Genomic DNA, 72089 nt, shown 5'->3' with positions numbered 1-72089 from the left:
ACTCAAAAATTGTTTAGACCCGACAATCCAAACGTTGAGGCAATGTTCAAGCCTCTAGCCAAAATTGCCATGGGGTTTGAATGTGATCCACAAAGAACAGTGCTTATTGATGACTCTCCTTACAAGGGATGTATTTCACCAGCAAACAATTGCATTTTTCCACCACAATTTGATGCTGAGAAGATGGTTGACAATATGCTCTTGGAGGAGCTACTGCCATACTTGATTCAGCTTGATGAGAGAAGGGATGTGCGTGATTTAATTGCTTCTAATCGTTATGGACAACCTATAGTGACAAATGATAGTGAATACAAAAAAATCATGGAGTATTGGAAGTAGAAAAATGATGTTTGGTCAGCTAAGGTGTTCTTTACAAGAAGAATACCACCTGCAAAAGGTGACAGAGATGAAACTATCATTGAAGATGCAAGTGACACAAGCCACCGCAATGAAATGAGAAGAGCCCAAATACAAGAGATCTTGGCAAAGGAGCGTATACCCATTGAAAGCATGAAGGCGTCACAATTGACCACTTTAGCTAGGCAATTGGGTTGTAACACAAAAGGAGTTTTGAAGGCAACCACAGCAAAGGCTTATATAAATAAGGTGAAAGCTGAGAACAATCTTCTAAGGCTGGATAGAAATCAACCCTAAGGTACTAGTGACATGTCATATATTCTTGATACACATGCTTGAACACTCATGTGCATGGTATCTAACAAATCTTTCTTTTTATTCCTTCTTGCAGGATCTTACAAAGGATACTACTAGATGGAGCTCAATCAATAGAGATTTTGATATTTTTGCTCAAAATAATGAAGCAGTCACCTACATTTTTTGTTTATCAATTTCTTGAGAGACTTTATTTTAGTTTGTAATCATCAAATGAAATGAAAAGTATCCTTCTTATTAAGATTGTTGATCTTTTTCTTGTTCAAACCTTTCAATTGTGATTTATAGTTTTGTTAGCATGAGATTGTGCTTTTTTAGTTTGAAAAAAACTGTCAAAGATCCAAGTCTTTTTGGCTTTACTTAAGTTATTAATTGTGAAAGATCCAAGTCTTTTTGCTTTACTTAAGTTATTGATTGCCTATGTAATAGTCCTTAAAACAATATCGGATGGCTTTCTTGCTCCCATGTCTCACATTGGTCTTTAGGTAAGACAAGTGGTGACTTTGAAAGTATAGTCTCATATCTCGATCAAGTGAAGAGACATGAAACTTAAATATCACTACTATGTATCTAGTGTTAAACTCCATCGAGACAAAGATTAGATAGCCAAATTGCAGTCGAGTTTAAGTGAAAAATCCATTTGAGCTAAGGTAAAACTTATAGTGCCTCATTTTTCTAGGATTCTACCCCATCAAGGAAGTTAGAATCTAGCACAAACCAATTAAGACTCTTTTGGAGCCTAGATAGGACAATTCGTGGAACTTATGAAACTTATTATTGAGTTAGAGTCTAGTTTAGATAAGCAAAAGATCTTCAAACCAACACTTGACTTTCTTACTATTCAATATTCAAAGTCCCTTTAGGCTAACAAATTACATACCCACTTGTAACCTAACTAATGAGTAATTATATAGATCTAAGCAAGTATATATAATGAGTCTTCAAACTAATAATCCAAGGGAAGAGAGTAGCAAGGTCCACTACTTGTCCAAGCTCAGCTCTAGACAACATAGAAAGATGCTAGTTCTACTAATTGTCTAATTATAGGCATGGAGAAATGATAGAAGGTTGACCACTTGTCCAACCTATCATCTCTAGTAAGATGGGAGGTTTGGCCTTAAGATTCACCATGTAACCAACCTATACATCATTGTATTATGAAGAGTAAAAAAGCAAAGCTCCACCACTTGTCCAAGCTAGTTCTAAAATCCACATGGAGATAAGCAAGTTCCACCATTTGTCAAATCTCTCTTCCATTAAAACATGAAAAAACTCATCTATGTTGTATAGGGGGACTTTTTTCCAAGGTCCACCACTTGTCCAAGCTAGGATCCCTAGTAGCACGAGTGGTTTGGTCTCAAGATACACCACTTGTACACTCTATGTCATTATATTAAGAAGAACTATGTATTAAGGTCCACCACTTGTCCAACCTATAAGGTTATATCTTAAATGGTATCCTTTCTCACCACTTGAAATGCCCATGATATGTTTTACATGGGGGTTTTATTCCAAGGTCCACCACTTGTCCAAGCTAACTCTATTCAAACATAGAGAGAAGCAAAGGTCCACCACTTGTCCAAGCTAACTTTATTCAAACATAGAGAGAAGCAAAGGTTCACCACTTGTCAAAGCTAGGCTCCGTTGAAGTATGGAGAGAAGTAACCTCCATCATTTTTCCAAGATAGGTGCCATTCAAACATGGAAAGAATCAAGATCTACCATGTCTCCGAGATTCTAGGCTCCATTGAAACACCCTAAAACCATGATATTTTGTACATGGGGTGTTTACATTCAAGGTCTACCACTTCTCTAACGTATTATACCTAGTAGCATGAGTGATTTGGTCTTAAGATTCACCACTTATCCACTCTATGTCATTATATTAAGAATAACTGGGTGTTAAGGTCCACCACTTGTCCAGCCTATAAGGGTATATCTTAAATAGTATCCTTCACCACTTGTCAAGGTCCATCACCACTTTTCCAACCTATAAGGTTATATCTTGAATGATATTTTTCCTCATCACTTGTAATGTCCATGCTATGTTTTACAAAGGGGTTTTGTTCCAAGACCCACCACTTGTCCAAGCTAACTCCATTAAAACATAGAGAGAAGCAAAGGTCCACCACTTGTCCAAGATAGGCTCCATTGAAACATGGAGAGAAGGATGATCCACCATTTCTCCAAGATAGGTTCCATTGAAACATTGAGAGAAGAAATCTCCACCATGTCTCCAAGCTAGGCTCCATTGAAATACCCTAAACCCATAATTTTGTACATGAGGGGTTTACATTCAAGGTCCACCACTTGTCCAACCTATTATCCCTAGTAGCAAGAGTGGTTTGGTCTCAAGATTCACCACTTGTACACTCTATGTCATTATATTAAGAATAAATATGTGTTAAAGTCCACCACTTGTCCAGCCTATAAGGTTATATTTTAAATAGTATCCTTTCTCACCACTTGAAATGCCCATGATATGTTTTACATGGGGGTTTCATTCCAAGGTCCACCACTTGTCCAAGCTAACTCTATTAAAACATATAGAGAAAGAAAGGTCCACCACTTGTCCAAGCTAGGCTCATTGAAACATGGAGAGAAGGAACCTCCACTGTTTCTCCTAGATAGGCTCCATTGAAACATGGAGAGAAATAAGCTCCACCATGCCTCCAAGTTGCTAGGCTCCATTGAAATACCCAATACCCATAATTTTTTGTACATGGGGGGTTTACATTCAAGGTTCACCACTTGTCCAACCTATTATCCCTAGTAGGTTTGGTCTCATGATTCACCACTTTTCCACTCTATGTCATTATATTAAGAGGAATTAGGTGTTAAGGTCCACCACTTGTCCAACCTATAATGTTATATCTTGAACGGTATTTTTTCTCACCACTTGTAATGCCCATGACATGATTTACATGGGGGTTTTGTTCCAAGGTACACTACTTGTCCAAGATAAATCTATTGAAACATAGAGAGAAACAAAGGTCCACCACTTTTCCAAGCTAGGCTGCATTGAAACATGGACCTTAATACCAAATTATTTCTAGTAGCATGAGTGATATTTTGTACATGGGGCGTTTACATTCAAGGTCCACCACTTGTCCAACCTATTTCTCTAGTAGGTTTGGTCCCAATTTCACCACTTATCCACTCTATGTCATTATATTAAGAATAATTGGGTGTTAAGGTCCACCACTTGTCCAACCTATAAGGTTATATATTGAATGGTATTTTTTCTCACCACTTGTAATGCCCATGATATGTTTTACATGGGGTTTTTGTTTCAAGGTCCACCACTTTTCCAAGATAACTCTATTCAAACATAGAGAGAAACAAAGGTCCACCACTTGTCCAAGCTAGGCTCCATTGAAACATGGAGAGAATGATGCTGCACCATTTATCCAAGATAGGCTGCATTGAAACATGGAGAGAAGCAAGCTTTACCATGTTTCCAAGCTAGGCTCCATTGAAACACTCTAGGGGGTTTTATTTCAAGGCCCACCACTTGTTTAACCTATTATCCCTAGTAGCATGAGTGGTTTGGTTTCAAGATTCACCACTTGTACACTCTATGTCATTATATTGTGTTAAGGTCCACCACTTGTCCAACCTATAAGGTTATATCTTAAATTGTATCCTTTCTCGCCACTTGAAATGCCCATGATATGTTTTACATGGGAGTTTCATTCCAAGATCCACCACTTGTCCAAGCTAACCATATTCAAACATAGAGAGAAACAAAGGTCCACGACTTGTCCAAGGTAGGCTCCATTGAAACATGGAGAGAAGGAACCTCCACCATTTCTCCTAGATAGGCTCCATTAAAACATGGAGAGAAGTAAGTTCCACCATGTCTCCAAGATGCTAGGCTCCATTGAAATACGCAAAACCCATGATATTTTGTACATGGGTGATTTACATTCAAGGTCAACCATTTCTCCAACCTATGATCCCTAGTAGGTTTGGTCTCACAATTCACCACTTTTCCACTATATGTCATTATAATAAGAGGAATTGGGTGCTAAGGTCCACCACTTGTCCAGCCTATAAGGTTATACCTTGAATGGTATTTTTTCTCACCACTTGTAATGCCCATGACATGCTTTACATGGGGGTTTTGTTCCAAGGTTCACCACTTGTCCAAGCAAATTCTATTGAAACATAGAGAGAAACAAAGGTCCACCACTTTTCCAAGCTAGGCTCCATTGAAACATGGACCTTAATACCAAATTATTCCTAGTAGCATGAGTAATATTTTGTACATGGGGGGTTTGCATTCAAGGTCCACCACTTGTCCAACGTACTTTTCCTAGTAGGTTTGGTCGCAAGATTCACCACTTGTCCACTCTATGTCATTATATTAATAATAATTGGGTGTTAAGGTCCACCACTTTTCCAACCTATAAGGTTATATATTGAATGGTATTTTTTCTCACCACTTGTAATGTCCATGATATGTTTTACATGGGGATTTTGTTCCAAGGTCCACCACTTGTCCAAGCTAAATCTGTTCAAACATAGAGAGAAACAAACGTGCACCACTTGTCCAAGGTAGGCTCCATTGAAACATGGAGAGAATGATGCTCCACCATTTATCCAAGATAGACTCCATTGAAACATGGAGAGAAGTAAGCTCCACCATGTTTCCAAGATGCTAGAGTCCATTGAAATACCCAAAACCCCTGATACTTTGTACATGGGGGGTTTACATTCAAGGTCCACCACTTGTCCAACCTATTATCCCTAGTAGCATGAGTGGCTTGGTCTCAGGATTCACCACTTGTCCACTCTATATCATTATATTAAGAAAAATTGGGTTTCCATATCTAAATGGATCTTTGCTTGGATAAGTGGTAGACCTTGAGACCTAAATACCCATTCTACACTAGAGCATTGGTTAAGCCTTATACACTTCAAGAATACCTTTAACAACAAGTAGTAGTTATTAGTTGACTTAAGTCTAGTTGAACTCCATGGTATTGAGACTAAGAGAGAGTGTAGCATAAAAAAGAGTCAGGATTTTAATTTGACTTTCTTTCTATTAATGAGTAGATCATAGATGGATTTTGGTATCTAATAAAACCTTAGGGTAGACAATGTAAAACTCATGTCTATTGTTGTGTTTGCATTAAGTGTTCTTGTTCTTTAATTTCAGAACCATTACAGAAAAATGGATTGGCTATATGTTGGCATAAATTGAAGAAAACTATTGAATTACCCATCCAACCTCCTCCAAGACCTTGTCCAAGGAATGAATCACCTCCTTATCACCTACCACTTGCTTTCAAGGACATCAAAAGAGTACTTATCTTGGATCTAGAGGGGTTACTTCTCAAGACAGTTGAAATGAAACATGGAGATTCTATGCCATCTTGGGCTCAACACATGCGACTTGTGGAGGACAAAGATGAAGTTTATCATGTGGTGCGACCAGACGCACAAAGTTTTTTGGATTTTTGTGCTGAATACTTTGAGCTATGGATATGGAGTTGCTATAACTTAACAAGGGTGCAACGCATCACACAAAAGTGTTTTCCTGAGCAGTATACCAAGTTCAAGGTGTTTATGAGTAACAAAAATTGCCAAAATCCAAATATCATGTTAGGATTTACAAGGGTTTATCACAAAAATCTGAGTGATATTTGGAAGATATTTGAGGATTTGGATGCAAACAATACCTTAATTTTTGATGACACTCCATATAGGGTGATGTGGAACATGCCAGGGACATATCTTATATTTCCAAAGATGTGGAGGCAAACTTCCGAGCAACTTCAAAACTTCTTGCAGAGAACCATAATTCCATGGTTAGTAGGATGGTTGTATGCAAGAGATAAGAGAGTCTATACATACAACACAATTGTAAATCAGTATAGTGATTCTGAGACAAATTATGTCCTTGGTGTGTACTTGTCAACACGAAAGCATTGAATAAATATGGCTATAAGATGCTTTTTTTATTCTAGTGTGTATCTTTCAACATTTGTATAATTTGATATAGTCTTTTTTTTTTTTTTTAAAGATGTGTCAATTTTATGAACACTTGAATGGAGTGCACCCTACTCTAAGGGGACTTCAATGTACTATTGGAGTGCATCCTATTGTAAGGGGACTCTGATGTATTGCTAGAGTGCACCCAAACTTTTGGGGACTCATTTTTTATTTGATTGGGGCCTATGTTGGGTCATATAGTAAAAGAAATTCATTTTTTGTCAATTCATATCGAGGTTGCATTTATTTGGAACTATGAAAGAATTGATGTTTGATGTCAAAATAAAACTTGTAAGTGTGGATCAGAGAATTCATGGACTTTAAATATGTGAGAGGGATCTTTTTCTTGGGCACAAATGTTTGCTTCAAGAATTTTGTTATTACATACTTTATGTGAAAGAGTTTTAGAACCTAAAAGACTTTGAAAACAAAACTATGGAATCTAAGTGCATGTATTCTTGAATGGCTTGAAAGTTGATGTATACATGCATGTCGCCTTGATGAAGATTTAGATCTGACAAGATGGAAAGATATAATTCTTGGACGTTACCTTTGTCAATTTGGTAATAACATATTCAACTTTCTTTTAATATGGGTGGAAAATATATTATTATGTGCATTTGGAACCTAATTGCTTGACCTTCAAACCAAGATTCCTATGTTATTTTTTCATATACTTTTTTGTACTGAATTAAGATTGTGGATGCAAGGTCCACCACTTGTTCAAGCTAGATCTAAGAAAGTATATATACTGAGTCTTCAAACTAGTAAACCAAGGGAAGAGAGAAGCAGGGTCCATCACTTGTCCAAGCTCATCTCTAGACAACATAGAGAGATGTTATGTCTACTAATTGTCCAATATAGTCATGGAGAAATGATAGAAGGTTGATCCACTTGTCCAACCTATCATCTCTAGTAAAATGGGAGGTTTGGCCTTAAGATTCACCATGTAACCAACATATACTTCATTGTATTATGAAGAGTAGAAAAGAAAAGCTCCACCACTTGTCTAAGGTAGTTCCAAAATCAACATGGAGAGAAGAAAGCTTCACCATTTGTCCAAGATAGGTTCCATTAAAACATGGAAAACCTCATATATGTTGTACATGGAAGCTTTTTTCCAAGGTCCACCACTTGTCCAAGCTAGGATCCATTAAAACATGGATAGAAACAAGGCTCCACAACTCGTCCAACCTTTATAGCTGCGAAGTGTACCGGTTGTCTAAACTAGGCATGGGAAAATAATAGAAGGTCCACCACTTATCCAATATATTATCTCTAATAGCATGGGAGGTTTGGTCTCAAGATTTAGGAATTAGCTGACCTGTATTTCATTGTATTATGATGAATTTGGTTTTAAAGTCAACTACTTATCCAAGCTATAAGTTTATATCTTGAATGGTATTCCTTCCCATCACTTAGAAAACCAATGATATGTTGTACATGGGAGGGTTTGTTACAAGGTCCACCACTTGTCCAAGCTAGTTTCATTGAAACATGGATGAAGACAAGCTCCACCATTTGTTAAATCTAGACTCCATTGAAATCTAGAAAATCCATTCTATGTTGTACATGGGGTTTTTGTTTTAAGGTCCAACACTTGTCCAAGCTAAGATCCATTGAAACATGGAGTAGAGAAACACTCCACCACTTGTCCAAGCTAGGCAACATTGATAGTAGTTGGTTTATTTTGAAGATCCACCACGTGTCTAAGCTAACTCCATTGAAACATAGAGAGAAGCAAAGGTCCACCAACTGTTCAAGCTAGGCTCCATTGAAACATGAACAGAAGCAAGCTCCACCATTTCTCCAAGATAGACTCCATTAAAACATGGAGAGAATCAAAGGTCCACCATTTCTCCAAGCCAAGATCTAGTTGTCCAACCTATAAGGTTATATCTTAAATGGTAATCTTTCTAATCACTTGGAATACCCATGATATGTTTTACATGGGGGTTTGGTTCCAAGATCACCACTTGTCCAAGCTAACTCTATTGAAACATAGAGAGAAGCAAAGGTCCACCACTTGTCCAAGCTAGTCTCCATTGAAACAAGGAGAGAAGCAAGCTCCATCATTTCTCCAAGATAGGCTAGCATGGATAAGTGCACCTTGAAACCAACCTTCCTATGAGGCAATAGAGCATATGCTACATATTTTATGTATGCCCCATGCCTCAAATTAAGAAGTTATAGATTAGAAGTGGACCTTGCTTAAATGTCACATGCAATAAATTAAGAAAAAATAGCCAAGTGGATTGTATTCCTCAATGGATCCTTGCTTTCACAAGTTGTGAACCTTGAGTCACTTTTACATTAACTTGGACAAGTGGTGGACCTAGAAACCAAGCTCTCCATGTTGAGATAAGTTGTAGGTAGGATAGTAGAACATAGACAGCGATAATGGATGCAATATACTCCTCTCCTAATAATCCAATTGATTGAAACCATGATATTTTAGTTGTTTTCATTGTGTATTGTATGTGCATAAAGTGGAATGAGACCTTAAGAAAACTCAAATTTTTGACAAAATCTCTATATTTTATACATGATATATTGAAAGTTGTCCAACCTGGGAATTGGGATTTTCCCACTTTACCTAATATGGTCCTCCTTAGTCATTAGCCCATTTTACTTAGCGGGTAGAGGATCCCTTTTTACCCTACGACATCTTTCCAAGATGGATGACTAATCCATTTGGTGCTTGGGAGACATAGTTTCCGCAAGCATGTCTGCTCTTTAGTCCATTTCATTCTCCCAAAGTAGAGTGACAAATTCTACTGGGTGTTTGAGAGACGTCGTCATCACAAACATGATTCTAAGCATGCATACTAGTTAAATTTGTGCACAATTAAAAAGAGGACTAGTCTTATAAAACAAAAACATGAGTCATTTAAAAGAAATTTGTACATTTGCTTACTCTAATGTAGCATTGTAATCATTGACAAAGTTCATACTATCCTTAAGCTGTATTCCTTGCATCCATCTAGCATCTTCAAAAGGATAATTTTTGAACTTAATAAGATACCATCGGATAATCTTACCATGTCGTAGTACCTTGTCTTCATGCCAAAGAACAGCTTTGGGTTGTAGCACCTCTTCTTGGTCTTCAACTTTGGGAGGGTCTTCAATAATTGGTTCAGTTGGTGGCTCTCCTTTGTAGGGCTTAAGTAGGCTTACATGAAAGGCATTGTGTATGAGCCAATGGTTGGGCAACTTGAGTTGATAAGCCGTCTCATTGATGGGCTTCAAGATTTGGAAAGGACCATAGTATCTTTTTGCTAGTTTAGCATAATACTTTTGATGGCCCGTAGGATTTTTTCCCTTCATTTGCCTTAATCGAGCCTTAGGAAACTTGAGTAAGACCCAATCATTTTCTTTGAACATTAAGGCTCTTCTGTGCTTATCAGCAACAGCTTTTTGCCTTGTTGAGAGATGGATATAGCCTCCTTAATCTTTTGAAAATATTCTTGTAGGTCACGGCTATACTCATCGGCGGCGAAGATCTTCCCATGTACTTTGAGTAGCAAGGGACTTTTAGGTCTTCCCTCCATGATCTCACAGGGTGCTTTTCCCGTAGAAGTATGTACAGTATTATTGTAGGCATACTCTACAAGAGGTAAGTACTTTTCCCATTGTGAGAGTTGATCTACTTTGGTAACATAAGTCTTGAGTAGATCGAGTATCGTAAGATTGGCTATCTTACTTTGGCCATCCGTTTGTGGGTGATAGGCTGAAGAGAAATTCAATCTTGTACTTAGATTTTCAAAGAGACCTTTCCAGAAATTACTCGTCATTCTAGGATCTCTATCTGACACGATGGATATGGGTAATCCATGGTGCTTGAAAATCTAAGATATGAAGAGAGTTGCCATTTGATGTGCCTTAATAGTCTTTTTGACAGGAATAAAATGTGCTTGCTTGCTAAACCTGTCAACTATTGTCCATATTCCTATATTCCCATGGATAGACTTGGGTAATCAAAAGATGAAGTCCATGGATATACTCTCCCATGGTGAATTTGGGATAGGCAATGGCTGGAGTAATCCAGGTTGCTTCCCTCTATCATACTTGGTCTTTTGGCATACTACACATTTTGAAACATACTCTTGTATGTGCACTTTCATGGTAGGCCAATAGAAGTACGTCTCTACTCCTCGGAGAGTAGGTTGAATACCTCTATGCCCTGCATATGGAGGAAAATGGGATTCATACATAACTTTCTCACGAAGGTAATGGATAACACATAGCCTATTGCCGTGGAGAAGATAACCATCCTGCAAGGTGAATGGTTCCTCTTGCTTCCCCAAAGCAAGGGCTGACATTATGTCTCTAAAGTCAGGGTCAGTAGCATACTCATCTATCATAGAGGATAGATCATTGTGAATAGCTATATACACCGCATTAACTTTGGGTCGTCGTGAAAGTGCATCGGCCACTTGATTGTGCTTACCAGCTATGTGAGCAATATGGAAATTAAATTGCGAAAGAAAATTTGCCCACCTCATTTGTTTGTCGGAAAGCTTGGTTTGCATCATGAAATACTTGAGACTTTGGTGGCCGGTTTGTAGGATAAATGGAGTCCCCAATAGGTACTGCTTCCATGTGTCTAGGGCATGTAGAACAGCTAAAAGCTCTTTCTCATAAATTCCCAAGACTCGTTCATCAATATTGAGCCTTCGGCTCTCATATGCTATGGCATGCCCTTCTTGAAGCAAAACTGCTCCAAGGCAATCACCACAAGCATCACATTGGACCTCAAATGGCTTTGAGAGATACTAAAGCACGAGGACTGGTTGGGAAGTAAGCTTCTCTTTGATCTTTTCAAAAGCATTTTGCTCCTCAGTAGTCCATACAAACTTAACGCTCCTCTTAGTTAAGTCGTGTAGTGGTCCTGCTACTTGAGAGAATTTTGATATGAAGCGTGTATAGTATGCGCACATACCAACAAAGCTTCTTAGCTCATGTAGATTTCTTGGGTTAGGCCATGCTTTTATTACCTCTAGCTTTGATGGATCCATTTGGATACCATCTTTAGAGATAATATGACCTAGGTATTGAATCTCTTCAAGGAAGAATTCGCTTTTCTTTTGGTTGAGAAAAATCTTGTTCTCCCTCAATGCTTCAAAAATCACTTGGAGATGTTGCTTATGTTCCTCCAAAGACTTGGAGTAGATGATGATATCATCAAAGAACACTCCAGTGAATTTGCGGTATGGTCTAAAAATTTTCTCCATCAAATGGTTGAACGTAGTTGGTGCATTAGTCAAGCCAAAAGGCATGACTAGATATTCATAAAGACCAAACGTTGTGCGAAACACGGTCTTTAAGATATCTTCATCCACTGTCCTTATTTGATGATAGCCACTCTTAAGGTCAATCCTAATGAAGTAGGTTGAGCCTTGTAGCTTATCAAACAGATCTTCTACCCGAAGTATGGGAAATCTGTTTTTGATAGTGATATGGTTTAGTGCTCAATAGTCCACACACATACGATATGTACCATCTTTATTTTGCACTAAAAGGACTGGAGAACAAAACGGAGAGGAACTAGGCCTCACCATCCCTTTGTCTATCAGCTCTTGTACTTGCCTCATGATCTCCTCTTGTTGAGCTTGTGAGACTCGATAAGGAGGCTTGTAAGGTGGTGAGCTTCCAGGAAGGAGCTCAATACGATGGTCATCATCCCCTCGTTTTGGAGGTAAGTCCATAGGGATATCATCGATGAACACATCTTGGAATCCTTTTAGAAAATTAGACAAGTCTAACTCTTCTTGATTCCTACCATTTACATTTGATGAAACATTAGTATCTTTTAGAGACTCTTTGACAAAAATCATGTACGCAGAAACTGATCTCTTCATTGACTTATCAAAAGCAAGAGGATTTACAAGTGGAATAGTGCGACCACGCTCACTAGCATCTATATACATGTTCTTTCCCCTGTAGGTGAAGTAGATTCTCCTTTCAGGGAACTTCATGTTGGCAGCCATGCGATCAAACCATGGTGCCCCTAGCTAGGATAACATCCTCATGTTGGAGAGGAGAGATGAAGAAGTCTTCTTTGTCGACATAGCTTTGGACATGAAGCCTCAACTTCCCAATCAAGGGAGTAATGGAGGCTTGTTGTCCCTTGAAAGCTGCATCAGCCACTACTATATCTCCCATCTCAAAAGCTTGAATGCCCAACTTGGTGGCCAACTCCATTGATATGAAGTTAAGAGTAGAGCCAGGGTCAAACAAGATGAAGGCATCATGCTCTCTTACCTTTCCCCAAGCATAGGAAAGTGATGATCCTTTGCAATGAGCATCCTCTTTTGGAGCTTCGATGGTGGAATCCCTAGGAGTCTCATTGCAAGTATTCTTCTTGGGGCAAGAACGATAGCCATGTCCTTGCTCCCCACACTTGAAACACTTATGGTCCTTGCGAAAAGCTTCAAGCTCTTCTGGAGAGAGTTTGTTTTTACCTTTGTAAACTCCCTTCTCCTTGGACCGATTGTTGTTGTTGTTGGAATTGACTTGGGAAGTATTTTGAACATTGGTTTTCCCCTTTGCATCATTTTTGTTTTTGTTTTCCATGGGCTTGACATTACGTCTAGCCCCTTGATGGAAATTGATGAGTGAAGCAACCATGGTGTGATGGATTACTTTGCTAATAGTACCAGGACGTTGAGAGTTGATGTATGCGTCCATCTCTTCAGGTAATCCCACACAGAATTGCTGCCTTTGCTCGGCAAAGTCTATCTTTTGAAAGACAGTAGCCTTGAGATGTAAATCCCAAAACTTGCCTACATATTTGTGGATAGACTCATGGGAGAGGAGCTTCAAGTTGCGCCATTCGGTAAGCACTTTGTCCTTTGCGTCACTTGCAAGGAATTGCTTCATGATGGAAACTCGTAGAGTTTCCCATGTCTTTGGGGCTTCACCATTTCCACGAAGGCTAGCCCACCATTGACGAGCTGATTTTTGGAAGTGCATAGCTACATGGCGTAGCTTAGAGGACTCTGTGAAGCTCTCATCTCCAAAGGCCGCATCAAATTGTTGGATGAAGGCCAACACTTTGTCGGTAGCACCGAAGATGCCATCATAGGTGAGAAAAGAGATACTCTTTCCTCCTCCTTGAACTTCTTTAGCTTTTGTGACCTTCTCCATGCAGGAAATGATTTGCGATGTCCTCCCCTCTTGTATTCTCTAGGAGAATAATCATAACTTTCGTCAGAAGAGGAGGAAGGTGAAGAAGAAGGAGAAGAGGGTGACCTCTTCCTAGCCCTTTTCTTCCTTTGTTTCCTCTCTTGCCTTACAGAGTGATGAGGAGAAGGACTATGTGTTGATATTTTCCTCTTGGGAGGAGTGGGCGATCGTCTAGACCGCCATCTTCGTGGAGCCACATCTTCAGAGGAACTTAAACTTTCATTGCTTTCTTGCTCTTTGGATTCCTCCTCTCGAATGGGAGAGAGTCTTCTTTTGGGGGTCTCTTCAAGAGGCCTCCTAAGCTCTCTCTCCTCTTGAAGAGGAAGGGAAATTCCATAAGCACGAAGTTGTTGAGTAACTTCGGGTTGCAAAGCAGGGTTGCCCATAGCTTGCTGCAACCTAGTGACGAGATAATTCACAAACATGGGAGCATCATCATTAGCACCTTCATGTGAAAAATCAAATATATCAATGTTCATTCTACTCTCTTGATTATTGTCAGCCATGTTAACAAAATCTATGTATGTACTTAGTGTATGCTTTGGCAATTCAAAGCCTTAGTTGCCACTCCTCTTAGCCTTTGAAAATCGGCTCTTAAGTATCTACACCCACGGCTCGAAGTGGTTAATTATAGAGAGTAGAGGAGTAGGTATAACATAGAAGAGAGTAGAGGAGTAGGTATAACATAGAAGAGTTGCCAAGGGCTAGCTCCTTTCGGACTTCTTATGGCTCAATAATGGTAAATCCATACGCAATTCTAAAAAGACTCCATTATTAAGTCCAAAGCTCCCGAGGTGTGCACCATCCCCCACATAGTAGGCTCAACAAAACCGATAATAGATCCCAATTCCACTTACCCTAATATAATTAACAACATCAACCATTTATAGGCTACTTAAGGACCTCTCTTCTTAAGCAAAAAAACAGAAACCAAATGCTTTGATACCAATGTAATGAAATTGGCCTATTTAATTTGAGAGTAGCGGAAATTAATGAGAGTAATTTTGAGAAATGACTTTGTGAGCATAGCGGGTGAACATAATTGAATATAGCAACATAATCATAGCAATTAGTTAACTTGGCATGAACAATACTTTTGCAAGAGAGAGAATTTAGAGAACATGACAACAGTTGAGGACCGGATTTATGTGGAGTCGGTCCCCCCTCCAATGGGCATTTGTATTATGATTTCTTCCATTAAGAGAGACTTGTTACAATACAATCTTTGTGTTCCTTGTGACCTAGGTGATGCAATGAAGATGGAAAGCTTCATGCATCACAAACATAACGAAAGCTTTAAATATCCCAAGCCTCAGTCCCAAGACCTCAAACACCTTCGATGGTGGAGAGAGCTAGCAGGGAATGAGGGTAGGAAAGAGGAAGAAGAAACATTTCGTAGGAGAAAGAATTAGTTCCTCACTTATCATAACTCTTGTTGCTAGCATACATAATAGCATAGTAATGAAGAAGAAGGAGATGGCAAGCTTAAGCATTGAAGCATGGCTCTTGGTTGGATTTGCACTCCATATCCAAGCGTGTTGGTGTAGGCTCTCTATATCTACTTGCTTGGAGAAGGAGAGGGAGTTCTTGCACTTTGCATAGCACACAATGAGAGTGTTTGTGAGTGTGTGTGGGTGAGTACACCCCCTAAGAAACCCCCTAGCTTGCTTGGGTCGACCCCCCCTTGTAGCTCATGCTTGAAGCTCATTGGACCCCTCCAGGCCTAGCCAATCACAAGTAGAAGGCATTACAAGCAGCAAGGGTATCCTTGAGACAAGTGTCCCCCTTTCCCCTTTGAGAGAGAGGGCTAGATAAATGCCAAATCAATTAATTAAATCTCCTAAATTATTATTGGACCCCTTGGATGGCCAACCAATAGGCTTCAGGCACACCATGAGGGCAACATGAGGAGGAACTTGACAAGTGTCCCTTTTTCTTTCTTTGTACCATGCATGCCTTGTGTGAGTGTGTGGGTGTTCTCTCTCATCCCTCCTCATGTAGGGTTCGCCCCCTCCTTGTAGGGATTGAATCTTTGACTTTTTGACACCTCAAGCCCCTCATGCATAGGACCAGTTCCCACCACAAGCTTGGCTCATAAGCACTTTAAGCTTGGGCTGGGTTCTCACCTCAAGTGCAACCCTAGCATCTCAAGCATGTCAAGCACCTCAAGCATCTCAAGCACCTCAATCATCAAGCACCTTAGTCATTAAGCATGACAAGCAGGACAAGCACCTCGAGCTGGGTCGGGTTCTAGTGCCTCAAGCTCAGCCCTAGCTTACCTAAGGTCAAAGGCCTTTTACACACATTATTGAAGGTCTTCAATGAAGCTAACCCTAAGGTCTTATGCTCCATTTGTTAGCCTTGCTCTTTGATAGACCATCTCTCATTTGGGCCCCTTTACCATTGGTCCCGTGTTGAGATAGATCTATAAGCACATGTCTATATCTTAACACTTGTTCCCCTTTATTCTCCCACATTAAGTGATCAATTTAATATGAGAAAATCATTTGGGTTGGTTAGATATTAGATAATGGATTTTATGACTGTGTGTGTGTGTGTGTGTGTGTGTGTGTGTGTGAGAGAGAGAGAGAGAGAGAGAGAGAGAGAGATCGGTTGATAGATTATATTGATCTCTCTCATCATATGTACACAAGTTCAAATACACTAAGTGACATCAATATATAAAGAGGCTACTCGGTCAGATGCCCCATTAACCGGAATCTCACAAGATGCCGTCGCTCCTCTCTCTCCTCTCTCCTCTCTCTTCCCTCGCCATCGCTGCGATCTCGACATGCGAGCTTGCTTGCTGCCAGCTCTCACAGACAACAGACGGCAAGCTCAAAGTCTCTCTCTCTCTCTCTCTCTCTCTCTCTCTCTCTCTCTCTCTCTCTCTCTCTCTCTCTCTCTCTCTCCCCGATAGCGAGCTATGTCGTCGTGCCCTTCTTTCTCAGCACTCTGCGAGTTTGCCCTCTGGCCCGCCTTGCAAAAAATCTACCTCCTCTCTCCTCTCCTCTCTCCACCACGTGCCCCTCCACCCCCCTTTTCCCTCAAAACTTCAACATCACCTACCAAGATTCCTATTAATCAACATGCTTCCAAAATTGGGGCTCCCTACTCTAATCGCTCTACGCTCCCATTAAGGGGAATCTCACTAGATCCCCCCCGCCAAAAAGAAGGCCCCGCCAAAAATGGCCCCTCTCTCTCCTCTCTCTTCCCTGCGTCGACCTGTGCCCTCCATCTCCGATGGCGACCTCTGCCCAACAACATTGATATGAAGGTGTGCTGCAGCTCCGATCCAAACCCTCCTCCGCGATGCGCCCAACTGTGCGAGAAACCACAGAGCTGTGATTGCCCAAAGGAGCGCACACCATGCCTTGCGCTATGAGAGACGCAGCCGTTAGACTCAACGGGCGCGTACACCACAGACAGACACAATTGAATCTACAATTCTGATCGACAAGCAAATATGAAATATCCCACTCTGTCTATCTGCGTTATTCGCGCCACCTGACCACCCTCACGTCACCCTTTCCTTGCCTTTTCTCTCGCCTCAATCTAGAGTCGACAAATCTTGCTTGATTCTTTTTAATGAGATGTGCTTGAAAATTGGGCACGCCTATTTCGTTCTACTTTCAATTCTTTAAATGGAATCTCCACAAGCTACTCCATCTACTCTCCATTTCAAAGGCTAACACAAAACCACCCATAATTTTAACTTTCACTGATTGAACTCATCGAGTTGAATCAATGAGAGTCAAGCTAAACCACTAGTTTACAAGCTTGTGGTGGTCTTTGTAGTGGCCTTGAGCATTTTTCTTTAAGAAGATTGAGGTCCCCCCCCCCCCCCCCCCTCCTTTTTCTCTTTTCCATCACCCTCCCCTTTTACTTTCTTCGCTCTTTCAACTCAAGAAGTTTATACTTTTAAAGTTTCATTTGATATAAAAGAGAACTTTCATTCCAACGCAAACTCCGCTTTCCTTTTTTTTTTGTGCCCGGGATCTCTTTAGATTCCATTTAATAAAAACGTTGGTACTATCTATTTAGGTAAACATTGTGGGAGACATTTCATCTACACAAGATCAATGTTTGAACTACAAAGATCCTTGTTTTGTAGTTTTTATTATGCAAGGTTGGGTCTCAAACAACACCCGCACCCCCCTGAACACCCGCACCCCAGGGGGAGGCATGTAGTCATGTAGTATGCAAGTTTATTGTAAGGGGTTTTATTGAACTTAAAGTGAGTTGCATAGTTACATTTATAAGAAGTGTCAAAAAAATTTAGAAATTTGAACAAAAAGTATAGATTTGTGAAAGAAAAGGGGTCATGTATGTTGAAGTATATATGCACGTGAGCATACTTGTGTGCGCACACATTTGTTTTTTTTTTTTTGGTTTTCTTGGGGGGAGAGAGCCTCCGGACTAAGTAACACTTATATTTAAGAGGGAGAGACAATGGGATCAAAGGCGGAGAAGCTCACGCGCGAAATTTGAGAAGATCTCAGTCCTAAAAATCAAATCAAAAACTAAACCTTGACACGCATTAATCTTGGATAGCTTGGAAAATGTATATTATTTTATAATATAATGTTGTAAAAAGGGATGTGAATACACAATGCGTGCGCGGGTGAAGTGGTTAGCCTATGTGACCCTAAACTTGGACGGCCAGGTTTTGGGTTCAAATCGTCGCACCGCGCTTTGTTTTTTCCATTGGCCATGTTTAATGCGCCTCGTCTTTTTGACGGCGTGCCTCATTTTTTCGTTGGTCGGGTTTAGTGTGCCTCGAGATCCTGCCCCAGAGTCTCGACCGTCGATCCCATTACTCCACCGTGCATTCAATATAGGTGTCATTTAGTCCCAAGAGGGAGAGAGGGATTTTGAAAATACCTCTTGAATGCACATGATGTGATAGGTGATTTCTGGAAGGTGGACTACTTGAGCAAATATAATGTCAAAACATAGGATACGTATGAACCAATCTCTAATACGTTTGGTAGGCTCTAGATAGAAATGAACCATGAGTATGAACCAATCTCTAATACGTTTGGTAGGCTCTAGATAGAAATGAACCATGAGCAACGTGGGAGACATGGTGCCAAACATGTCAAGACTACTTTTGTTTTTCATTACATAGAATCTCTCCAAGATGCTTTAGCATCTCTAATTAGCATGTCCATGCACGTCACCATTTAAAATCAATCTTAATAAGTAAGATTTGAACACATCACGTATATAGTATGAAACTCAACCTTAACCACTAGGCTATATGCCTACGCGAGTCCTTGAGCCCCTTTGAGCCATTAAAAAAAAGAATACACTCCTCCCTCCCCCTTCTCTTTTCCCTTTTTTTCCCCACCCTTCCCTTTTCCTTTCTCCCCCCCCCCCCCCCCCCCCCCCCCAACTAATTAATTAATGGCTTTTGAAAAAGTCATTTTGGCTGCCTACCAGGTCTAAAATTCTAGAACGCAATTAATTTCTCTTCAAGATTCCGATGGAATCTCGCAAATCTAAAAGAAAAGTCTCACAGCTTTGATTCACGTGCCAATCCTTCCACACCCTACGCATTTTGTCCGACATCCACATCGTTTGTCCACAACAGCACAAAGAGAAGCTCTCTATCACTTGCACGAGGCTCCACTCAAGGACATAGCACGTTGTCATCCTCACCCACACTGAAGGGAAAATAGATTGCACATGAGTAGCCACCATCGAGCCTGCACAATCCTCACACCTCGTGATTGTTGCCTTTGCCTCCATCATTGCAGAGCCTGGCCCTGCATACCTTAATTACAATGCTCATAACATAGCTGGTTGCCATTAATGAGCCATATTGGTTACACCTTGATAACAATCTCTTCACAGGCTACATCAGAGCCTCCCCTGCAACAACAGAGAGAGAGAGAGAGAGAGAGAGAGAGACGCAACCACACATAGAGTGCTGCTGCAGAGTTCCACTGGGCCCAGATTGCAGCATTGCAGACTCTCCCTCAATAGACCTGGCAAGTTAAGAGCGTCAAGGCTCAAAACGATTTTGCATTACATAGATTGATTGACAGGAGGGCCAAAGCTAAGATCGCATTTTTGTCTGTCTGCATCTTCTGGTGGATGCACCATCTCCTCCTCGTACAATAACTGAGCATACAAAGGCTACCAATTGTGCTTCTTGACGCATCATCACCTTTGCACATAGATCCCCCTTCTCCCTTAGCTTGGCATTGCTTTCCTCACTCTGGGTATACCACTCTCTCTCTCTCCCTTTTTCTTATGGCAAGAAAACTCTCTTTCTCTCTCTCTCTCTCTCTCTCCCCATGTTACGACCCAGCTTGCCTGGTATAAGATCTGCATGGACTGTTTTTCGCTCTACCTACAACACAAAGAAGATGCAAAAAATCTCTGTTTTGACGTATGGACTCTGCTTCTCTCTCTCTCTCTCTCTCTCTCTCTCTCTCTCTCTCTCTCTCTCTCCATGTGCCATGTGCCCTCCTTCCCCTCCATAAGAGAATCCATTCTCTCTCTTTCCTCCCTCTTTTCGCCTCAAATCTGCAAGAGCATCTCGCCAGATTCCTCTTAATCAACCCACTTTCAAAAATTGGGTGGGCCTACTTGGGTTTGCTTATTCCTCTCTTGTATGAGTCACCCCTTTAACATGCCAAGTGAAAGAGTCTTATCAATGCCCTACATTGACAGCATAACTTTGAGCATACCAAACATCAACATTGCCATTAAAGTCTGAGAAATTTCCCTAGGACAAGAAGGGCATCATCTACATTCCTTAAATACCTACTCTCAAATTCGGATACAACAATCTAAGACAATGAAAGAAATTTCTACATCCCCCCCCCCCCCTTTTTTTTTTCTTTTTTTGCAAAATTCACAATTGTGAGAGATTGTATTAAAATGACACTAAGAAAAATACAGATGAGCCTCAAGCTCATCCGAGCCTTGAGGGGCGGATGGTTACAACACTCAAGCTCATCCTAGCATTGAGGGGCGGATGGTTACAACAGACGGACCAAATAACATATTATTACCAAAATCCCAATCCTTTACACAACAAGGCTTGAGCAGATGGCGAGGATCTCCCTAAGCCAATCATTTGAGTTTTGCCTTTTACCTATCACATATACTATCCCCTTACTTTCTCGTACAATCTCTAAGAAGCTAGCCACAAAGAGGTCGTTATCAAATACACGTAAATTCTTGGCCTTCTAGATAATACTGAAGAAACATTATCTCACAATTTGAGTATAGATAAGAAGTGCACGACTTCAAAATTGTTTCCCACCAAGGCGGAGATCCTTCTTGAAATAGCTAATCTTCCAAATTCTTTGTATCCATTTGCATGCCTTCCCTACAAGGCGTCTAATAGCCGGGCATTCCATCAAAAGGTGGGTGAGGTCTTTGCTTCCCAATCTGCACCCTGAACATCTATAAGCCCCGATATCACGCTCCTAAATCTTGACGCCTATTGGCAAAGCCCCCCATAGCACCTTCCACATAAATACCTTCATAAAATGAGGCCACTGTGGATTTTGAATGTTCTTCGTATCCTCAAATCATTGAGTTTTTTACCATTGTTTCTTCCACTATATGTTCAAAGGGGCAAACCAATTGCCCTTGTACATTAGTGCTTGGTAGATGCCCTTGGTATGAGGTTGGAAGAATTGGCTACTCATGGGTCATTTCCAAGCTTTTCACTCAAAGGTAGATTCCCAGATCGGCATCAGAATATTTTCATGGCCTTCTATAGATCTATTGATAAGTAGCCTCTCAATTTCATTTAGTTGAAAATGAGCAACCAACTGGTGAGAGGATTTCCAGCACTTGTTGTTTCCATCCTAGAAGTGGATCAATTGTTGGAGTACTTTATTGTTTACCCTTCCTGCAATCTCTCACCAATAAGGCTTCAGAACCACACCCACAGACAGCCAAGGGGACTAGTGCGAGATGGAGTTATGGAAGTATCTAGTTCATTCACCCCATTCCGGTATCCATGTTTCTCTATTGCACTTTCGGACCAACCCTATGATGCCACCCAAACTCAAGCTAGACCACCTCGAGGGGGCTAAAAGTTTGCACCTCGATCCCTTTCCCCTGACCACCTTCAAAGCAAAGTTTTGCCTTGTCTATCATAGCTTTGGTCATGATAGCGCAAGCCTGGGCTTGTTTTGCGATTGATACCACAAACTTGGCACACAGGGCCTCAACATGAACAACAAGGTTGAGAATTGTGAGGCCACCTTGGATCATCGGTCGAGCGATAACTTCTCACTTGGCCCATTGCCATGGCAATGAGGCTTTAGTGTTGTTCGTCCATAATATTTTGATAAGTTTCAAAAACTCCTTCTAGTTACATTTGGCTATTTTGAGGAGTGGGCTGGTGAAAGCAATATAAGAAAGCATAAATGAATTGATCACTTTGATCCGACTCGGGAAGGCGGGAAGGGAAGCAACACATACTCCCACCTTCTCATTTTTCTTTAAATCTTTTCCAAGACCCACTGGAACCTTTTCTTGCGAGTAACACCTACTCCCAAGGGGCGCCCAGATGTCAAAATATCCTTCCTTTAGACACAATCTCCCTAGACTAGATTGATGGGTCAAATGAGTCATTTTTCGTCAGAGAGATTAGTCTAGACTTCTCAATACTACACAATCTCCCTAGACTAGATTGATGGGTCAAATGAGTCATTTTTCGTCAAGGGGATTAGTCTAGACTTCTCAATACTACACTTTCACCCCGAAGCCACATCAAACATTTCCACAATCTCTAGCAGCTTCCTAAGTACCTGAGAGTAGGATTTCAAGAAGAGGAGGGAGTCATCTGCGAGCATCTTGGCCAAGAGCTACTCATTGCCGATAAAAGTTAAACCTGAATTTTTTCCCATGCAGTAGCAACTTTGAGCATCATTATTAGAGGATGTGACCCAAAATGGGGTGCAAATGTATATAAGAGAGCAAATTCACGTATTTGATCCAGGAGGTCAAGCTATGCAGGGGGTTGGGACAGCCCACTTGAGGTTTGGTAGTAGAAGCAGGAGTAGAGTCTTGTACATGTGGTAGTGGTTTTTTTTGGGTTTGCTCATGGTGTTGTCTAGTTTTGTAGTTCCTAAGGGAATATATAAGATCCCAAAATTTTGGGTCTCTTTTAAAAAGAAGGAAAATTGATTTTAATGTCCGTTTTTTTAGATTTTGATTTTAAAATGCTTGTTTGATTGTATTGTAAGGTTCTAAAGTGAAAAGAAAGGTCGTTTCCATGTTCCACTATGTCAAACAAATGTTTGATTCAGTTTTGAAAAAAAGAGCTTTTTTAACTTTTCATGCTTTTATATGTTTTTTTGCAAAAAAATAGAGCCGGATCTTTAACCTACAAGTTATGAGGAAGTTATGGTTCAATTTTGTAAAAATATGCTTTTCGAGCGCTTTTCACGTTATTTTTAGCTTTTCATGCTTTTTAGTAAAAAGTGAGTCCGCTTTCTTATTCTAGTGGACGAGGGCACCCGTGAGCCGTCACAAGTTTGTTTAATCCCTAGCTCTTATGAAAATCCCGCTGGATGCTCTTGTAGATATTCGGCTATCCCATTCTTTAATGCTGTGCATCCACTTATGGCTTTCCTTGGCCGCTTACCTCCATTGCTGCTCCGCTTTGCAAGCTTTCTCTTGCTTCAACCGGCTGGCCACCTCAAAGCTTGAATCACCACACCTCTGAGGTGCGGTCCCTCCTTTCGTTAGCACTTTTGGCACCCGATGCCCCTTCTCTCTCTTGAAACTCCAAGCACAAACCCCTTGGTCGCTTACTTTGCTGCACAGTGGCCCTGCAACACCCTTCTAGCTAACCATTCTTGGCATGGACCGCCATACGAGTGCAGTCGAACTCGCAAATACAAGATGAACGCTTAGGCCTTACCAGAATCGCGTCACCCTGAGCTCGTTTCAGCGAGCGTGCCTCCCTTCAAGCTCTCCTTCCTCGTCTCCCACCTTGTGGCTAGCTAGCTGCGCGTACCTCTCCTCGATGGCGGCCCGTGATGATCATTGTTGTAGACAGTACTATCAATCCTCTCAGCTCTTTGTCCTTTGTATAGACCTCCCTCCACAGCTGTTGGCCAGCCTCTTCTCTGTCTGAACCTCCTCCTATGCTCCTGTAGTGCGCTTCCCCCTTCACCTGCGTGTACTGGCATCCAGAGCCCCTCTCTACCTGCTCACGCTATGGTGGCTCGCTTAAAGCTTCTACAGCGTTGTGGAGCCCCAGATTTTGCAGCCCTCCCCTCATGGGCCGACGCCCCCTTAATCTCCCTGGTTCTTGAGCCTTCTTCTCTTATAACAGAGCTCTCCAAGCTGCCCACCCCTTCCCCAGGTATGTGCCAGCTGCAACCCGGCTCTGCTCTTCCGTGATGAGTCTCCTGCTAATTACGGCTCCCCTTTCTTACCTGCTCCCCCCTCTTCTGTATGCTCTCTCTCGCCCCTTTTCTTCTTGGCGGCTTCTGCACGTGAAGTCCCATCTCGTTGATTACTGCAACCCAATAGAAAAACGCATTATTTGCCTCATTAAAAATAAACCTGAAGTTAGTTCCCACAAAAAGCCTCGAACTGGTTTTAGCCGTCCTTCTCCCATCTCGAATATCCATCCATCAACCACCCCCTTCCGAGTGTTCAAAACTCGAGCTTCCATGAGCTAGCTCTTCTTGTTGCTCTGTCACTCTCTTGCATTGTTAACATGCGATCTCTTATGGGAGCGTATTTTTTAGCTTACATTTTACACACTCATTAATTCGACTACTAGGTGTCCGGGTTTTCCTTACATGATGACCAAATTCAAGCTTTGAAATGCGTTGATCTTTCATCAAACAAGTGCCAATGAGCTCAAGTTTTTAAGGTTCCACCTAGATGCTCCTTGAAGCAGCTTTAATACTTGCATGGACATGAACATACATCAAAGATTGGCATTGCTCATCATTGTACAAGCAACCATAGCACCCTAAAAAGTGGAGAAAAGCGAGCACACCATATATACATGGGCTGGTAAACTTTGAACCAAACAAGTGATAAAATCACCAGGCCTGCACTTGAGAGAGAGAAAGGGTGAAAGGTGAAAAGTCCACCATTGCAATTTAAAAAAGTAGCCAAAGCAGTCAAATTAAAGTCCACCATTGCAATTTAAAAAAGTAGCCAAAGCAGTCTTGCTTTCTCTCTCCATGTTGGACACTTGGCCTTGAGAGTCCATCGTAACAATTTAAAATAGTAGTCAGAAAAGTTTTGCTTTCTCTCCATCTTGGATAGATGTGTGTGGATTCAGCAGTGGTCTATTGTCTCACCTGCTTGCTTGCTCTTGTGGTGCTATGAAGGCGAATTGAAGCCCTTGACAACTCTAGCGTCTAGGTCTCTTGTGTTTGTAATGCATGCAAGGGACACCAACAACTACATTATTGTGCTCTCTCTCTCACTCACTCACTCAATTAGAAGAGAAAGCAAATCTACCTCACTGGATATCAAACTATTGAAAGTTGAGAGAGAGCTCACACAACTAGAAGAGAATGCAAGTCTACCTCAATGGATATCCTATTGTAGAGGAGAGAGAGAGAGAGAGAGAGAGAGAGAGAGAGAGAGAGAAAGGAGAGAGCGCAACATGTATGTTTGTATGAGAGCAAAAGTGCGAGTGGGCAAAGCCTATCGCTCTAGAGAATGATGTGCAAGCGTGGACTAGGAATTGGGGTCTCCCTCTCGTTCTCAAGCTCTCAACTACAATCGTAACTTGACCTCTATCGCACATTAACTGTACATGTTGCCACTTTGTTGTACTTGTGAAACTCATATAATTAAGCTATGAAACACATGGATTATTGAACTACACAAGCATACAAATACTCTCTCAAAACTCAAACGTGAGACCATTGTAACAATTACAAGAAGTTGAGAAAGCCCTGGTTTTAAAAAATGAAGAATGTTTTAGAATTGCGCCTCTACAAGCATCACATTACTAGAAACAAAACATTTATCATACTGCAAAGTTATTTTCATGTAAAAACATCCTCTGTTGCAACTTGATTAAAAGGCATCTATTAAACAAAATGAAGAGGTGATAACTTACAACATAAATGTTAGTGTGCAATCCAATATGTAGGTTCTATGTTTACCACATTTCAAACTATTGTGAGTATTGTTACTTACAATCTACTTGCAAAACTTGTTTCTTGCATCATCACTGAGTAATACAGTTCTTATTTCTACAGATTATTCACTAGGCTGACTGACATGTTTGAGAAAGAATCAGAAGCACTTTGAAACACTTGAGATACAAAGGTTGATGTTTCTATGTGCTCGTAGACATATCATCTTCCATGGACAAAACATCATATATTACAGATTTCATCTTTTTGAAGGGCATCCAATTGCAAGGCTCTTGCTAGATACAGTATCAAGTCACATACAAGTTCTAATCCAGAAATGGCTTCTAGCAGTACGAGCAACTAGGGAACTACATAAATATTACGGACAATATCTTGTTCCAGATTATTGTTTTCAATGTACTACTTGTAGTGTAAGCATCTAGCAAAAGATCGTGCAGACTATTTTCATCGACCTTTCCACTCTTATTAGAGCTATGTGTACGCTTTGATAATAAAATGTAAACCTAGTAACTGTCTGGAAACCAATTTATCATGATCACTCAAATATTGCATCTGCACTCTAATGGATGACAAAGGAAGACTGAGAAGAGAGTGCAGATGAGAAGAAGAATGGTCACAGCTGAACCCCAACAATCACTAATAACTGCACATGATTTAAAGCGATACCTATGCGAAATTCAAAAAAAATACACCAAAACACCATGTAATATATCCAAGCAAAGAAGATTCTGTGAGCTGCCAGCTTTGTAAGATGTAACCTTGTTGACGTTGTGCACTAGAGATTAGAGTACCTCTGCAATGTGACTCAGTATGATTGTCACAGCGAGCCCCCGCCTACGCATATGCCGCCCAACTCGCTACCTATCAGACAACCTTGATCTCGATTGTTTCGCCCAACTCGCTCCATGTCGGGCTCCCCCAACGTCCTCCATTTCCCTGTCAGCGCTACCCTGACCTCCGCCCCTCGACATTAATTCTAGTTCACCAAGTCATCCACCTACCCAACAGCCTCTGTCGATGTAAATCCACACACTGTGCATGCCTTACTTAGAGACTTGGCAAACTCACCCAGAGTACCATTGGTGGTTGTACAGAGGGCCCAATATGGAGGGAACGGGCTAATATAGCGGATGGGCTCCCTTCACAAAATGAGAGAGATAGAAACTAAGGCGGACAATACACCTCTGGATCTGCTAGGAGTGAAAAGGGTGAACTGCAACGACCTCTGGATCCGCTGGGAGTGAAAGGGTGAACTGCAGCGACCAAATTCTGCACATCCCCATGGAAGCATAGGTAGCCATGCTTAGTCGCCTGGCACTCCCAACCCGTAATCCGAAATCCCTTTCACCTGTACAAACATGTACACAAAGCAGAGATAGAGTACACAAAGCAGAGATAGATAGAGAGGGAGAGACAATGCAGCTTACGTCCCGTGCATACTCAGCTCTTTGCCCTCCTCTGCGACCTTGACTACAATACGCAACACTTATACCTCGTGAGCTCAGGTCGTCGCCCTGCTCACCTTGGGCTGGAGAGATACTGCAGGGGGTGGTGCAGAGATATTGAGCTGCCTTGGCCTGCGGAGAGCATCATTCGACCACTTGACCTTGCTCAGTACCATTAACTGGTAGAAGATAGAAGAGAGCACGCCCACTCCGCACACGCACACAGAGAGAGAGAGAGAGAGAGAGAGAGAGAGAGAGAGAGAGAGAGAGAGAGAGAGAGAGAGAGAGAGAGAGAGAGAGAGAGAGAGAGAGAATAAGAAGAAGATTGTCTTAACGTCGTAGCAAGCTATCTCAAGAGACGGACGGGGAGAGAGGTTTGTGTCCCCTTCTTGCACCATGACTGGCTCTGTATACATTAGGGCTCGAGGATAGCAAATGGAGCCCTGCGGCCTACCATAGCCTCATACGTACACAATGACACACACAATAGCTATGGAAGCTTTGTTGCACGAGAGAGAGAGAGAGAGAGAGAGAGAGAGAGAGAGAGAGAGAGAGAGAGAGAGAGAGAGAGAGAGAGAGAGAGAGAGACAGAGAGAGAGAGAGATCTTGCCTACCAAAGCCTCACATGTTCACAGTTCCACGCAGTAACACACACACACACACACACACACATAGCTATGGAAGCTCTCCTGTACGTGAGAGAGAGAGAGAGAGAGAGAGCGCACTTGAAAATGAGGTCCATGTCGAAGATATGGGATGAAGGCTAGAGAGTAAAGACACTCTGCTCGCTTCATGAAGAGAGAGAAAGAGAGGAAAATTGTGAGAGATTTAAATGATTCTCTTTTCTCTGACAAGACCCATCTGCCAGTGGCATACCCACTACTTCCCACCACTCGGAAATACAACTTTCTATTGAATGTTTCCATGGGGACCTGTGATTTTAAAAAAATAAAATAAAAATAATGTTTCCTTTTCCATTATGGACTGTCGCTCACCTCTTTGGGGTAGGGCAAATAAGAAACTAGCTATCTCAAAAAGGAGCTTTCTTTTAAAGAACAAATTTCAATATCTTAATTTATTGATGATCAAATTTTCAAAGCTTTTAGAGAAGAGACTTCTCTTTCCTATGGGTGATTATAGAGTATCATCTCTAGCTTGTCTCAAGACATGTCCATCATTATATTTACACTCTCTTCATTTTAATGAGTGCCCACTATCTTGTTGCAACCAATCAACATTTTTTATTTATCAAAAAATATTTAAAAATACAATTCACTTTTTTTTCTATTTTAGTCAGCAAAAAGAGAAGGCAATGCTATAGCCTTTGCCCTTTGGATAGGCCAAAAACTCCTATTATAGTTTCCCAAACCCCCTAGTCTGCTAGAGCATTCATGCTCAACAGCAACGTCACTTTATTCACGCATGTTAGCTACACCATATGTACAGTATATACAAAGATATTATTCTTGATCATAGACACCCACCTGGATCAAATGGGTAAAGCATGCACCATATTCCACCTGTATGAACTACTACCATCTTGTCGAACATTGCGTCCATATTGGCTTCCATAGCTCCCCTACCATCACACGCATCCATCAAATCCCTTGTGTCCATATCAGCCATGATATGTTCTTTGTCTTTATTCCCTACATGAGGTTCAAAATCTTGAGCAAGAATGCTAGCTTTCTCCAGACATACTGCGTTTTCTCGGCTTGTCTTTGAACTTTCAAGTTTCGCAACCTTTCTTGAGCCTTTTGGACATAGCCAGCCATAGATAAATTGTCTTCTATCAGAGGCTCATCGAAGCCCCAACCATCATCATCATTATTAGCCACAAAAGTCACATAATCCTAACTTTGGTTGCATGCTATGTTTTGATCACAATCAAAAGAATCACCTGTAGGCACTTTGGTTCCACCAACAATGCCACATACGTGATTGCTATCCATCTCAACATCCCAAATAGGCCTACGTATCCACAACTCATCTGGGTACTGTGACAACACATCAGATGGAGGAAAAAAGCATCATCCATAATGTTAGCATGCATGTTCTCTACATCACAACAAAAATCATTCCAAGGCATATAGCTCCAGCACATAGAGCTAGACAAGCCCTCATCTCGACAATTATCCAAGCATGGATCCAAACAAGCTATAACATTGCTCTCTTTGACATACATGTACGCAAAGCTATCTTCTTTCATGATATTGCTCGCACATGACTCCTCATGAAGGTTTACATCATCAAAAGACAAAACCTCATCATAAGCATGTGACTCAACCTCATCATCAGAACTACTAAAATCATCATAAGGAACAGAAGAGCTCTCATGTGTAGCCCACAAAGAAGCACAAGACTGATCTACATGCTTAAAGCATCTCTTCTGCTTCAAGAAGTCAAGAATGCTCTTCACACCCAATAAATCCGTGCAAGCAACCTCAATGCCGAAGAGTCCTCGAAGAGTGCCAATGAATAAGAATTTCTCTTGCTTTGCATCTAAAACCACATCCTCAAGAAGCTCAAGTTGCTGCTTTAGAGCACAAAAACTCATGCAATGCCATGCAATGCATGTCCAACTTTGATAGGCAATTTAAATGCAACCCCTGCATGGCATCATTCATCTGAAACAAAGCATCACTTAGCTTAACCATGTTTCCACTTCGCTATCTGACTCACCAAAACTGAAGGTACTTGAGTCCAATGTCCTCAGTGGGAAGGGAAAGCCAATACAGAAAACCTCTATAGCTAGGCCTCTCTGCCAGTTCGGAGTACCAAAGCTAACCTTTCAAACACCAAGCGGATGACTTCATAACACCTATGTTCAAATGGAGCCAGTGGCCGAACACAGAAAGGAACTACAAGAAGAGCCGGCTTGGTCTAGCCGCTACTCTTCAACTGAGCGCCATTAATTTTATATCTATATATATATATATATAGAGAGAGAGAGAGAGAGAGAGAGAGAGAGCCGTCACAAGTTTGTTTAATCCCTAGCTCTTATTATGAAAATCCCAATGGATGCTCTTGTAGATATTCGGCTGTCCCATTCTTTAATGCTGTGCATCCATTTATGGCTTTCCTTGGCTGCTTATCTCCACTGCTGCCCGCTTTGCAAGCTTTCTCTTGCTTCAATCGGCTAGCCACCTCAAAGCTTGAATCACCACACCTCTGAGGTGCGGTCCCTCCTTTCGTTAGCACTTTTGGCACCCGATGCCCCTTCTCTCTCTTGAAACTCCAAGCACAAACCCCTTGGTCGCTTACTTTGTTGCACAATGGCCCTGCAACACCCCTAGCTAACCATTCTTGGCATGGACCGCCATACGACTGCAGTGGAACTCGCAAATACAAGATGCACGCTTAGGCCTTACTAGAATCGCGTCACCCTGAGCTCGTTTCAGAGAGCGTGCTTCCCTTCAAGCTCTCCTTCCTCGTCTCCCACCGGAGCTCGTTTCAGAGAGCGTGCTTCCCTTCAAGCTCTCCTTCAAGCTAGCCACCTTGTGGCTAGCTAGCTGCGCGCACCTCTCCTCGATGGAGGCCCGTGATGATCAGCTTTCACGTGAGCTCGTTGCAGATAAGCTCCTGTGTTGCACTCCTTGTTGTGGACAGTACTATCAATCCTCTCAGCTCTTTGTCCTTTGTATAGACCTCCCTCCACAGTTGTTGGCCAGCCCCTTCTCTGTCTGAACCTCCTCCTATGCTCCTGTAGTGCGCTTCCCCCTTCACCTGCGTGTAATGGCATACAGAGCCCCTCTCTACCTGCTCACGCTATGGAGGCTCGCTTCAAGCTTTTACAGCGCTGTGGAGCCCCTCCTCTTCTTGCAGGTTCTGCAGCCCTCCCCTCATGGGCCGACGCCCCCTTAATCTCCGTGGTTCCTGAGCCTTCTTCTCTTATAACAGAGCTCTCCGAGCTGCCCACCCCTTCCCCAGGTATGTGCCAGCTGCAACCCGGCTCTGCTCTTCCGTGATGAGTCTCCTGCTAATTACGACTCCCCTCTCTTACCTGATCCCCCCTCTTCTGTATGCTCTCTCTCGCCCCTTTTCTCCTTGGCGGCTTCTGCACGTGAAGTCCCATCTCGTTGATTACTGCAACCCAATAGAAAAATGCATTATTTGCCTCATTAAAAATAAACCAGAAGTTGGTTCCCACAAAAAGCCTCGAACTGGTTTTAGCCGTTCTTTTCCCATCTTGAATATCCATCGATCAACCACCCCCTTGACACTTACAGAGTCAGTAGTACCCCTTCCGAGTGTTCAAGACTCGAGCTTCCATGAGCTACCTCTCCTTGTTGCTATGCCACTCTCTTGCATTGATAACATATGATCTCTCATGGGAGCGTAATTTTTTAGCTTACATTTTATACACTCATTTGGACTACTAGGTGTCTGGGTTTTCCTTACATGATGACCAAATTCAAGCTTTGAAATGCGTCGATCTTTGATCAAACAAGTGCCAATGAGCTCAAGTTTTTAAGGTTCCACCTAGATGCGCCTCTAAGCAGCTTTAATACTTGCATCGACATGAGCATACATCAAAGATTGGCATTGCTCAGCATTGTACAAGCAACCATAGCACCCTCAAAAGTGAAAAATGCGAGCACACCATATATACATGGGTTGGTAAACTTTGAACCAAAAAACTGTTATCAACGCTATTTTTAGCTTTTTGTGTTTTTCATCGTTTTTAAAAAGCATCGTGCTTTTTGGGATGACCTAAACATAAAAATATTATTATTAGTCTCTGTTGGATTTAAAAATGACCACCCAAAGAAAAAATGAGATTAAACAAAAATTTTACGAGGATTATTTCTATAAAAAGCAGTATCATAAATATGTCAACGCGGTATCGGAAAGTCATAATTATGTCGAGGCATCACGGTGCGGCATAGTCTAGTCTCAATTTGATTAGTTGCTCGGATACTATCCAATTGGTCAATTTTTACGCAGAGTTGAACACCAGAAAGAAGGCCATGATTTTATAAAAGTCCCAAAAGTTGTGCAGCTATTCCTAGCAAGAGAGGTAGGGCTACCTATAGCTTGGGGCACACTCCGAACAGTTGAAGTAGTTATAAATTTTTGAATAGATACCTTAGTTTTTAGTGCCACCAGTTGCATCTACTTCTACAAGGCAATACGTACCTATTATACGGAGTGGTGCAAGCTCTTCATCACCATGTCCATAAGCTCCTCTCTCTTGTTTAGGGAAAAAGAAGAAGAAGAATCTCTCTACTTGCTTACTATCTCCTCTCTCGTTTCACGGTGTATGCGCTCTCCGAAGGCTCTACGTAGCTCTCATCGTCGCTCTTTTGCACCAAATCAAGAAGCTTTTCAATTCTAAAGCACGATGAGAAGCTCTAAACTCCACAGCCATCATCTCTCTCTCTACGTCGTTTTTTTGAGTAGATACCCTCTCGGTGGTTTCTTTTTCGTATATGATTGCATGTATGGACTTTCCGAGTACGTATGAAGTTTCTCCATGATTATTTCATCATGTTTAACACGCTGATTTATGCACATAATGTGTTTAGGGTGACAAATGTACATAGAAACCGCTTTTTTGTTTCACGTCATGTAAGCGGTAGGAACATTGTTTTAGTCATAGCTCACAAACCATTATGAATCATCCCGAGCACTTTAAATCAAAGATAAAAACCATAGTTTATAACATTCTCTCTCCTTAGTGTCATGTGAAAATCAGACACGAGTTAAAAATTACGGTCAAAAAACAACTTGTTGTCCACTACACAATCAAATTTTTGGACCCTAGGCTCCTTGGAGGACCACTATACAGATTCATCGGATGAGAAAACCCACTTAACCAATTGAAAATATTGATTAAACTTGATGATAAATGTATTTAAGTATCCATTATCACTTCAAAAATAGGAGTTAACTAGGTTAACCTAGGCGTATAGAGGTGCTACCTAGGGAGAGTATGATATGATGTCGTGAGTTGACCGATCTATTTATATATGATTTATGTTTATTTTTGTGAGTTTCTTTCAAGTATTAGATGTCCATAAACTTATGTGAGGGTATATGGTTAGTCAACCCGAACCGCACATGCAGATATGCATAAAGTGGCTTTCTTTTTGTGTTGACGTTTGTTGCATGATTATCATATAGGCAAAGTGATGTGATAAGGTGTCAGTCTATATTATGGAGTTGAGCATGATACATTGTTTTGAGGTCAAACACTTTCATTTTCACGTTATGTATGCACCCAAAATCGAAAAAAAATTGTTTTTTGCATATATATGAAGTTATGGTGGTTTATGGTCGACCTAAGTGTTGAAGCTATTTTTGCATCATGTTTATGTTGATGGAATGATATCATATGATGTGTGGAACCTCACTCATAGATGTGGATGCCTCATGTGCATGTGTATAATTGCTTTCCACCTTTCTATGTCAAAACTAGCTCTATGTGCTAGAGGGGTGAAGTGCAAATATGATGCATCAATTATGCATGATTGGATGTTGTCAAAATTGTATTGTTATATCATGATTAGTTTCTGTTATACTTATTTTATGCATAAAAGTCTCATGTCTTAAGGGCCGTGTGTGTGGGCTCAGTTTGATTACACAGGTGGGTATGTCATACTCCAAGTATGGGAGTTGGTTCTGTGTGAATATGATTTATGGTTAAGGGTTGAGATCCCTCATGGATTAAGGTTGTGATTTTGATTGTGGAAGCCAATGTGGCTCTTGGAATTTTTTTTGGATATGGTTATGTTGTCGAAATGTTGTCAAAATTTTTGTAGCCATGTTATGTTCTAAAGTGATTATGCACGATTGGTCAATGTGCCTTACCAAGTTGCATTGAGTGGAGTGATCACCCATGTGATGTGATTGGATTATGGTTTATGATTTTAGGATTGGATCATGAAGTTATTTGGATAGTTTATGGTAGACGTGTAAGGATACAGACCCTGTACAATCTAACTACTTGGAAAAGATTGTTTGTGCATATGGAAGATGCTATCATGATTGGAATTATGTGCTATGTTTCTCATGGCACCGTCACTACAAGACTAGGATCACCTACATTGCTTAGCCTTAGATAAAAGGTGTTGGAGCTATATACGGCTCACTCTACTGAACTTGGTCTCACCTATATATTTGTATCTTGTCCTCAATATGAATCAGTCTTTGGGAGCGTATATGGTATGTCTCTTGTCTCGTCTCTCTCTCTTTATCTCTACATCTCAACATGGTATCAGAGTGGTAACGATCACGCGCCGATTCAATTCACGGTGACACAACAGTATGTGTATGCGATTCGCATGTAAGATTCAAAATTGCTACAAATTTTATTTTTGAGCGTTGATTCTTGTTAACTGTGGTTGTTTTGTGTTAAGAAGAATATGATTAGTGTTTTATGTGGCATTTATTTCTAATCAATCTAATCGTTGATTACGTTTTCTTGTTGATGACACCCTAAACTTCATCTCAATTTTTCTTGCTGTTCTGCTCACAATTTGGAGAAACGAGAAAAGCGCGATGGAGCATAGCACAATGGCACTTTCCATCCAAAACTTGTTCGTCTCCTCGAGCTCTTCGATTTGAGTTCTAAGTTTGCGTCAATCAGAGTTCGTAGCAGGAAGTTATGTTGTTTTTACTGCAATTGAGATTGACACAGCTTTCTTCGTCCTACTTCTTCGTGAAGCGTCCGCGATTGTTTTTCTTATTTTGGCATTAACTTTTTCGAGAAGATTTAACTTTTTTCTATTCGTATTGTGGCCGTCAATCTTGCGTCTCACGCCACTCTATTTTGAGGACTCGTTTATTATTAACATTTCCTTTACCCTGCCTTTTTTGGGTGACGTATCTCACATCTTCGGACGTTCCTTGAGCATCCTTCTTACGTTTATCATTGACAGAACGCAATACTCATATCTCTCCCATTCTCAATTGCGGCCTTCACCATATATGGTGTGCAGATTCTGCGATCTTATCTTATACGTCTTCTCGCAACAAGATATGGCTATGAATATTCTTGTCAACGGCTTTCCTTCTTGCCAGTGTTATGTTCCTCCTTTCCAAGGTCAAGGATTTCCAGGCTGGAAAGCAAAGATGTTGTTAATTCTTGAAGGCAATGAACTCTCCGATGTTGTTCTTGGAAATCGTGTTTGTCCGCCTCAGCCCATTGATACGGATAATGATAACGTGCTTATCACTGAAGGACCTATATTTGAAGATTGAAATGTTGCCTATACGGATTGGCAACGACGTGATAAAGCAGCTCGTCGGTATATTCTCTCTGCTCTTATTGATTCCCTTTTGCTTGATATGTATGAACTGCTTACTTCCCACGACGTATGGAAGTACCTTATTGCAAACTTTCAGAAGAAATCTGTTTACAAAAATACTTTATTTGAGAGGGTTGCTTAACAAGTTACAATATGAAGTTGGTACTGCCATGATGGGACATATTGAATCTTTCAAATCTATTATTAATCAACTTGCTGCTGCCGGTGATTCTCTTCCACAAAAGCAACTGATTACACTTCTCCTTGATACAGTGAAGGACTCTTCTTATGATAACATTGTTACTATTCTCTCTAATAAAGATGGTCTTGATTTCGACCAAGCCTGCATGTCTTTAATTGAATACTCTCAACGTCAAGAACGTCGGAATGCTGGTCATGATACAACTATGATTTCACAAGAGGAGATTGAGTCACAACAGATGGAACATGCTTTTTATGCTCGAAGGCGTCCATTTCAACGAGGAAACCGCAGAGGTGGCTATCGCGGTAATATTTTCTCTCGTCTCAAATTTCCTAATAAGCAATGTTCTTACTGCAACAGAAATGGCCATATTGAAGATGATTGTTGGGCACGTCAATATGATGAAGAACACAATATTACCACAAAACAACCACGTTTATCTAGAGACTCTTCTTCTTCTTCTTGTGAATATTGTGGACGATCTGATCATCCCACTCATATGTGCTATAAGCATCAATTCGACACAGATCGGAATAGAGCATATGCTACTGAACATCAAAACAACATTGTACCAGAAACAAGTTGCGTCCTATGTTCAGCTACTCTAGACAGAATACTTCATGTACGTGATGGATCACTTTTTATTATCGATTCTGGTGCTACAGGAAATATGACATATCAGTCTAAGTGGCTCCATAACTATCATCCACTGCCAGTTCAACGTGTTGTTTATCTTGCTGATGATACTACTTGTCAAGTAAAGGGTATTGGAGACTTATATCTTGGTACCTTATCTTCTTCCACTCGAATTTTGCGAGGAGTATTACATGTACCAGATCTTCAACGTAATCTTCTTTCAATTGCTAGACTTGTTGATCTTGGTCTGTTTGTTGGATTTGATCATACCAAATGCCGAATTGAGAAAGATGGACAGACTATAGCCATTGCTCCTCGAAACGGTAATTTGTTTGAACTCTCTCTCAACGATGCTGTAGCAAATATTGTCACTGCTCCAGGTGATCATGATTGCAAAGTATGGCATCACCATTTTGTTCATGCTGATTTCTCAAAACTCCTTGATCTTCAACGTCGTGATCTTGTTCATGGCATGGATCTTAAAGCCCATCCCCATATGGGAATTTGTGAATTTTGTGCTCTTGGGAAACACAATCGTAAACCCTTTCCTCTTTCAAATACAACTCATTCTCATGACATATTGGATTTTGTTCATACTGATATATGTGGACCTCTACCTTCTTCGAGATCACAATATCGCTACTTCATTACTTTCATTGATGATTTCTCAAGGTATACGACTGTATTTCTACTTAGACAAAAATTTGAAGCCTTATTTGTTTTCAAACAATTCCACAAGGCTGCGGAACTTCAAACTGGTCGTCGCCTTAAGAAGCTTCGTAGTGACAATGGAGGCGAATATGTTTCTCGAGAGTTTGTGAGTTACTGTGCTGACAGTGGAATTCATCATGAACACACTATTCCATATTCGCCTCAACAGAACGGTGTTGCTGAACGAAAGAATCGCACTATTCTCAATGCTGTAAGATGTATGCTGATTCATTCTGGCTTATCTCGTGTTTTCTGGGCTGAAGCTACTTTGACAGCAACATTTATTCAGAATCATCTTCCTACTATTGCACCCTCTGATAAGATACCCATCACAGCATGGACAGGTGACATTCCTTCTGTATCTCATTTTCGAACCTTTGGATGTATTGCTTATATTCATGTTCCCAAAGAAACACGAACAAAGCTTGATGCTCCTGGTCTTGAAGTTATTTTTATTGGATATTCTGACACTTCCAAAGGCTACAAATTCTATGACCCTTCCTCCAAGAAAGTAATTGTGAATCGTGATGCTACTTTTAACGAACAGCTTATGGGAGGCTCATGGTCCATGGATGATTCTGATGATACTAAATCATTGCTTCAGGCTTTTCCATTTCTTTCAGAAGATGAAACTCTTCCTATAGAGAAACTTTCCTCTTCACAACCATCCATTCCAAATGTTGCCAATGATGATATTGATATTTTTGTTGATCTGCCTATTGATTTTGAACATGGATCATGTCATGTTTATGATGACGATATTGCTGATAATGCTTTTTCTACTTCTGAAGATCCCGTTACTTATTATGAATCTATCTCTTCACCACAAAAGGATCAATGGCAAGAGGCTATGGAAGCAGAGTACGATTCTCTTATCTCTAAAGGTACATGGATACTAACTGAATTACCTCCTGGTCGTACAGCTATTAAATGTAAGTGGGTGTATAAGACAAAAGTAAAAGCAGATGGATCTTTTGACAAGTTCAAAGCGCGTTTAGTTGCAAAAGGTTACTCCCAAGTAGCTGGTGTTGATTATCAAGAGACTTTTTCACCAGTTGTTCGCATTACAAGTGTTTGAGTTTTATTGGCATTTGTTGTTCAATTTGATTTAGAAGCTCATCAAATGGATGTGCGAACTGCTTTTCTTAATGGTGACTTGGAAGAGGAAATTTATATGGAACAACCAGAAGGGTTTTTTATTCCAGGTAAAGAAGACCTTGTTGCTCAACTCCATAAGGCGCTTTATGGTCTCAAACAAGCTTCGCGAGCTTGGTATACAAAATTTGATCTTTTTCTCACCTCTAAAGGATTCATCTCTTGCTCGTCAGACCCCAACTTATACATAAAACACCAAGGTAGCAGTTTTGTGATTCTTGGTCTATATGTGGATGATACCATCCTTAGCTTGTTTCCAATGATTTGGGATTTCTTCAGCAAGTGAAAAATATATTGTCTTCTGCATTTGATATGGTGGATCTTGGAGAGATTCACTCTTGTCTTGGCATTCAAATCCAACGGAACCGTACAAAAGGTATTTTATTCCTTCGACAGTCAAAGTTTATTGCAGATACTAATCAAAAATTTGGTATGGAATCTGCATATTCAGCCAACACACCTTGTCTTGCGAGCTCTATGAAGAACACTTCTGACAATGGCGGTCAACTTGTCACAAATCAACCTTATGCTAACTTGATTGGATGTCTTCAGTTTGTTGGCATGAACACTCGTCCTGATATTCTGTTTGCTGCTAATTATCTTGGACAACATCTTGCATGTCCTTCTCTTAAGCATTGGTCTGTTGCAAAGAGTGTATTGAAATACTTGAAAGGCACTACAGATTTTGGTTTAGTCTATCGACGACAACTCACATCGGATTCTATGCAATCTCTTTCTCTTTTGGGTTACACAGATGCAGACTGGGCAAGCTCACATTTATCTATGCGATCTACTAGTGGAAATTGATTCTTTATAAATGGTTGTCTTGTTTCTTGGACCAGCAAGAAACAACGTTGTGTTGCAGTTTCTACGACTGAGTCAAAATATGTTGCGGCATCACTTGCAGCTCGTGAGTTGATTTGGCTTCGACAAATGTTGGTTGATATTGGTCACTCTCCTCTTTCTAGCACACCCTTGCGGTGTGACAACCAAAGTGCTATTAGTCTTGCAAAAGACTATGTTCAACATAATAAGTCAAAGCACATTGCTGTCCATTATCATTATGTCAGGTATGAAGTACGCAAAGGAACCATTATGGTTGAACACTGTCCAAGTGACCAGATGATTGCAGATATTTTGACCAAAGGCCTCAATGAGTCACGTTTCATCCTCTTGCGCTCGGAGCTTGGAGTTTCTTCGGCCTCACTCTTTCTAGATTAGCTTCTTTGCTATTGTAATAGCTTTGTACATATGACATTGTAATCTTTTAGGTACCATGCACTATGCACACTCCACATTTGCACATTGTGATATCTGAGTCACTTGAATATTTGTACATAGATGCACAATTCACTTTCACATCATCACCGCTGGTTCATATTTTCACATTGTATAGGGGCTTGGGTTTTTCCCTTGAACTCCCCAAGGGTTTTTTCATCCAAAGCTAAAGACCTTTGTTTGAGTGGGGGTGTTGGAGCTATATATGGCTCACTCTACTGAACCTGGTCTCACCTATATATTTGTATTTTGTCCTCAATATGAATCAGTCTTTGGGAGCGTATATGGTATGTCTCTTGTCTCGTCTCTCTCTCTTTCTCTCTACATCTCAACAAAAGGGTCGTTGACTAGGGGCTTTGCTGGATCAGGGGTATTGCCTAGGTCTTCTTTTTTTGGTAGGCTCATCTAAACGATTAGTGCGTTGGGGATTGAATGACCTACATGGTTAAGCATTGGGGATCTTGTTTTGGCTTTGTCTAAACACCTAATCCTGGGCATCAAAGAGGCGTGGAGCCTAAACTGGTATGGTTGGTGTTGATACCCTACAATCTACTGGTATTTGGGATCCTTTCAGAGCTCAAGTTCATGAAGGGAGGCGGAGCGGCCTCAGCTTATGTCTGGCTCAGGTAGGTTAAGGGCGTTCTGGATCTCTCCCATCGAAGTGAAATTCTCTATATCCATAGTAGAGCGGAAGTGGATTGTTGGACCGGGCAATCCCTACATAGAGTTCGATACTCTGCTAGTTATTTTGTTATACTTCTTATTTCATGTTATGGTATACCCAGATTTTGTTATTGCATTAATACACGGTTTCCTATTTCATTTAGATGGGGCAAAGATACTTTGTTGTCATTCTCACGTTGGAGAGGGGGAATAGGGAACACACCTGACACACTACACAAAGCCTCCCTACAGCTCAGGGTATCCACAGCACCCCTAACGTCTCAAATAACACCTTTAAATTGGCTAATTTGCACTACCAAATCCACCTTAGCACACGAAACAACTATCTCATGCCTTGCAAAACCCCTTGCAGCACAATTGCACCCACATTGCTCAACTTACCCTTTTCGACTCACAAAACACCCTGATTCTATCCTCTAGCTAACACTCTTCAAACTGCAGGTATACCCTCTACAAGCAATGGCAAATACACAACGAGAGAGAGAAAAGGAGGGGGATGGGGAGAAGCGACATGAGAAATAGGGGCAAATGCTTAGTAGTATTGCATAGGGAGATAGTACATTCAAGTGTGCAGATTCAATGGCAAGCTTACAATACACATGCTTGCAAACCTCCAATAACTCTCTGGCAAAAATAAAAGCTCTCAAAAAATCACCTCTATGTCCTTTTATAAGGCTTGGCTAAGGCTAAAAACAAGGAGCTAGCAAGCTCGTACAATTAACTGAAGCTTCCTTTAGAAGTTTTTTGCATTGCCACCACCTGATATAGTCTACTTCGGCAACCTTTCCATGGCATTTCTCTTGGCTCTTTGTCCGCTCAATTTGGACGTCTGACTTAACTTGCAATTCCCAACCTCTTTCTCTTGCTTTACCATTAGCCCTTGAAGCCTTTGAATTCTCTCTATTACCCCCTTTTGTTCTCCACTGGCCGGTTAGACCTCTTGGCCAACTTTTGGAACCGGCTATGGGACCTTTCCCTTGACTGGTCTCGAACTCGTACTCTCTCTCTCTCCAACTCTCTTGCGAGCCCTTGGCGAGTGCCACGTCACCATATAGCGCCACCACAATGCCAACTGCAACATCAGCACACCCCCAATCACCGATCAAAACCGCCACTATGGTGCCCCCTTTGGGCCGCGTGCCAAGAATACACAGCACGCCATAGCCATCTCCTCACGCCTCCACACTTCACCAATGGTCTCCTCATTTAGGTTAAATACCCTAGCATCCAGACATAGGCCCCTGCATGTGGGGTTTTATGCTGCCACGTGGCGCCTCCCAGGCTTCTAAAGCCTTTGAAAAATCCAAAAACCACTTTTAAAAAAACTTTTTTTTTCCCCAACTTGTCCTGCCTGCCAAGTGGCCCTTGGTGATCCATTTGATGAGCCGCAAAACCTGGCTGCGAATTCACTGAGCCGACTCCGACTTCCTCCAACTTTGCCGTGCTTCACCACTCCCCCGAGTCCTCGAAGCGAGGCCGCAAAAATTGAGAGAACCATCCGTGGCCAGCTCCAGACAAATGCACTCAATCTTCAGACTGCTTTACCTTCCTGTTTAGGGCTTCGTTTGACATGCAACCAATTGCTGCTAGCTCTATATGATGCATACCCTGCTCTAGAACCTTGTCGAGGCTCAAAAGACGCCAGATTGCACGATTACCCATGTGGTCAGGTGGGCACCAACCTAGCCCCCGAAAAAACTTCAAATGATCATAAAAAGATGAGTAGGCTCCATAAATCAAGCACTACACACCTACCCTGACTTCCACTTGGACCACCTATCTCTAGCTAAACTGTGGCATGAATCTGCAACACACTGAACCTTCAACCTTCAATATCTTGGGCTTTGTAGCTCGGTTTGATGAGCCATTTGGACCTGCTTCTTCAGCACTTCAAGCTTTATATTCCTGGACCCAAAAGCTCTACCTTGCATCTCCTTCATTTGTTACCCAAATCAGTTCCTTTTGGAGCCTTTCTTGGCCTATAAGCAGTATCAGTCATACATCTCTGTTGCTACCTGTCAGCCCATGATCTTCCTAGGTGCTCCAGCTCTTTTCCATGCTTCTGTTAGCCTGCACATATCTGTCCAGCCATATTTATGGTCGACACACTTTGGTTGTACCATCATTGCACACCCCCTAGTTGAGCATCTTAAGATACGAAACAAGACTTGATCTTTACCCTGATGTCCGCTTTCTTCGTGGCACTGTTCCAATACCATACCAATCTCCTCCTTGTAAAGGATTCAACATAGCACCCCATCTCTACCGTGCATCATAAGATCGTCTCCTATCAGAGTGAAATTTTGAGCTCTTTGAACAATTCTCCTTTTTTGTAGCTTGGAAAGCCCTCCAGAACCTGTACTCAAGAAATCATCAATGTCTTTTAAAGTCTCTCTACCTGCATAAGTAGTCGCTGCCACATACAAACTCGACACATGAGTCTAAACACGGCTGCTAGCCAACCGATTTGCTTCCTGATTTTGTTCCCTTCTCACATGTTTGAACTGCACCTCTTCAAAAAACTTCAACAGCTTCATTATAGAGAAAAACCAATTCTTGAGAGAATCCCTCTTTACCTATTGTAGATGGCTAAGACAGTCTCACTGGGTGGGAACTGGCTCCTGTGAGACAAACAGTGGGTCAGTTAGTAATTACCATGGCGGTTACCACAGTAATTCCCAAGGCATATAAACAGGACCCATTACATTTTAATTGGGGGGGTTTTAGTCGTAGGCATGAATCGAGTCATTTGTCTGTTGTACTTTTGCTTAAGCTTTTGATTCATAATCCTTAGCCCTGAGCTGTTCTTGAGCTACATCATCTTTATCTATAATCTTTCACCTGTAATTCTAAATACAGTAGCCCAGTGTACTTCAGCCATACATACTTTGTACTCATTCTCTCTCTGAATCTGAATCTGAATCTGAATATCATTCTTAGTACTTCAGTCTGTTTCTCATTCCAGTAGATGTATTCCAGTTTAGTTTCTATTTCCTTTTCTAGTCTACTGCTTGAACTAACACATCACCCGTAGCTCTAAACTTCTAACACTGGAATCAGCTGTCTAAAGAGATCAGCTTCAATTCCATTTTGGCGATCACGATGGCTAGGGCTACTGCTCGTTGAGTACAAAACTTATCTCCCAATTTGAAGTTTGCAGTAATGGCACCCAAAACTAGTCTTATCTGAAAACCATCCTACTATGTTGACCCTATTCCTGAGGAGTCAGAAAGAGACTCTGACCCCAAGCATGAGCTGGTGTCTTTAAGGAGAAGCACTGTCAGGCTGATGAGGCATAGGCATTCTAGTCAGTCTAGATGCAGAAGGGTAGAAAGGGAAGCACGCAAGGTTAAAAGTTCTCAGTCCAGGCAAGAAGATGAGGGTACCAAAGGCAGTAAATGAAGTTGCCATATTTCGAGTAGACAGGCCAGGGAGGACACCGAAACTGAGACAGAGGCATATATAAATTGGGATGCAGATACAGACAATTGTAAGAAAACTCCAAAGAGGTGTCTATATATAAATTGGCATGCAGATACAGACAATTGTAAGAAAACTCTAAACAGGTGTCCAGACTCTAAGATGGGAAGAGAAAGGACCAATGGTGATCGGTATGATTACACATCCTCGTTGAAAATCTCTTTTCCTATGTTCAAAGGGGGCAAGAAGGATGATCCGGATGTTCACATCCAAGCTTTTGAGCAGTATGCAGAGATGAAAAATATTGATGAGGATGACTGGGGAGAATACTTACCGCAAACTCTGAAGGAGGCAACGAGGAAGTGGTACTACCATTACCCGGCTTGCCAGCTCAGATCCTATAATAAACTACTTAAAGCCTTCAAACTGGAATATTTCGACAATAGAGGTGATGAGGATATTCTTTGTGAACTAGATAATATTAAGCAGAGAAAATTGTCAGTCCGAAGCTATGTTGAGAAAATCAAGGAGTTGACAAGGCAGCTGCTGCTCAGGAACCACCATCAGAAAAGCGACTGTGAGCATGGTTCTTGAATGGCTATCGCAGCAAGAAGCTTAGGGAGCAAGAGGCACCAGCACCGACGAATAAATTCAATGATTTGGTGCAGCAAACCCTGAAGCTGGAACAACAAGCTAAGAAGGAAAATGGTCATAGGAAGAGGAGGTCCACTAGTAGCAGTCCTTCTACTGATGGCTCTGATTCAAGCGGAGTTTCCAATAGTTCTGAGAGTAGCTCCAGATGAGAAGACCAAGGATAAACCTAAAAAGGGGTCTTGGGCTAGGAAGATTGAAGAGATGGCTCGGCAAATTGCTGAGATTAGTCAGACTAAACTGTTGGGGTTAAGGCCTATGTGCCTTGATCGGTCACCCAGGTCATGGGCGCCCGTCCACTGTTACCCTATACGTATAGTGAGTATACTGTATAGGGGGAGCTGCCACTTCACAGTCTCCCCACCCATATCTGTGTGTGTGTCTCCTTCTCTCTCTCTCTCACTCTCCGTCTGTGGTGCTCCCCGATCCCCTTCAATTGGTATCAGAGCTATGGTGACCGCGGAGAGCACGACGGCTTTGAGAGCTTCGAGGTGATAGCTCGCTCGCTCTCGACGGTGGAGTTCGATCGCGGAGTTTCACGGAGAGAGATTTTAGCTTGAGGAGCATTGTATTTGGAGCTTAGGAGCTTGGTGTGGTCAAGCTTGGTTGAGGAGGCGGTTGCAACTTCCTTGGTGAGAGGAGCTTTTGAGCTCAGTGGAGCTCGTTAGAGAAGTGCTCGGCGGAGGAGAGCTTGACATTCGAGTGCTTGGATGTTTTTGTGGCAGAGATCTTGCGTTGGAGCTCGCATTGAGAGGACATTGCATCACGCAGAGTGGAGCAGGAGCAGGTTCAAGACTGTGTGCAGCCCGTTTTTGCCATTTTCGAGCTCTAAAACGCAGTTTTTTGCGTAGCTTCGTCATACAGAGTCAGATCTACATGATCCAGGAGTCTAGGTCAGGGTTTTGGCACGCTCCAAACGCGATGGTGATGTCTATTTGCTGAAATTATGCTTTGAATTACAGCAGGTACAACAGCAGGTTTATTTGTGCACTTTCGGGTCCCAAAAACACTGTTTTTGGTATATCTCACACACACAGAGTATTTTCTGCAGCAACCAGCAAATTCATAGGTGTACACAGGTTTTTGGATATGCATTTGTCCATAGATCCACTCATGCGAGAGTGAGCTATGTTGCCATGGTCTTGGCGGTCTATGTATGCCATATATGGATTTGTGTATTTGTTTGTGGCTGAGATTATTTGAGATTTGGCTCAATTTATGTATTGCTTCTACGTATCCGTAGGTTGCTCTTTGACAGTTTAGTGGTTGAGTTTACTCCCACTTTGATAGGTGATTTTCAGTCATCATTTGGTTGGAGTTTGGAGTCACTTGTGTATGCCCTTGTGTGCCGTATTTCGTATTGCGCATAGCGACAGATCTTGCAAGGTTTAGTGAAATGTTGCTATAGTTATCTGGCAGACATTTGGTCATCGATTGAAAGGTATTTTGGCAGCAATCATCACTCACATGTATGTCATTTGAGGTGCCGTTGAGTGGTACTCCGGCAAGAGCGGGTATGCTCATATGTATGACTTTGTGAGGTGATTTCGGTCGAGTTTATTCCCGGATTGGCCATCGTGGCATATATTATTGTCTCTTTGAGGTTTACTGTTGAGATTTTGCTCCAGTTACAAAGGAGACTCTGCCAAAATTTTGTCAGATATTTATGCGTGATTAAGTCATATTGACTTGTGATTTTGTGCAAGGTTTTGCACGGTTATTGGTGCAACTTTGCATCAGATTTTACAGCCATATTTGCAGACTTTTGTTGATGCGATTAGAGCCAGTTTAGGGCTGACTTGTATTGACATTGCGGGAGCTCTATTTTGGAGTGTGTCTCACAGGTTTTACATTGTGTTTCTGGCCATATTTGTAGACAATTTCCAGGTGTTGTTGGTGAGGTGTTTTTGCTTTCTAGTTTGCTATATTGTGCTCATGGCAGAGACAGGTGATCGCTCACCAGATTATGATCTGTCCGAAATGTGCATGTTTGATGGGTCAGACTTTGCAGCATGGAGAGAGTGTATGCTTGATGCATTGACACAGCGAGGGTTGCATCGACCATTGAGTGGTGATGCAAGTAGACCTTCAAACATGTCTGACGATCAGTGGCAGGAGCTAGAGGAGATGGCACTATATACACTCTCTTTGCACCTTGTGGAATCTTTATATGCTCTTGTTATGTATGAGACTACTTCGAGAGAACTTTGGCGTAGATTACATGATATGTATGATAGATCTGAGACATCACGGACTCGTGTGAGACATGTACATTCACGAGCATGCCGACAGGTGACATGTTGGTATTGTGGTCATTCTGGACACGTTAGACGGCGCTGTTTTCGTCGTATGCGACATCGTAGGAGACATGGCAGTCTCAGAGATGTATGTAGTGATGCCATGGACTCAGTTGCTTTGACAGTTGAGGCAGATGTAGTGTCGAAGTATACTAGTGACGGGGATGTCACTTTTACCTCGAGATATGCACGAGATGCTATACATGTAGATAGTGCACTCCCTTCGTAGTGGTTGCTAGACGCAGATTCTATGTTTCATGTCACGCATGGTTTTGTAGCTATTCTAGCGGGATGCTTGGCAGTGTACGTTTGACCGATGGATCGGTGCATGCGATAGCAGGTGCAGGAGATGTGAGACTATCATTATCAAGTGGTGCATCTTACTTGTTACGACATGTGCGCTATGTACCAGATTTGACAGTGGATTTGATCTCGATTGGTCAGCTTAGAGATTGTGGATGTCAGATTTCGCTACGAAAGCGAGATGTTGTGATGCATTTGGGTTCGCTAGTGATTGCGAGAGTTTCCAGGAGTGGTACAGGTTACCCATTGCATGTGGATCACGGGAGAGACGGTGTTGTCTCTGTGATCACGCAGCCAGGTAGAGAGCGAGAGAGTAGGCGAGTCTCTTTTGCTCATGGGTTGCAGGGTACTTTGCATGGAGTGCAGAGTAGTGAGCTCGTTGTGCACACAGTTAGGACACGACTTGAGCAGTCACACAGAGAGGTGACAGAGTCAGACATGCATGCTTTGCTAGTGACTGAGCAAAGCAGAGAGTCATTTGTGCGAGATACTTATATGCAGGATAGACAGGTAGAGCGATCTTGCTCTAGTGAGTCACGACAGGAGGACGTTGTGCAAGAGTCTATGCATACGGAGTTAGAGAATTAGAGCTCTAGTGAGTCACAATAGATTGAGTGGTCATGTTTGCAGTGGATGATTGCAGAGGAGGCTGAGATGTCAGCGATTATGCAGTCATTCCTTTCTATGCTCGACAGTGAGCATGGGGATATAGTTGTGCAGGATATGTCTTCCAGCAGACACCTAGAGCAGCTGGTTTTCTCTGAGGTTGCACGACAGGTTGATGCGTCTTTTGCGGACAGTCAGGAGATGCATGTGGCTGACATGCCTTGTCAGTCAGGGATGCCTATTTCCAGGGATATATATGTTGATGCATACTCCGTAGAGCTAGAAGGGCCCGCTAGCATTGCATCAACGTTCGGTGTCCTCATGTACAAGATGCTGATCTCGAGGCCCGACATAGCAGTTGCAGTGGGAGCATTTGCAGCAGGGTTGATTAGTTGTTCGATGACTGATCTCGGCATAGAGCATAGGGGAGGTTTGCAAGTATTGGACCGATACTTGCAAGAGTGCATGAGCTCTTGTAGACTATTTGCAGAGCTTGGAGCTAGCTCTGTGTGGCTTCCGCAGCGGGATGTTTGTCTATCAGTAGAGCTGGATGCACTAGCTCATCGAGAGTCAGTGGGCATAGGTTGAGAGAATAGATTCTCACCTTCTATTAGTTGTACACTAGTAGATCTTGCTTAAAGGCACATTGGCCTTTAAGTGGGAGGTTGTTGGGGTTAAGGCCTATGTGCCTTGACAGGTCGCCCAGGTCATGGGCGCCCGCCCACTGTTACCCTATACTTATAGTGAGTATACTGTATAGGGGGAGCTGCCACTTCACAGTCTCCCCACCCATATCTGTGTGTGTGTCTTCTTCTCTCTCTCTCTCACTCTCCGTCTGTGGTGCTCCCCGATCCCGTTCACAGACAACCGGTGAGAAGAATAGAGACTTGGTGTTCAAAATGTAAGTTTGAAGACCATGTTTCTAATGAGTGTCCACAGTGTACTTATTTTGAATCCTATGGCCATGTATGGAATACCTGTGGCATTAGGACTCATCATTTCAAAAAGGGTAGAGACTTGTCAGTGGTGGCATTTACCAATGCCGAACCAGTAAGAGTGGAAACTACCAACGTTTCTCAGGAGGAGAAACCAGGTACCATTGGTATTGGTCCACGGCACGGCAGATACCAAGAGGGTACTCGCCGGAGCCGGGGGCATGGTAATTTCTAGACCAGAAGTTTGAATTGTTATACTTGTGCAAAGTATGGGCATTTTGCGGCTCAATGTCCAGACACACCTGGGACTGCGGCTACTGAGGTGAAGGTACCAAAGCTAGTTCCAATACGAGCAGTTACACAAAGCAAGGAGTAGTGATTGAGGAAATCCCAGAGATTCCAGAAAAACCAGTTACTACTGGAAGTAGGAAATGGGCTCAATCGAGAGAGGTATGGAAGGCCAAGGGTAAAGAAAAGTTGGTTGATAAATGTCAGGAGCAGAGAGAACAAGCGACGAAAATCACAGAGGATTTAGCCAAGAAGCTGCCAGAGCAGCTAGAGAGTTCTGAAGCACGGGTCATTCAAAAGATACCAGCCCAATCTACTGAGACAGATCAGTCAAATCCTGGCATACTTGAGACCATGTTGGCTGCAGTACAAGGGATGATTGAAGAGTTGGGAGCTAATAGAGGAGCTGAAAGCATCAAAATGAAGGAATGGCATTGTGAAGATATTACCAGTTCTTCAAGCTTTGACAACAACTCTGATCATGAGAAAGAGGAAATTCATGTAAAAATCTATGACAAAATCCAGAAACTCACTGTGGAGCTAGAAGACATTAGAAGAACTTTGCCTGAAGCAGCGAAATTCATCAGATAGTGAAGGAAGGCTGAGATGGAGGCCCGGAAAGTTGACTGGACGGCTGTCAGAGATGATGACGTGCCACTAATTCAAGTAGATTACAAAGTTCAAAAACAATGAGAACCTCTTTCGAGTGTCATTCTGGATGGAGGAGCAGGAGTAAATATCATGGGAATACATCTTCAACAGAGGATGGGCATCACAAACCTAAAACCAACACCTTTCAAAGTGCGGATAGTAGATCATCGAGTAGCAAGCTACTGGTATGATACAAAATATGCCAATAAGAGTGGGCAAGGAGACGTTCAAGACCAGTTTTCTAGTTCTCGATGTGCAAGGCGCATATGGAATGCTACTAGGGCGCCCACGGTTGCGAAGGCACAGGCTGTTCATGACTATGCTAATCAAACTTTGACTCTACAAGGGGCCAATGGCAAAATCTAGATTCGGACAAACAACACTAGAAGCTGGAGAAAGGAGCTGAGACCTAAAGAACTATGCTAAAAGTGTAAGATCAAGAATATTCAAAGGATGTTAGCAGCTCTAAATATTTTTCCGTTAGCAGAAATTGAACTCAATGCAGTTCTACTGAACAAGGAGCAGGCTGACAAACAGAAGAAGCAGTTTCTAGACCAGTTTATTGAACTCAATTCAGGAGAACGATCAGTTCAGTTAATTGGAAGGCCGGAAGGATCAATTGAATCCAGCACGCTAGATGAGCGAGCACGTTCTGGGGAGGACACGGAAAATCAGAACAGTAATTTGGAACTCAAAGGGCCGTCTTGGGATTATGCCGAAGAGTCAACCAAGAGAAAAGGCGGTGGTCCTAACTGGTTACTCCAGATGACCAAGAGATTGAGGAATGAAATCTAGGCTCTGAAGACAACCCTAGAATGATCAAAGTTAACAAACATCTCAACCCTACAATGAAGGAGAAAGCACGCAGAATGTTCCAGCGTTACAAAGATGTCTTTGCTTGGGAGCACACTGATCTAAAAGGGGTGGATCCAAAGGTCTGCCAGTATAGGATACCACTGAAACCAGATGCCAGGCCAATAAGACTACAGCAATATGGAATGAATCCCAATTATGTTAATAAGGTCAAGGAAGAGATTGACAACCTTCTTAAAGCTAGGTTTATCACTGAAGTAGCCAGTAGCGATTGGTTGTTTCCTATTGTAATTATTCCCAAGAAGAACGGGAAGTTGAGAGTATGTGTGGATTATAGGAAACTTAACGCTCAAACCATCAAGGATCCATTTCCATTACCCTTCACAGATATATTGCTTGATGAGATTGCAGGGTATAAGATGTACAGTTTTATGGATGGATATAGTGGCTGCAACCAGTTACAAATTTCTCATGAGGATCGGGGGAAGACCACTTTCATTATAGAGTGGGGAGCATTTATGTATCTAGTAATGCCATTTGAACTATGCAATGCACCAGCCACTTTCTAGCGGTGTATGATGGAGATATTCAATGAGTTTCTTCATCGGTTCCTTGTTATATTCATGGACGATTTCACTGTATGTTCAGCTAAGGAAAAGAATTTTCTATTACTCGAAATGGTTTTTAAGCACTGGCAGGAGAAGCCGATTTGTCTGAATCCATTCAAATCTGTTTGCCTAGTCTGGAAAGGCCAGCTACTGGGACATGTAGTATCCCACAATGGAATAGAAATGGCTAATGACAAGATGTAGTGCATTCAGCATGCCAAGGCGCCCAGGAATGTGTCTAAGTTAAGTTCTTTTACAGAAGATTTGTGCGTAAATTTTCCTCCCAAGCTTTACCACTGTATGAGCTCACAAAGAAAACCAGCAAGTTCTATTGGGCTGCGAGGAAAGTTTCCAGAACTTAAAAAGTGCCACTATCAGTAAACTAGTCCTTCGGCAACCAAATTGGGATGTTATCTTCCATGTACATGTGGATGCTTCAGGGTTGGCAATGGGGGCAATACTAGCCCAGCCAGATAGAAGGACTAACTATCCTGTCTACTTTGCCAGTCGCAGATTCAGCCAGGCTGAACAAGGTTATACAACGATTGAACGAGAAGCTCTAGGGATGGTTTTTAGTGCTATGAAATTCATGCATTATTTGCTAGGCAAATTGTTTCATTTCTATGTGGATCATCAAGCCCTATATTCTTGATTGACGAAGTCATTATTCAAGGCAGGCTAACACGGTGGATGATGTTCCTTATGGAATTTGAATTTCAAATTTTCCATAAACCTGGAAAGAACCATTGTGGCACTGATCTCCTCTCTAGGAGTACGAAGGGCTATTTTGAAGTGTCTTTAAGAGACGAACCAGTGGATGCTAAATTATTTCAGCTAGAAGCGGCGGAATCAGTTGATCTTGAATTATATGAAGTATATTAGTTTCTTTCTCAGGGTGGTTTCCCAAATGACTGGAAGCAAAACCAGAAGAAGGCTCTGGTTATCAAAAGCTTAAAGTTTACCATCATTGGGGGCTCACTCTACAGATTAGGTGTTGATGGTATTCTTCGCCGATGTGTGCCTATGGAGGGGAGAATGCAAGTTATCTCAGAGGCGCATAATGGAGAATCTGGTGGACACTTTTCTACTGATGTTACTTACAAGAAGATTCTACAGGCTGGTTTATGGTGGAAAACATTGATATCTGATGTCAAATTTTTTTGCAAAACTTGTGATATATGCCAAAGAATGGGTAGACCCACAGCTGCAAACATGACTCCCTTAACACCAGTACAACCACTGGGTGTTTTCATGAAATGGGGCTTGGATTTTATGGGACCTTTCAAGAAGGTTACTCCCAGGAAGAATAGGTATATAGTGATGGCTACCTGCTATGTAACCAAGTGGGTAGAAGCTAAGGCTCTTCCTGACAACACAGCCAAATCCACTATAAGATTTTTATTTGAGAATATTGTTTGTCGCTATGGATGTCTTGTGGAGATTGTGTCGGACCAAGGGACAGACTTCATCAATGACACTATGGAGATACTTATGGATATGCTTTCAATCCGGCATAAAAAATCCACACCTTATTATCCTAGATGCAATGGACAGGCCAAAAGCAGTAACAAGACCATTAAGACTATTATCACTAAGATTGTGCAGAAAAAGCCAGAACAGTGGGATTTGAAGCTTCAGACTGCTTTATGGGCATACAGGACAACTTATAAGGTCACTACAGGATTAACACCATTCAGAATGGTATATGGCACTGAAGCTATTTTCCCTATGGAGTTTGTTATTCCAAGTCTCAGAATGGCTGTAGAATATGGGTTAGATTTTAATCACAATCTTAAGAAGCAACTGGAGGAGCTTACCCAGTTATATAAACTGAGACAACGGGCTATGCTAGAACAGGAGATTGTTTAGCAGCAAAGAAGGAAACACTGGCATGATCGAAGGATTAAGGTCCAAGAGTTTCAGAAAGGGGATCTGGTACTCCTATATCAGTCCAGATTGGGTCCTAAGAAGCCAAATCTAAAGATAGCCTGGGCAGGACCATTCGAAGTGGACTACGTTTTCTCCAACGGTACGGTAAGACTGAAAGACCTATCTGGATTACTGCTTCCAGGGGTATATAATGGAGCTAAAATCGAGCTCTACTATTCAGAATCTAGAGAACCTTGCAAGGAATAGGGTACTAAGTATCTGGGTGTTGAAGACCAAGAAATTCCAGAATCAGCTATCTTGGGGGTTTTCCATGTGCAGCCAGTTCCAATTCCAGAACCACTTTCAGACCAGTACCAGCGCGACCAAGCCAAGCTTATACCAAGACCAGAACAGTGGGGACAAAGTTATCAGTTTTTAAGGGACCAACGATCAAATGGAATATCAATGGTAAACATTTTAATGACGGGTGAAATTCTTATCCAATGCATGTCTGCCACGTCAGTTGTGGTGCACAGAAGTCTAGGAACGGTATAAGTGGTAGAGCTTTTATGGTGCGAACGCGTATAACAGTAAGGCGAGTAGGCGTTTTTCCTCGCAAATCCCCTACGCGATCGATGAGCTCTGAAGTTTCTTCACTACAGCCACTGTCAGAAGTTTTTTGGAGCAAGGGATTGCGCATATGTACATACCCATGCATGGTGCATCGAATAAAGGATTGCCCATTTTCCAGAGCTAGGTGGTTACGTGGGGCCCACATGTGTACAGGTAGGACAAGGTGTACATAGTGCATCGATTTTCACTGTCACCAATATTTGTGTGTTTGTTCTATAATAATGAGGAGTTGGTAGGGCGTAAAATTCTCGAGGAAGCTATCCGCGGGCCGACGACATGAGGTAAGTAGGTGCGTCAGATGGCATCTAGTGGCGTCAGGAGGCCGAATGGGGTCAATACTTGCACGTGGATAAGTACGGACACAACGTGGGTGTTTTCTTGTGATAATTATGCAGAGAGGTCATCATGAGGACTATATTTGGGGGCCACTTCATGTGGTGGTGGGATGCATTATTGGAAAAAGTTGAGTGCCAGGTGTGCGGATGGATGCAGCAGGGTGACAACTATGCACTGTGAGGTCAGTTTTTGGCCTGTTCGGGGTCCGTTTGAGGTCATCTAAAAGGCCAAGGGTGCCCAACTAATAAGCTAAGTGTGGGAACTGAAAAACCTGAGAGAAGACCAGAAAAAAAGTGGAGAGAAGAGGAGGAACAACTGCAACTATGTTTTTGCCCATTTTGGAGCTTGTTTTGGCCGTAAACTCCTCATCTAAGGTCGGATTTGAGCACTTTGACATTATAGACTAGGGTTTTGGGCCATTCCGGATGCGATGGCACTGTCCATTTTGCCAAATTTCTCAATTTTTTTCTGTTGTTTTGGCTGTGTAAGTTTCTCCTAGGAGCGAAGCTTCTGCTCCGGTTTGTGATTGTATCTGGCATATTTTACCCATATTGTGTGATCTATTTTCCCCATTGCTGTTGGCCCAAGATCATTTTTATCTAAACATCACAAGTTCTCCTCTTTTGAGCTGAGTTTTTTATGTGTGTGTGTGTCTCTCTCCCTTTGTGTGGAGTGGGTAACCAGATAGTCTCTCTACTCTCGCTCCATAGTTGTGTTCCCTGTCTTGGCCAAGTGGGTTGTGCAAGCCGAGTGGTGCCCCATAGTGTGTGTGTGTGTGTGATCCCAAGAGTGTGTGTCGGGTCATTATAGAGGCGTTGTGTGTGTTTCCATCCCGCTCACATTCTTTTGGCGCCCCCACTGAGGATCTTCTTCGAGTACCTTTTGCTTCGAGCTTCGAGATTCGGGATTAGGGATTACAGGTTACAGGTTACAGGTATAGGTAGCTGGAGCACAGTGCTATACTAGCAGTGGTGTCACTTGCAGTTGTTGTGGGTATGCATCATTTGGCGCCTGTTTGAGCGCATTGTCTGTTGGATTGTACGTTACTTGTGGAAACTACCATTGTACGCCTTTGTGGAGCCATATTTGGTTTTATTTGGCAGTCCCAGCCATTTCTGAGACTTGGTCTAGAAGATAGTTATTTTTGAGACTTGACTATACGCGATTTGCATTAGTCTTCGTGTGAGGGTCGATAGCGTGAGGTTTTATTGACCTGGGGGATTCTCAAATGTGGAGATCCTTTCGGTGATACAGGTAGATGGAGCACCCTTTTCGTGACTTCGCCATAGGCTATGTACTAGTGATTCCTATTTGATGCTCGGGTTCTATTGTTGGGAGTTTATGCATACATATACATTCTATATTTTGGGTTCTCACTGCTCTACTTATGGGGAAACTCTGTCAAAATTTTCCCAAGTTATGATGACTAGTTTTTTGGTCTTTTAAGGCATTTATGATGTTATGCTGCTGAAATTTTGGCAAAATCTGACGATAAGTCAGGTGTGCCTTCTTGGGAGCTGCATGGTTGTCTTTAATGGATGATCAAAATGGTCCTCAATTCACTCCTTTTCATTTAACTCAAAGAATCCAGATAAATGTTCATGTGTCCATGAAGATTTTTTTCTAGCAGCGCATAGTCTTTATGTTCGGGCCAAGAAGATTATGAGAGATCCTAGAATGTCCTTTGCCTGTTGTAATTCCGATGATTAACTATGAAAACTCATTTGATGTGCATGTGTTTGTCCTTATCTAAAGTTGAGCTCCATTGAAGTTTCTGGGAATTGAGTCAGTCAAAAGTTTTGGGTTATTGCACGTGTGTTCGAAGGGGTTATCGAAGCATTGTAACTTGGGTAGCCATGGCTTTCTCTTATCCGAAGTTTCATGGAAGAAGTGATGAAGATGTGGAAGACTTTTTGGAAAAGATGGAGGTTGCCTGCATTAGCAACCAGATTCATGACCCAGCGCAGATGTTACGTCTTCTCCAGATTTGTTTGAAGAGTGATGCATGAGTTTGGTCCAAAGCATTTGAAGAGGAGCTGCGTGAAGCTGATCCACCCATAAGATTGAGTTGGGACAATCTACGACATGGGTTGGAAGTGGAGTTTGTGAAGATAGAAGATCCTGACAAAGTGTGGCAAGAAGTACAGGGTTTGGTGAAAATGGAAGGTGAGCCAGTAGATGCGTACATACGTAAGTTTTCATTGGCATGGGCGCGAATGTGCAAGGCCTTAGCACCACAGGTACCCCCACCTGACATGATGAAGAAGGACAGGTTCTTGGCTGGTCTTTGGGAGAATATACGTTGGAGAGTGGAGCTAAAGAAGCCTAGAACATATGAAGATGCACTAGAGGTAGCAAGGAACAAAGAGTGGAAGCTGAGGAAAATGAGCCAGCTAGGAGTAGAGTCTTTGCCCATGAGGTCTGAATTTCAGCCTATGGACTCTTTACAAGGTCGCATGCCAGGGGTTCATCATGAGCGAGTGGTTTCTGTTAGTTCTCAGGTTATGCCAGAAGTGGTCACTACAGCAGTGCAAGATCATGGGCTAAGGCAAGACATGAGGCAAGTGGTAGATTTGATGAAGAATCTCAGCCTAAACATGCTAGGTCAAGTGGGAAATAATCGAGGTCGAGGGAGGTATGCAAATCAGCCAGGAGGTGAAGAAAGACCTAGGAATGGTAGGTTCTGGAGGAAGACGCCCACATGTTATAATTGTGGAGAGTTGGGCGAGATCAGCCCGCAATGTGATAAGCCACCAAGGATGGGGGGAGACATGTATCCATTGCCAAGACAGGTGCTAACTAGGTCAAATGATTATGGCATTGAAATTAAAGGAGAAGAAGGAACTAGTGGATTAACCCAGGAGGAAAAGGGAAAGACAAAAGTGCTAAGTGTAGTCACCTTGGAGAAGGCATCAAAGCTAGAGGATACATTAGTGATTCCTATTGGGAAGAGGACCACAGAGGAAAAGGAAGGAAGAAGTGCCCCAGGTCCTAGTAAGAAGAAGGGAAAGAGTCATGAAGGTGAAGATGTCAAGGCCAAGAGAAAAAGGAGGGCTCGTCGCAAGTTTCATGTTTCATATTTTCCACTAGGAGATGGGCAATTAAGCTATGACTTGAAGGAGGATCTGACAAGCAGGAAGGTAGATGTTACTTTTGGGCAGCTTATAGAGATGGTGCCTAAGCTAAAGCGACAGTGGAAGAGGATGGTTAACCCAATGGACAAAGAGCCAGAGAGAGGTTCAGTGAAGGTGTTGGCAAGGATGAGCTACCAGACATTTGTCCAATAGTAGATGTGTGGCATAAAAGGAAAAATCTGGGACAAGGTTATGTGGGTGGAGCCCAAATATGTGTCATAGCATACTCATGTGTTGAGAAGATGGGTCTCACAGTGACAGGGGTGTTATGCTTCCGGATTAGATTGGCAAACCATCAAAAAGTAAAATGTTTGGGTGTTGTAAAGAGCTCAGAAGTGGAGGCATATGATGCAAAGGCAGTGTGTGATTTTCATGTGATGCCAGCGGGATTGGGAGCATATCCTATTATACTTGGTAGACCATGGTTACGTGCAGTGGGAGTTGTTCAAGATTGGCGACGTGGTACGATCAGCCTCTATGGAAAGACATGTGCCAAGAAGCTTTATAATATGGACACAAGGAAACGATTGGAGGAGCTTTATGAATATGAGGATGAGTCTAGTGATGAAGACTATTCCACGGTGACAGATGAGGACAGTGATAGCACTACCAGCAGTGATAAGGATGCTGATGTTGCATTTCTTTTGATGGACAAAGGAATCCAGGAGTCTGGTCTAGTTGCATTTGCAAATGAGGTTGAAGATGAAAGGAAAGGGCCTTATGAAGTGATTGAAGGTCTGATGCAAACCAAGGTCGAATTGTCAAAGAAGCAGGAATTGATGAAACAAATGATCAGTGGAGACCTCTCAGCTATGGAGAAGGAGATATATTTGCACATGCTGGCTAGTTTTCTTGATTTGTTCATTACTTCATATGAAGAGATCAGAGGGTTCAAGGGCGAAGACATGCATATAGAGCTGAAAGAAGGTGCTAAGCCAGTGCGGCAAAGGCTAAGACGGATGGGTCAAGAGCAGATGGAAGCCTTGCGAGAAGAAGTGGACAAGTTATTGAAGGCAGGGTTCATAGTCCTAGTGGAGACCACAAAATGGGTGAGTCCAGTAGTAGTCAGTCCAAAGAAGGATGGGAAGTGAAGGATTTGCGTAGATTTTAAGCCCTTAAATGCAGCCACTAAGAAGAATCCATACCCTCTTCCATTGATCATATCTTGGATTCAGGGCAGGTTATGAGAGGTACAGTGTGTGTGATGGTTTTTCAAGCTATTTTCAATTGAAGATTGCTCTTAAAGACCACACAGAGACAACTTTTATTACGCCATGGGGTTGCTATTGCTATACGGTATTGCCATTTGGGTTGTCAAATGGACCATATTTCTATCAAGAGAGAGAAAATTGTGTATTGGAACCATTTGGTAGTTGTGTTAAAGCTTTTATGGATGACTTCTGTGTCTACAGCAATAAGCTGAACACCATGAGAAGTTGTAGATGGTATTGGCTCGATATGATGAATGTGGAGAACAACTAAATCCCAAGAAATGTCATCTAGCACAGCCAAGGGTGAAGTTATTGGGCCATATGGTGTCAGAAAATGGAATTGAGGCTGATCTAGACAAGGTTAAGTCTATTATTCTTCTTCCATCACCTACAACTACAAAGAAATTGGCAACCTTTATACACAAAGTGAAGTACATGGCACGGTTTATTCCATTGTCTTCACAGCTCCTTTATCCATTACAACAAGTGGAAAAGCATGATCCATTGCAATGGGATGACAAGTGTGAAGAGGTGTTTCAAGAGGTGAAAGAGGTGTTAGGGGGGTTGTCAGCCATGCAAGATCCTGATTGGGAGCAAGTGTTTTATGTAAATCCATCAGTAGGGGATGATGCCATTGGAGCCATGCTATTGCAAAAGGTGAAGGGCAGCCATTATATGAGGCCGGTGTATTGTGCAAGTCGAGTGAAGTTGGTAGCAGAGAGAAAATTCTCGGAAGTAGAGCTAGTGATTGCCAGTGTAATATTTGCTTGTCGACGATTTCGTCGCTACTTGCTACCACGACCTTTTGTTTTCTTGACGAGTTACGCCTTTTTGCCACAGTTAATTAATGGTGCTAGCATGTCAAATGTGGTGAAGAAATGGGTAATTGAGCTGCAAGAGTTTGAGTTCTCTTTCCTAGTGGAAGACAGTACAAGAGCTACCCTAGCCGATTTGTTGACTTACAAGGAAAATCCCCTTCTTGTTAAGGAAGAGGTGGTGAGAAAGGTAGTTGAGGAAGTGCCTCAGATCAGAAATTCACATGTGTTGTTCTTTGATGGCTCATACAGAAAGAGCCATGATGCGGCTTCAGGGCGTATAGCACTTTATGATCCAGAGGGGAAGCTAGTATGCAAGAGAGGGTTCAAATTGGATGCGCATAGTAATAATGAGGCTGTATATGCTACATTGGAAGCCGGATTACACATTTGTTTGAAGCATGGGGTTCGAAGGTTGAGCATGAAAGGTGATGCCTTGTTAGTTGTGAAGCAAGTGTTGGGTGTGTGGAAGAGCAAGAACACCTCATTGAAGGAAATGTGTTTCAAAATTAAAGGCTTGTTAAAAAAGTTCTAAGTTTATGTTCTATGTCCTCCGATCATTGTTAGCTTCTCTCTCTCTCTCTCTCTCTCTCTCTCTCTCTCTCTCTCTCTCTCTCTCTCTCTCTCTCTCTCTCTCTCTCTCTCTCTCTCTCTCTCTCTCTCTCTCTCTCTCTCTCTCTCTCTCTGTGTGTGTTGTAAGATGCTTCAGTTAGCATTTTTTTCTTCTTGCCTCCTTGCTGACCAACCCATGTTGTCTATCCCCCTTTCTAATTGTGCATCAAACTCCCTTTTTTAGCTACTTTGCCATCCATTATCTTTTCAATGCCTCTTATTGTTTCTCTGTCCAAAACCATCAACATCATCACCTTCTTTGAAAGCGTGCTACTCGGTAGATTTTCCCTTGTTAAAGTTGCACTATCTCCCTCTACTCGGCTATCAACTCTTTTTCATGCCTTACGTTGTAGCCAACTCCTTATTTGCAGTGCGCCCTCTCCTTGTAGACCAAGCAGGGATACCCTCTTGACTCACACTTCATTTGTTTTTTCTTGCAATAGACCGTTCGAAGTGCTTGCCCTAGCCGCAACGTGGACTTGTCCTTCCAAGGTCATAGTCAAGCAAGCTTGCATCTGTTGAACAATACGTTAGCCTATTGCCTCCCCTATGCAAGGTCGCATTATAATGGGCGTCTTGAGTTCAGCATCCCCATAATAGAAGGCATCATATTCACTCCGCTCATCACTAACCCAAACGCGGATTTGGTGAACTACTACCAAGTGATTCTCATGGGCATTACTACGAGTGCTATGCGGTAGATTTTCCCTTGATAAAATAGCACGATCTTCGTCTACTCGGCCATCAACTCGTTCTTCAGCCTTATGTTGCAACGAGCTCCCTATTTGCAGTGCGCCGTCTCCTTGTACGTTGTAGACCAAGCATGGCTACCCTCTTGACTCATACTTTCTTGCAATAGACCGTTTGGAGTGCTCGCCTTGGACGGCAACTTGGACTTCTCCTTCCAAGGTCAAATTCAAGCAAGCTGGCATTTGTTGAACAATACGTTCGTCTAATGTTTCCCCTATGAAAGGTCCCAAGATAATGGGATTGTTGATTTCGGCGTCCTTATAGCGAAAGGCACCATATTCACTTCGCGCATCACTAACACAAACGTGGATCTGGCGAACTACTACTACGTTACGCTCATGGATATTAGTATGGGTGGCGTTCTGCTTGATATCTCACCATTCACCTTTGAAGCAAAGCCAAAAACTGGCAAGGACAGTGTCATATTTAGCAATTAAGCCCATACTACCTTGCGTTCAACTGCCTTCTGGGCATTGCAGCAAGCTATCACCAACTAGAACTTGTAAATGCCCCACGTTATAATCCTCAATAGATCAACTTGTGGTTCAAGGAAATACAACGCCAGATTTATCAATTCGTTGACATATGTTATTTCCAAAGGGTGTCAATCAGGGTCTCAATCATACTTTTAATTTACTTGTTATTGTTATTGTATACTATCAAACCCATGTGCTTTCGTTGTTGCACGCATCCTGCATTTGAGCATCGTCTCCCCCCGCTTGTCCATGTTGCTGCATACGCCCTACATCTTGGCGTTGTCTCCCCCCCAGTGTTCAGGAAAAATCATTTTTCCAAACATACAAAATTCCTTTCCTTGAATTTGCCAAGAGGAAATTTTAGAAAATTAAGCTACTTTTTCAGGTTTTTACACTATTTTTCTCTATTATGGTGCGGAATTTCTCCTTTTCCCCTTGCCGTGAACCTGCATTTTGGAAATTGAAAACGGCACGATATTAAGCTGAGACACATTTTTCCCAAACAGTGCTCCCCCCCGCTCGTCCTCATGCACGGAATCTCTCTCTCTCTCTCTCTCTCTCTCTCTCTCTCTCTCTCTCTCTCTCTCTCTCTCTCTCTCTCTCTCTCTCTCTCTCTCTCTCTCTCTCTCTCTCTCTCTCTCTCTCTCTCTCTCTCTCTCTCTCTCTCTCTCTCTCTCTCTCTCTCTCTCTCTCTCTCTCTCTCTCTCTCTCTCTCTCTCTCTCTCTCTCAGCCATCAAAGCACGATTATGATTAGTTGAAGGACGAAGCCTGGAACTATCTCAATCAAATGCTAGCATACACATTATGACTCATGAGGGCCCTTCTTCCGTACTACATTGCTAGAGGAAAACCATTTCCTTCATGCATGCACATCTAGTGTGAAACAAAATCGATACTTCTATTATGCACCTTGAGATTTTCAAGCTCTTTGATCCCCTCCACGCGTCGCATGCTGGAGGGGTTTTTTTTTTTAAATTTGGTTCAAGCGCTGACTTGATGGGTTAGAGTCGTATTAGACTACTCATCGTGCATGCTGCGTTTAATGGATTCGACGAGTTTGTGTGTGTGTGAGGTCTGCCCGCCGTGCATGCGCTGCCCAATCAAGGCTATGACGCTAGAGAGCCCAATCAATGTAAGCGCATATGCGTGAGAGAGAGAGAGAGAGAGAGAGAGAGAGAGAGAGAGAGAGAGAGAGAGAGAGAGAGAGAGAGAGAGAGAGAGAGAGAGAGAGAAGATCTTAAGGAGGGTGGGTTTCTTGAAAAATATCTCAGTCGATGGTCCCCTGTTGCTGCGGCGTGTGAGAGTGAGACAGAGAGAGCGAACAAGAAGAGAATTTTAACGTCTGTGCGTGAGAGAGGGAGAGGGAGAGGGGGAGAAAAAGATAACATCAAGAGTTGTGCGTAGCTCACTGTGTGTGCAGCTCGAGGTCAGTAAGGTTTATCTCTCTCTCTCTCTCTCTCTCTCTCTCTCTCTCTCTCTCAACCAACTCCTGCTGCCTCCTCCATGAGAGCAATGGTGGATTCGTATCATATGTGTGTCGTGTGTCGTCTCTGTCCATCTTGCAAGGTGTCTCCTCCATCGTGCCCTGCAGGACTGCCCCCCTCGACACAAAGTGTCTCCTGGCATGATCTGCAAACACAGCCCCAACAACCAACACAAACACCATCATTGACATCATGGATATGTCACGTGCGTAGGTCTTGCAGCAGAGCCAGGGGGACAGACAGAGACCTTTGTTGGTCTTGGAGCGAGACCCGGAGACAAAAACGTGCCATCCGCCCAACTTAGAGAGTTGTGCGTAGAGAGGATAGTGGTATGGTAGGAGACGGCGTCGCAGATTTTGGAGCAAGAGCCAGAGACGAAAACGTGCCCTCTGCCCAACTTGGAGAGCTGTGCACAGAGAGGATAGTGGTATGGCAGGAGACGAGCCTCATGGGCATTGATGAGGGCAGAGGACAGGCCTCACCCTAGATTCACGCTCTCTCTCTCTCTCTCTCTCTCTCTCTCTCTCTCTCTCTCTCTCTCTCTCCCTCTCCCTCTCTCTCTCTCTCTCTCACCCAATGCAAGGCAGGAAGCGGGTGATGTAGCAAAAAAATCTCTCTCTCTTTCTCTCTCTCCTCCAAGTGGCCACCTGTCCCTTTTCTTTTACTACCCTCCAAACAAAGCATCTTTAGAAATTCCATGTAATCAAACATGCGTGCCAACCTATTGTATGGCTATTTAAAAGGGTCCATTCACAAGAAGATTTAGAAATTTTCTCATGTAGGAAAAGGGAGACTTTTTCAGTGTTTTTCATACAGTGCATAACATCATGAGCTTCTGCTTGGGAGGCACTGCATACCTAGCTAGGTACAATTGGGGGCACTGGACCACTGGTCCCCCATCGGGCCGGCGGTCCCCTGCCTCCAATCGTACCTAGCTAGGTATGCCGTGACTCCCTCACACAAGCTCATGATGTTGCGTTAAGTCATAATGTGGAAATTATTGTGAGAATCTGTCCAAAACTTATTGTGATTGTGTACCCTCCAACGCGAATCATTTGCGTCGTGCGTAAGACAATAAAAGGCTTTGGGGTGGAGGCAAATCATTATATCCTTTATTTTCGCCATAAAAGGCAAGAATGAGCAAGGCGACGGGCTTGCTGGAGTGGTTAGATGCACGCAAGGATGGGGATGGGGGCAGGGGACACTCAGAGTTTGGGGTGGAGGCAAATCATTATATCTTTTTTTTGCATAGATTGCCAATATGAGCCATGCCACGGGCTTGCTAGAGTGGTTGAGTGCGATTGACGGGCGCGGGTTAGAATTCCGACCTTTACTTTTGTAAAGGTAGGAGATCTTGGGAGAGAATCTGCTAGAAGAATCAGAGTGCAAATTGAATAAAATAGTAGAGGAGCGAGTAGGCACAATATAAGTAATTCATGGTGCTCTTTGATGACTCAAATTGTTTTGCCTGGATATGGTTTCTTTACCATAAGGATGAGACTTGTGAGACCTTTATAAATGGCACACACTTGTGGAGAAGTACTTCCAATGCAATGATGTAGTTCTGCTATCTAAGGAAAGCAACATAGAGAGACTTTATGAAAATACTCTATTCGGTAAGCCTTGAAAATTTTTGAGCCTTGGTGTACCTATGCAGATTCCATCACTTGAGAGTGCCCTTTATTTGATGTTACTGGTTGATAACTCCAATCATTTCACCTGGATATTTTTTCTTTATCATAAGGATGAGACCTTTGATAAATTCGTATATATGCTCATGAAGCAGTACTTTCGATGCCTCAATCCATTTCCAAAAAAGTAGAGCGGGAACTTGGGAAGTTTGTCTTGAAAGTCCAATAAAATTATATATGCTAGCTAGCGCTTTTATGGTCTGGTGTAGGAGGATATCATAGTCAGGAGAGATGATGTCTTTGACAGGCATCTTCTTAATGAAGCAGCACAAAAAATATTTAGGGTGTAAAAAACATTTTCCAGACATACAAAATTCCTTTCCTTTAACTTGCCAAGGGGAAATTTTGAATAAATAAGTTTATTTTTGAACTTTTTACACTATTTTTGTCTATTTCGGAGCGGAATTTCACCTTTTTGCCTTGCCCTCAACCGGCAGTTTTGAAATTGAGAACGGCACAATATTAAGTTGAAACACATTTTTCCCGAACATTGCGGGCCATGCAAGATGAACTCATGTCCTTTGACGGTTATCTCGCACTGATGCTTTTGTGGCGGAATTTGGCCTTTTCCCCTTGCCCCTCTCCTTATTGCCAAGCTTTGCATAGATTTTCTTGATTTTTTGGAGCAATGTTTCACTTTTTCCCTTGCCCCCAACTGGCCCTTTTCGATTGCTAGACCGAAAGTTTATTTAAAAAAAAGGTTGTTATCCAGGGTTTTGCGGCAGAATTTCGCCTTTTCCTTGCCCTAACATGAAACTTTGGGAAATAGTTGTTTTGAAAGTTTGGACATGAAACTTTGCCCTAACAGGAAACTTTGGGAAATAGTTGTTTTGAAAGTTTGGACATTAAGGTGTAAAAACCTTTTAAAACATACAAAATTCCTTTCCTTTAACTTGCCAAGGGGAAAATTTAAAAGAATAAGTTTATTTTTTCTATTTTTACACTATTTTTCTCTATTTCGGGGTAGAAATTCTCCTTTTCCCCTTGCTCTCAATCGGCATTTTTGAGATTGAGAACGACACAATATTGTGTTGAAACTCATTTTTCCTGAACACTGCAGGCCATGCGAGGTGGACCCATGTACTTTGACGACTATCTCGCACCCATGCTTTTGGGGCAGAATTTGGCCTTTTCCCCTTGCCCTCACCTTGCTTTTGGAGTATAAAAAACCATTTTTCAATCATACAAAATTCCTTTCCTTTAATTTTCCAAGGGGAATTTTTTTAATAAAAGTTTACATATAATGCCTAATTGGTGTGCCAGGCACTCTAGAAAGAGATTCACTAACTGTAAATGCCCTCGATTGGCATTTTTGACATTGAGAACCACACAATATTAAGCTGGGACACATTTTTTTTCAAACATTGTTGCGGCGAACCCATGTATTTTGACGATTGTCTTGCACCCGTGCTTTTGGGGCAGAGTTTGGCCTTTTCCATTTGCCCTCAAGTTATTGCCAAGCTTGCACTAATTTTCTCAATTTTTTGGGGTGGAGTTTCACCTTTTCCCCTTGCCCCCAATTGGCGCTTTCCGATTGCTAGATGGAAAGTTTTTAAAAAAATTGGTTGTTTTCCAGGGTTTTGCACTACTTTTTCTCTATTTTGGGGTGGAATTTTGCCTTCTCCCCTTGCCAACAACCGGGACTTTTTATTAACAAGGGGAAAGTTTGGAAACTAGGGTGTTTTTGCATTGTTTTCCTCAATCTTGGGGCAAAATTGGTGTATAAGCTTAGGAATTCGTGTGATAGTGGACATAGTTGCACCACAACTAAGTCTATTATTACAATGGTAGAAAATGGTACGATGTTAAGCTGAGACACATTTTTCTCGAACACATTGTGTGTGTGTGTGTGTGTGTGTGTGTGTGTGTGTGTGTGTGTGTGTGTGTGTGTGTGTGAGAGAGAGAGAGAGAGAGAGAGAGAGAGAGAAAATAAGATGCTAATTCCATATATTGGTTTTTGGCATTGACAAGGCCCAAAGCAAGAAGCCAAGTCCAAGGTTGAAGGCAAGCAAATCCAAGGCAAAGAGTGAGCAAATCTTCAAGGTCTAAACAAAAATTTGAAAATTACAATTTTTAAGCGTAAATATCATAATTTTTCAGGTGGGATTACACTAAACCAGTCCTCTTGACATTGCATTTTCTTTGCGTTTCGTGGGTGCAATCACCTTATGGTGTTCTCAAGGTCAAAATGAAAATCTCAAGGTAAATATTAAAATTTGTTAGGTAGGACTACACTAAGCTAATCTTTTAGAGCACTCTCATAGCCAAATGTTTTTTTTCAAAACACTGATGATGAAGGGCACGACAATTAGGCTAGCCCTCCACTATATTTGGAGATTTCTAAATGAAATTCCTCCAAGTTTCATGCGTGCTATCACCTTGGGGTGAAATTTAGAGATAAATCTCAAAACTCGTAGGTGGGATTGCACTTAAGTTAGGATGCTTTTCTCCAAAACATGGGTGCTTTTAGTTTCATGGGTGCTATCACCTTTCGTAGGTGCTATCACCTTGAGGTGAAAGTTTAGAGGTGGATCTTAAAATTCATAGGTGGGATTGCACTAAACTTGGATTTTTCCTGTGTGTCAATGAGTGGTGGTCTTTTGACGTGGTGTGTTTTCCCTTGGGACCAGAAAGAGAAGCAAAAGCCTTTAATTTGGTGATGGTTCAAACGGTCTCACCTACAATCAATGTTTTGTGGTTGACTTTATCATGATTGAGATTATTTGGCCCTGTTTTTAAAAATAAGATATCCATGGATGGAAGTACACTAAACCAATCTTCGAGCACTCCAACACACAATGATTTTTATTAAAATTTGTTAGGTGGGACTACACTAAGCTGATCTTTTAGAGCACTCTCATAGCCAAATGTTTTTTTTCAAAACACTGATGATGAAGGGCACGACAATTAGGCTAGCCCTCCACTATATTTGGAGATTTCTAAATTAAATTCCTCCAAGTTTCATGCGTGCTATCACCTTGGGGTGAAATTTGGAGATAAATCTCAAAATTCGTAGGTGGGATCGCACTTAAGTTAAGATGCTTTTCTCCAAAACACGGGTGCTTTGAGTTTCATGGGTGCTATCACCTTTCGTAGGTGCTATCACCTTGAGGTGAAAGTTTAGAGGTGGATCTCAAATTCATAGGTGGGATTGCACTAAACTTGAATTTTTCCTGTGTGTCAATGAGTGGTGGTCTTTTGACGTGGTGTGTTTTCCCTTGGGACGAGAAAGAGAAGCAAAAGCCTTTAATTTGGTGATGGTTCAAATGGTCTCACCTACATTCAATGTTGTGTGGTTGACTTTATCATGATTGAGATTATTTGGCCCTCTTTTTTAAAATAAGATATATATGGATGGAAGTACACTAAACCAATCTTCGAGCACTCCAATACACAATGATTTTTCCCAAAATGTGAGTGGTGAAGATGGGTGGTGGCAAAGGGAAACCCTTGCCTATATTTGAAGTTTTTTACACCCTAAATTTCTCTGAGCTTTGGAGGTGTTCTTGCTTTCTAGTTGGAATTTAGAGGTGAATTCCAAATTTGGAAGTGAGAATGCACTAAACCTAGGTTTGAACAATGTTTAAAGGAAAATTATAGCTTTTGAGACAACTCTCTCCCTCCCCCCTCCCTCTTTCTATCATAGCCACTTTTGGCCACGAGCTATCCTCTATCTCTTTGTAGGTTTTCTCAACTTCAAATAATGATTTCAAAAGTAAATTCAAAAGTAAAAGTTATGTGGGATTACACTAAACATAGCTCTTTTCTGAGCACTTGGATAAAAAATATCAATGCTACAATACTTGAGAGCTTTAAGATTTCTTTTGGAGTGATTTAGTCTATCACCCTACTAATTAAAACATCTCTCTCTCTCTCTCTCTCTCTCTCTCTCTCTCTCACAGTCACTTTTGACCACTAGCTACCTCTCTACACCTTTGCACCATAGCCTTCAGGGCCATTGGGACTACTACACCTATGTTCTATCATGCTGCCATGATGTCTAAATTGATTATACATATTGAACTATTAAAAGAGGCCCAATGGAACCTAGTCTCAACATCTCCAAGCATCAGGAAAGTGCATGATTCACGCTCATGAGAAAAGCCGCTCTATTTCTTTTTTTTACACATGAAACATGCAATTCCTAGCCTTGTGAAGCACACACACACACACACACACTGAAAAGAGGTTGAATACAACCTCATCTCAACATATCTTAACATCAGGCAAGTGCATGATTCACACTCATGACAAAAGGCACTCTATATTTCTGAAAAACTACATGGCACGTGCAATTCCTCTCTCTCTCTCTCTCTCTCTCTCTCTCTCTCTCTCTATATATATATATATATATATATATATATATATATATATATATATATATATACTCTCTCTCTCTCTCTCTGAGAGAGAGAGAGAGAGTATTAGAGAGAGAGAGAGAGAGCAATTCCTCTCTCTCTCTAATACTCTCTCTCTCTCTCTCAGAGAGAGAGAGAGATTATATATATATATATATATATATATATATAGAGAGAGAGAGAGAGAGATATATAGATATATATATATATATATATATATATATATATATATATATATATATATATATATATATATAGAGAGAGAGAGAGAGAGAGAGAGAGAGAGAGAGAGCAATCAAGAAAGTTTGTGCCAAAAACTAGCCCGAATATTTTTTATTTTAGAGGAAACCCAAGTAATTTCTCATACTACAGTTATAAACATAGAGCTCATTACCTCATTTGTGTTATTCTAAGAAAGAAATATTGCATGAGACAAGTAAGGCCCCTTGACATGTCCACATGTCAATCAACTAGACTTTTCCTCTCAATCACGGGCAACATAGCTGTCCAAAATGGAGAAGGAAATGGGAGAGCCAATCTATTGCAGTGGGGCAGGAAAACTCTGATAACCAATCTACCAAACTTCAAGCTTCCTCTCCTTCTTAATGTATGTAGCCATGATAAACACATTTTCTAGCACCATAGAGAGAGATAAAAGAGTCCAAATGTAACCCCTTCTCAACATTCCCTACTATAAAAGAAGTCATTCTGCATTTCAAAAAAAAAACACATGGCACATGCAATTCCTAGCATTGTGAGGTATAGATAGATAGATAGATAGATAGAGAGAGAGAGAGAGAGAGAGGTCAAGAAAATTTGTGCCAAAAACTAACCCCAAAATTTTCTATTTCAAAGGAAACCCAAGTGATTCCTCATATTACAGTGGAAAACGTAGATCTCCTTACCCTATTTACGTTATTCTGAGAAATATTGCATGAGACAAGCAAGACCCCTTGAAACTCTTGCTCTTAGCATAGCAATCAAAAATGGAGAAGGAGCTGGGAGAGCCAGTCTATTGCAACGGGGCAAGAAACTCTTATAACCAATCTACCAAACTTTAAGATTCCTCTTCTTCTTCATGCAGGTAGCCATGATAAGCACGTTTTGTAGCACAATAGGAAGACCCCATTACGGGGCAGGTTTTGAATGTGATATGGGCAATGCTAATAGACTTGCCGATTAGTCTTGATACCTAAGCATATTATTTCAATGTGAATTGGGAGAACCAACCTACAATATTTGGAGAAGGAATTGGAAAAGCCAATCTACCACATTGGGTGAGAAAACCAACAAAACCACTCTTACCACACTTGGGTGGTTCAAGCTTTCTCTCCTTCTTCATGCAAGAACCCATGAAAAATCTGTTCTTGATGTCATAGAGAGAACCAATGATAGGAGATGCTAAATAACCTTCAAGAAGTCTCACAACTGAGTCTTCAACTCCAATGGTGTCATTTCATATTCAATTTATCCTATGACGTCTATTAAATTTAATATATATTACTGATAGAAGAAGTGGGAGGATGCATGAAAGGAAAGGTTTGTTAAAGCAATAGAAAGGATCTATTAAACAACCCTTGAACTCATGCGCACTCTTTATTCCTTCCTTGGGTATAATACTCCAATTAATATGATGTGTTGAGGGTATTTTATGCTTGCATTTGGAAGTTAGTATAGATAAGGAACTTCCCTACCTTAAGTACACTACTTTAATTAATAATATGATGTATTGAGGATATTTTATGCTTGCATTTGGGAGTAACTAAAATGATAAAACTTATGCACTCATTATGAACTTAGTGTTTTCTCTCTTGCTTTTGACAGAAGCATTTATGAGGACAAGGGACACATGCCTTTGTCTTCCTGAATCTACAAGTCATTCCTCTCATGTGCGTCCACGCCGAAAGGTTGCACGAAATTATCGACGTCAACTCGCTATACAACATACGATATACTTGCTAGAGGATGCCTTGCCATGCTCAACAAATGGCCATGGTCGTGGTAGGTGTCCCTCCACATTTGTGGAGGGCTCTATCCATGGTGATGTTACTATTCCACAAGTTCCTTTGAAAACTGTCATGCAAGGACAAGGACGAAGACAACACACTCTTTCATGTTTGTATGCGACAAGAAGATATCGTCGACAACGGGCAAGGCAACGCACCTCCAACATAAGATAGCAGCGCCATCAACATGACGGACACTTTTGCCCTCTCATAGATGCTCAAAATGAGGAACAAGTCCCGTATGTTCAGGACACATCACTTGGAGGAATTGCTTGCATTCTACATGCCTATCCATGTCTACGAGGTTTCCACCCTTCCATGCTACCATTGATACATGTCTCATTGCCTACAAATCATACAGGAACCATGTCCTCCTTCTGTGAGTTTTGTGGTGCACGTCTTTGGCCGTGTGAAAAGAAGAAGGAAGATACACCATCAATGGGAAAATATTGTTGCAAAGGTGGGAAAGTATCCCTCTTTCCTCTTGCAAGACCGCCAGATGTATTGGCCGTGTGAAATGAAGAAGGAAGATACACCATCAATGGGAAAATATTGTTGCAAAGGTGGGAAAGTATCCCTCTTTCCTCTTGCAAGACCGCCAGATGTATTGGAGAGGCTACTCATTAATAGTGATGCTTTGAGGAGGTCTTTCAGAAGAAACATCAGGAGTTACAATAGTGTTATGGCATTTGCATCTGTTGGAGCTACCATTGATGAGACATTGATGGGTAGGTCTGGTGCATATTGCTTTCGTGTACATGGCGGTGTGTACCATCAAATTGGTTCTTTGCTACCACATGAAGCAGGGGCTCCAAAATATGCACAGATATATGTATATGATACTGAGCATGAGGTTCGGAATCGTATGAGTGCCTTGAATGGTTTGAATTTGTCCACTCTTGAAGCATTATCAATGATGATGCGATCATGTAATCCGTATGCGAATGCCTTCTACAATGTTGGTAGAATGTTACGTGACAATCTTGGTGTGGAGATCAAAATGACAATTTGTGAGAATAGAAATACTTCCAGGCAATACTTGATACCTGTTGGCAATGAGGTTGCTGCTATTATGCCAGGTCAAGGGGATGTACAAACAGTTGGCCATCGAGACATTGTGATACATTGTCAAAATGGAAGGCTCCAAAGGATTTCAAATCTACGCAGGTCGTACATGCCACTATTGTATGTTCTTCTCTTTCCATGGGGAGAAGATGGATGGCATATCAAGATTCCTTATGATAATGTGCATGGCCCTTTGGATGCCTTGGTTGGTCGACAATGTGTCACTCAAAGAGAGTACTATGCATATTGGCTATAGGTTCGTGTTGATACACAGTCATGCTTGCTTCACGGGGGTCGTTTATTTCAACAATTTATGGTTGATGCATATTGTGCCATTGAGGAATGTCGTCTTGCATGGGTCCGTACAAATCAGCAGCAGACATTGAGGGCATAATTGTATGCAGGCTTGGTTGACATGGTGCATTTGTTTGGGAGTGATGCTGTAGTTGAACGGTTTGCAGGTCGAAGAATTGTCTTACCCTCATCTTTTATAGGCATCCCTCGGCACATGTACCAATTGTATCAAGATGAAATGGCAATTTTGCGTGCAAAGGGAAAGACATACCTATTTATCACATTCACATGTAACCCCAAATGGCCAGAAATAAATGAGGCATTACTTCTAGGACAGGTTTCCCCTGATCAACCAGACATAACCACCAGGGTTTTCTTCTTGAAACACTCGAGCATGATGAAGTATATCTTAAAGAAATATATTTTTGGGAAAGTGG

This window comes from Adiantum capillus-veneris, chromosome 28 (assembly GCF_014529385.1).
Source record: "Adiantum capillus-veneris isolate H3 chromosome 28, ASM1452938v2, whole genome shotgun sequence".
Taxonomy (NCBI): domain Eukaryota; kingdom Viridiplantae; phylum Streptophyta; class Polypodiopsida; order Polypodiales; family Pteridaceae; genus Adiantum; species Adiantum capillus-veneris.
The sequence above is the reverse complement of the archived record's forward strand: the minus strand, read 5'-3'. Positions refer to the sequence as shown.